Source organism: Rhyacophila brunnea, unplaced genomic scaffold (assembly GCF_057557595.1).
Source record: "Rhyacophila brunnea isolate RB1 unplaced genomic scaffold, BYU_Rbru_1.0 scaffold_72, whole genome shotgun sequence".
NCBI lineage: Eukaryota > Metazoa > Arthropoda > Insecta > Trichoptera > Rhyacophilidae > Rhyacophila > Rhyacophila brunnea.
The window spans coordinates 169,848-241,936 of record NW_028233342.1 but is presented as its reverse complement, the minus strand read 5'-3'; positions in this window follow the sequence as shown (position 1 = coordinate 241,936).

Sequence of the window (72,089 nt, the reverse complement as noted above, 5' to 3'; positions counted from 1 at the left end):
GATTACTTTGATTGAAATAAGTATAACTAACATTGACAACTTAACTGAAGTTAAGAATAAAAAAATAGGAAGAGTGACATCTTGGCTAATGAAATTGGTTTCATTTACAAACTTAAAACAAGGCAATAACATATGTGATTACTTGGGATGGAGTGGTCACAAAATTCCATAAAAAATATGTTGAAGTTTGAAAATCCCAGACGAAGTGGAAGCATACATGCAAGATATAACACTCTGTAAGGCACTTGAACTCATCCCATTTGCGAGAAGAAGAGTATTTGAAAAAAACAGATCAGGGGGAGGTGTCAAAAGATGCATCAAGGAGTTGTGCAATATTCACAAACTGCTAAACACGTCTAAATAGATAAAATAGATAGAAATAAACTTTAAAAATAAATAAATATTAAAATTCATATCATAAATTAAACAATATGTATTGCATATTTAAAAAGAAATATATATCACAGCATTTTTCAAATTAAATTCATTGGATTGCATATTTAAAAATAAATCTAGTAATTTTAATCAAACCAAATGATGGAAATTATCACTGGATTTTAAAAAGGCTGTATGATAAAATATGTCATTTTTGAAATGCTTATAATATTTATTTAATATATTTTGATTGCACATAAATCAACAACATAAATATAGAAGAATGAAAATAAACTATACATATACCTATAGCGATGTTCAAAGTTTTAAAATCACGCTTTTTTCGTTTTTGATATTCCTATATATCAACCGAAGATTCGATCCTCAATACAAAAATTATTTTCTAAAAACGAGTCTGTCTTATTGCAAAAAAAATTTGATGATATTTTCGATAATTAAAAATGACTAGATTTGTTCCTCTGATAGCATATTATTAATCCCTTTTCACACCGCTCACCACAGCGGGTCGTAGGACGAACTAGCATTATTTCCCCACCATTACAGTATAAAAATAGCATTTTTGCTATATTTAAAGCTTTTTAATTTATTACACTCTGTTTATATAGAAAAATTATTATTTTTATTCATAGACCACGCACTTAGAACATTTTAATATATGACAATAAGACATATTTAATAGATTCGGAAGTTCAGACATGTAGTGTATATTCAAATAAATAAGCGATACTGTTAATGAAAGCACAATTTTTTTGTAATTTCTTCTAACCTTACTGAAATTTATTCAATCTTATTGGGTGTAGATAAAAATTTTGTTAAAATCAATGATTATTTTTTACAGAAACTTGAGCCCCCGAACTCTTGAATTAAAATTTAAGTGTAAAGTTAATAAACCAATCCCAACAAAACCCATATTGTACGATTATAATTTTTAAACAATTTTTGTGCGAGAAGAATACTAGGAATGAAACAAGCCTTTAAATATAGATTTTTAAATACACGATCTGAAATTGATATAAAGAATAAATTATCGTGTGTTTTTTAGATTTTTTTGGTTCAGAAGATGTGACCTGGGCAACAATATAAGTTTCTGATATTACTATATAATTTTTTCCACAATGTATTGCCTCGACACATTTTTAATTTTTTGTTTATAATCTCGGTAATTTAAAGTCTTTTTCAAAAAGCTTATATTTAAATTAAGCTATAAGCTCGTTTTTTACCTTCAGTTGATTCAAATATAGAACATGAATTTTTAAATATTTAAAGTCAAATATAAATGAAGATTCTAATATTTTAAATATACCTATATTTTGCAGTCAAGACAATTCATTTTCTATGAAAGAGCTATTTGTATTATGTTTCTGTAAAATTAATATGGATACTAGTTGGTGGTGCAGAATTACAGGTAGAATAATAAATGAACATATTTTGACCATAAAATATTCACCCGAAAAGCGATTTTTGATAAAGTCGCTTTTAAAAATTCGTTTTTAGAGGATTTTTTTATATAAATAATAAAGGTCACAGGGATGTATGAAAAAGAGATATCCATCAAAGTGCGTTTTAATACCAAAGTCTCATGCCCAAATGCTTATTTTTTTAATATTTTTAGAGAATTTTCAAAATCGATTCATTTAGAACTAAAATTTGAGTAGTTTATGGATTTTAAAAGCTGGATAATCAGATGCAAAGCTCATAGTCTATTAGCTATATAATGAATACAAAAATATCGATTGTTATACTTTCTTATATTTCAATTGTTAATATTATTTATCGGATCATTAGATTCTTTGCAGAAAGTATTGGTTTGTTCTTTTTATTTTTTCGTAATATGAATATCTGTTTCAAAGAAGTGGCTTAAAAGGTAATCAAAGAAATATAAAGAATCAAATGTTTGAAAAAAAATCAACACAAGAATAGAATTTTTTAAATAAATTTATATAATTAATCAATATTAAAAATAAAAAAACAGAAATCGGCATAATAATTATAGCATAAATAAAAATGCGAAATACAATTAAACGTATATAAATTTAAAAAAATCGTAAAAATTAATATACTTAGATCTTATAAGTAAAAATAAAAAATAAACTATTTATTAAATAAAACCGTAATTATAATTTTGACAACGTGTTATTTTATTGTTTAACTTATATATAATTTTCGCGCTATAAAAGTATTAAATATAAGTTATTATAATTATTGTATCAATATTTAAATTGCAAAAAAAGGTTTAAAAGAAATATTTCCTTGAAATTAATCGTTTTTAGTCGGTCACATGGAATTAACATATGAAATCTAAATAAATACTAAATGTTGAAAAATTTACTTTTTAATTAAGTATTTTTGTTGCCCAGTTCGTCATGATTGCTTTTCTATGAATTATACACATTTCAAAAAAACCATGATGGCTTAAATTCTTAAATTAAATAGCATAACCACTCTTTATTTTAAAGTTACCTTCTTAGGTCAACAAAAACACATGTTTTTCATTTTTTTTAATATCATGTTATTTTTTTTTCAGAAAACACCTTTTCAGCTACCCCGACTTTGTAAATAAAAACTTTATAAAATTATCTAATACATTTTTTATATTCATTTACCATACCTAAATACGTTTAAGTATAAATTGCTTTAATATCGGGCTTTTTAAACTTCAAAATTAAAATATAAATTAAACAATAGAACTTTGGGTAAAGACCGGGTTGATTATAATAGAGCAAATAATTTTTCAACTCATGGAATCTAAATTAGACTTTAAACTTTTTTTTCGCAGATTTATAAACTAAATTTATGCAAGTTAGCCAATTATTTTTATAATCAAAATAAAAGTATAGTCATTAGATAGTATTAAATAATTTTTTTATTTAAATAAACCAACTATTTTTTTTTGCAAAATTTTCAGATAATATTTGATTTTATGATATAAAACATATGTTATCCCCTGCACAGAATGTTTAAAGTGGGAATAGGGCCTTCTCTTTTAGACCAAGTTCAAGAATATTTTTTTATGCCCTTGTTTTTAGATTTGTCACCGAGTTCTATAAAGAAACACAGAACTAAAAAAACAGATATAAACAGAATATGAAATGATTTTAGATTTTTAAAAATACGCACATGATTATAAATTATATTTCTAAAAACAAGAAAAAAAAATAAATAATTTCCATTATTTTTGTGTTCACAAATATGATTTTAATGCATTAATTACTTCTATATAATGTTAGAAATCTAGTGATTCAGTTCAAAAACCCAAAAACATGCCCAATATTTTGCGAATGAAGTCAGATATGCCTCAATAATATAAAATTTTTGAATAAGATCGTAATTTTCTGGATAAAAAGATTATAATTTTTATAAAAAACTCTAAAATTGTATAATTATCTATTTTTTTGGGTGGTAGAAATAACCATTGACTCTCTTCACTGCCTTCTATCAGTTCTAATCGTAAAGAAAATAAACTCAATATGTTCAATTATATTTTGATAGTCTAATTTTTGGTTTGTCGGCAATTTTCCAATGTTTATATAACTGATTTTATATAAATTTCACTCTAATTTTTATCAATTTTACCACTGGTGTCTCCTTTATTATTAATACACCATTTTACGGAATTCCAAGTTCTTAAATAGTATTTTTTTTTCATATTATCATCTTAGAGAAGTTCATTGATTTTAAGATGCATTTTTGTTATATCATATGTCTTATGTGCAGAAGTTGGTTTTTTTATCAATTTTTCTGGATCGTATTTTTTACACAAGACTGTGCTTAAAGATGTACAAGGCGAAATAGGTGTAAAATTTTGTAGTAATAGATTTTGGAAAAGCTATCTGCGTTTAAATACAATTTTTAACATCTATTTATTAGTTTTTTTAACATAATATAGAAAAATTGGCAATGAAGAAAAAATTCGCGCCGGGGAACCATCAATTAATTATTATTACTTTGAGTCATAATTAAGAGCCTTATGATGTCGGAGATACACATAATTACTTTTTTAAACAAAAATTTATCATTATTTTAGATTCATGCATGTAAATGAACCTTAATCGATTTTATTTAAAACTTTAGCATACAAACTACTGATTTAAAGTTGAAGAAAATTTGAAACTATTTATATTAAAAAAAAATTACAATATAAATACCCGATTCGATTTTTAATCATTAAGGTTAGAATTTTTATATCTTCTTTTTGCAAGATATTCACAGTAGATTCGTTTTTTTAATTATATATACTTAATTAGGGAAAATTATATGATTGGCCAATAGGCCAAATTTTCTAAAAACCCTCTTTAGTCATATTATTTGTGCGCATGTTAAAATTCAGTTAGAATTCCTCACACTTTAATATAAAACTTGTAGTATTTTGTGACTAAATCATACTGGGCTACAATGAGCGGTATTTTTTACGCCATATATTTCAATTTTAGGGTTCATGAGCTACTTAATCATATTTTCTTGCATTCACATTTTTAACGTGTATCATGTTATCAATACACGTTCTTTCTATTTTATTGATCTGTTCAATTTTATTTTTATCATACTCAAAAATATTCGGTTGTATATGTGATAATTTAATTTTAGCTTTTATTATAGTTCTACAGCTATCCCAGCTGGTTCGTTTTTCTGTAATTCTTTTACTTTCGACTTAGATTTTCTTTGGTATCCGTAGGTTATAAATCGAGATTTCAGACAGTCTATAATTTTTCTTCTTTGTTATCTCCAAGCATTATTTTACAAAAAAAGCCAAATAAATAATTGAATTTACGTTTAATATAAAAAGAAATGTTTTTATTTACAACTTTTCGAATTAATTAGAATCGATCGATATTTATGTTCGTAGGCACTTCTAGGTGTTAATATAACATCGATTATATTTAATAAAAAGAGAAAAACCTAAAAGTCTACATATTAATAGAAAGAACTCCTTTTATAAACCTTGGATGGTCCTTAGAAATTCAAAAGGATTTCATATATTCATGATGGTCAAAAAAAAATTACTTCCAAACATTTCGCCCACAAAATATTTTACTATTTTTTAGTTCGAGCCGCTTGGAATTTGTGTTTTTTGATTAATAGCTGACTATTACATATTAACGAAGAATCCAATCTTATTTATCTGTACATATGGTTTTATTGATATACGGTATTCTTATGATGATAATTAAATAAATTTTAAGTTTAAGTTCTTTATGTATCTCTATTTTTTAGATTTAAGAGCCATCTATAAAATTCTAATCGAATTTACTTTATTTATTTATTTTTTACTTCTATTAATTTTACAAAGTTCTTTTCTATGTTAATAGGAACCATTTCTTAACTGCTGCTTCTCTCTGTGAGACTCCCCCAGCACTTATTGTCACCCGTAATAAACGTGGATTGGGCCCTTTCTCATAGGCTGCTCATTATGTGAATATATGTGAATCTGTCTACTGTTCATCGCTAAGGTATACAAGCTACATCCACAATCTATCTTTCCCATAGCTTTGCTGAATGTGTATGGGATTTTTTCCATACTGGAGGCACAGTTCAACATTTTACACAGTAACCATTCATTTCTTATGGCTTGACAATGCTTAATGGTTTATATTCGATTTATTACTGGCCGCTTCTTGGGTATTTTTCTGCAGAGCAAATTCGTTTGGAAATTAGTTGGGTGGGTGGAAGGAGAACCTTCGACCCCTCACAGGGGTCCATTTTGTAAACCACTCGACCATACCCACCCTAAATGCCATTCATATATATTTTTAATCACAAACATAAATTATTCGAATTATCAATTGACCTTCGTATTTTCCTATTCAAATTTATGCATTAAATCTTTTGATTTGATTTGTATTTTTTACTTAACTCGATCGTAGTTCACTTCTTGATAATTGCTAATTTCAAAACTTATTCAAATATGACCATAAATAGGATATAAAAAGTGAAAAAGATACAAATATGCAAAATTATTTTATACTAGGGGTACATAATTTCCAGGATTTTTTAAAAAGCAAGTGAAGAAAATTTATTTTTTTATTCTTCTTAACATTAATTGCTATAAGACATCAGAAATCATAGAATGTTCATTTACTCACCAATTAAAGACCATATATGATGGTAGCGTAGCACCTAAGTTCTATATGAAAGAGAATATTGATGGAGTGGTTTTTTCACTTTCAAAAAACCTGTAGTAGCCTGTAAGGTGAAGAAAATGTTATTTAGTGCTGTTATTTTTTTTGATTAATCGTCTCTAAGAGGTAAATTAGACCTATAAAATAAGAAAAAGAACACATAAAAATCATATATGAATGAATTTAGACCAAATTATATTTAAAGGTTGTGGAAGAAATCAATTTTGTTTTTTTATCTATAGCAAAGCTTTATTTTAAAACTATTTACATGCACAATTATATATATCCATTCATAAACGAAGAAAGGCGATGGTTTATAGAGTAAATATAAAACCTTAATATTTGCTTCAATCTTTTCAATGATCAAGCAATGGCAATTATATTAGCAAAAATATTAATTAATGTCGCCTGGCTGCAAGGGACACATTTAACAGTGTTAGGTTGACCCACAGTAAAACAGGCACTATATTTCACAAATACAATTGATTGCGACACTGAAACAACTAGACTAAATTATAGAACCCAAGTAAAGTCTATAGATCAGTATTAATATGATGTGGTGTTTGCCGTAGTTGCGACTCGATTTGCGTGGTCAACAGCATTAAAATTTTTGTTAATAAATCCTCAAGGCTTTCAACTCTTGTGTAAAAAGTTAATGAATAATTTGAGTCGAACATAAAGCAAAATATAAAAGAATAAATATTTCATTTATTCAATGGTATTAGAACATGATTTTTTTAATTTTTTTTTCATGAAATATTTAAGTTAACATATACATTAAGCTTTAGTAATTATATCACCTAATATATTGACAGTGGTAAATTGGTCAGTAAATAGATAAAGATTAGATTTATCAAATTATAAAAATTTGGGTAGCCAAGAGTGCAAATGCCACTTTTTATATAATATCGCATAATATAATATCACATGATATGATATGAGACTAGCTATTATCTATCTTAAACTAATGCATGAATTTTTTTTAAGCGTTGATATATATTTCTGATTTTAATAGATGATTCTGAAATTATAAAGTATTCTCCTATAGGTTAATTTATCATATCTACTGCGATCACAGGTGGCTTTGTTAAAAATATGGCATGTAAAATTTATAGATTTACCAATTAAATATTTTAGACTTGATTCATAGAGAAATGAAAAGACAGTTTGATTTATTTTCCCAAACCATTAAGTTTATTATTAATGCAAACTAAAGTGCTCGTTTTTGCAATGCACAATAAAAATAAAAAAAGAGTAAAAATTATCGTAATTTTTCTTTATTAGTGCCTCTCAAATATCTTATATAAAATGTAATGTTTATATACAATAAATAAATATTTTACCCATCAACTTATGTTTGTTTTATCTTTATTCTGCTATTTATAAAAATTTTCGGAAACTTAGAAAATTCATCTAGTAATTATTTTTAGGATATACTATTCTTATAAATATAATTTGAAATATTTTTAGAAATTATTCTATCCTGTTTTATAATAAATACATCAATATATTCCAATTTTTTTAACCTTGGGATTGAGAAAAACCCTTGCATTAATAGGTATCGAAAGAAGGTGGGGTATTGAAGAAGACTTTGGAGAGGAGAAGATAGCCGAAAGTATAAATACGCTGTGTGTACAGAGAATCAAGAAAGCTGTACCTGAGAACAAAAACTAAAATTACAATAAATAATTTAGCCCATAAATAAAAAATATATATATTCTAATTTTTTTTTATATGACCTTAATATAGATGTCCAAATATCTACCATACTTTTAATTGACTTTTTAGAATAAGCGTATTTATACAAAGAAAATTATCCATGCAATATATTATTATCTTAGTATACCCCTTTCTATTGTAAAATATTGTTTTATAACATTATGAAACGAATAAATCCAATATTATATTCAAAGATGCCTATTTTTTTATCTTTTCCTTATATATAATATTTCCGGTGGTAATTTTTATTTTATTTCCAGTGCATTTTGAGCTAACACGAATTTCTTGTTTCAAATTATCTACATACCGTTGTCTATATATAAAAACTGCGTCTACTAGAATATCAAATTCCATAAATTTTTTACCTCTGGTACTCATGAATGACCATTACGAATGCAAGTATAATCTTTTATATCATTTTTTATAAATAAAAGAAAGCTTGTTGCTATAAGAACAAGATGGAACCCCAAGAGTGGTTTGATTTTGCTATTTTACTGCTACTAAATACACAAAAAATTCTTAAATTTATATATGGGGACTAAAATATATGTTTTGCATTTTATATTACGTTTTGCAATATCTTTCTTATTCTTTCAAAATACATAAACTTTAAGAATTAAATTACATCTGGACATCACGGATGTTTTTTGCCTTTGATAAACTTTATTTATAAAACTTTGTTGTTGTACATATATTTATAGACAATAGAGTCTGTAGTAATCACATTTTCTCGCTATGATCTAATATTTTAATGGTTTTATTGGTCTACTTCAAGTACCATTTTTAGCTTTGGATATCATTTTGAATTTCGATTTTTATAATTATGTGTATCCAAAACATTTCTATACACATAATCAAAAATATATTCATGCACTCTGCAATTTTATTGTATGTCTATATTATATTCGATTTTTTTATAGACTATTTTGATGGAATTAAGCTAACTGTTTAACAGATGTTTTTTTCTTGATCTAAATTTTTCAGTAGGTATTAATTTGGACATTTTCACGATTGTGAAGTTGCATATCGCCCGTCACATCTATTACATTTATTGTCTATTGAAACCGTATCGAACGTTTTTTTTAAATCACAACCTGTGAAATATTTATGCTCTAACCTTGCTATTGCTTTTTTTAATACATTTTAAAATTTCACCCATCACTTCTGATCATGATTTTCATACTTGGGTTTATATCTATTAATATAAGCTAAGAATTTTTTTATCTTAACTCAATCGGCGAATAAACAGATATTCTAGTACAGTGCGCACATGCAAAAGTCAGGTAAGTTTATATCGCTTGTGTAAATTTAATGCACGATTTAAAAGATTTATGGCTAAATTTTTTGTTTTCAAAAGATAAAGATCGATCTTGAAACCTTTGTAATAGAAAATACAAGTTTTGCATTACATATTTATAAAAATCAGTGAACTCTCCGCGAATGATGAATGAAAAAACCTTTGCACGTAATTAATAATATAAAAAAGGCATATGTTGGTTCTTATTAAGCTACATTCTTTTTATTCATATTTTTTTAGTTTCTTAATTAGATTTAATATTACGAATCCAATGTCTTTCTGCCTTTTTATAGTTCCATTCCGAACAATTTAAACATGTTTTCGGCAGATTAATTTTACAAATAACCATGAAAATTTATATTTTACTCTTCTAATGTGCAATACAAAATTCTTATCCTCTAGTATCACTCTATAAAAATTTCGTGGTCGATAATATACACAAATTTATGCGTTCATTTTGAAATTTTTAGAATACATCAAAATAGAAACTGTTTGACAAAATATTTTATTTTGATATCTTTTTATAGAAGAATTATGGTTTTAATGTTTCTTTAATGCAAGGATTCAAACACCATCAACATTTTATATATTTTTTTAAAAGTTTAATGCTTGAATATAATCACTTCATTCAGAATAAAGCGCTTTTTACTTCGAAGATACTGTATATAATCTGGAATAAATATTTGTTTTTTTCCCCAAAGATTGTTTTTTTAGAAATAATATAATTATATCTATGTATGATAAAACTTATTGACTCTTCATCCTCTTTGATAAGTTAAAACCAGGTCAAAATCATGGTATTCATATATGAATTCTATAATATAGGCTTTATTTTCTTACTCATGCATAGTGGCTGATAATTATGAAGAAAAACAGGCTAAGCTACATTTGATTGGAATTTATCATAAATATTATAATTGAAATTACTCACCGGAGCTTCAGGGGCTCAGTAATCTTGTATTAATATAATTCACAACTTCAAGCAATTTTACTTCTTTAAAATTTAAGCCTATATATCTATAAATATTATATATTGATTTGTATCGACATGTATAATTTAACATTAATAAATCATTATATTCGTTATAAATGGGTCGGTGTGGTTGAGTGGTTTACAAGTCTGACCCCTAGGTCAGGGGTCGCGGGTTCCATTTCCACCCACCCCACTAATTTCCGAAACGAATTTAATCTAAAGAAAAGTACCCAAGGGGGCGGCCAGTGGACCATAAAAGATAAACCATAAAGCACTGACAAGCCATGAGAAAAAGGAGGTTGCTGGTAAGCCGTTGAGCTGTGCCTTCAGTATTGAAAAGGAACCCACACCACTCAGCAAGGATATAGGTAAGTTTGGTTGTAGCTTGTAACTTGTAGCGATGAACAGTAGACAGAATCTCATTCCCTCCACATAATGACTGCCGCCTATGAGAAAGGGCCCAATCCACGGTGATTACGGGTGACAAGAAGTGCTGGAGGAGCCCACAGAGAGACGCAGCAGTTAAGCAATAGTTCCTATGTATATAAAGCAAACTTCCTAAAAAGTAATAGAAGCAAAACATAAATAAATAAAGTAAATTCGATTAGAATTTTAAAAAAATTTTTTTTTTTTCGGAATATATTATTTTTATTATGTAATAATACATTTCTACCAATTTACTTGTTATTTTTTACGCATAAATGTCCTTTATACTTCTTCTGTGCTCACGATAGAATCATCGATTTTCTTTAAAGCTTATTTTTTATTTATTTGAATAATATTTAGTGGAAACACCAATTTTCATACACGATAAGTTGATATTAATATATCCACATGATTCATTGATCACGTGGTTAGCCACTATTTTATACATCAAGGATATTTAATTTATCTGGTATTTCTGATGAATTTCTTTATTGATTTTTGCAATTTTTCTGTCCTACAGTTATCAATAAAACTCTATAATGTTTGAAATATGGTATACTCTGTCTTTTAACTCCTTCATATGCACAACAGACATTACTTGTCCGAGAATTATGTTTGGGTTCACATCTTCTAGCAAAGCATAAATATACATTATAAATTTTGACCTATAAAATTCCTTATTGAAAAATATTTGACCATTCTATAGATAAATATAATTTGCGTTCCGTAAGTATTACTATTATGAATATAAACAAATTCAGATTCCATAACTAATCAGGGATTATTATAGCATCATAGAAACGCCATCACATGTTTCTTCGCGATAGTTATTCCACAAATGAATAATATGTGATTTACCATAGCAGTAACATCGGAATCCTTGATAAGAATCTAATATACCAAGCCTTAATGATTTGCAAATTTATGATATATTCATTCATTTCATTGAAAACATGTGGAAGTGGGTAAAAGATTTCTTTTTTAAAGAATTTGTGCTATTTCCTAGAATATTTCGAGGGCTTTCCGGATGTGTTCTCGCTCTTTTTTATGTAAGTTGTGAACAGAATTATGGGTAATTGTACTTCATATATAAAAGATTATACCATCTAATTTATCAAGCGTATATCATCCTAAATTGTTCTTATTACATTTCTGAATAAGTTTATCATCTTAATTAATATTTTTTATGCTTCAGTTAGCTTTTATTTCTTATGAGGGGGCATGATACCCCCTAAAAACCAATGAGATTTTTATGCTAAACTATTGTTTCGATATATTGATATGTGAAAGCTTTTTGTTTTTCTGGATATTATATTCTGATATTATATTAGACTAGGGTAAAGCATATATTATGAGATCTAGGCGTGTGCTGACATTACATTTTCCGGGCAAATCTTTTTGTATAGAACTAAGAAATTTTTATAAGTCTATTTCAAATGCAGCTTCTTCATTATGTAAACAAATAAAATTATGATTTAATCAAACGAGGGAGAATTATAGCGCTTATATTCTAATATAATCAATATTCTGTTCTGATCATAAATTGAATGTTTAAACTTTCTCTGAAAACGGGTGCTTAAAAGAAAAAGCTTTTAAAACAGTTTTGTATTCATTATTTTTTTGCATATTTATTTAACTTAATAGTGAATCCTGATTTTTTATGATAATTCTTTTATATTTTTTATGTGAAAGAATAGAAATATGAATGGGTGTTAATATTTCTGTCCCCGGCACATAAATTCTTGATTATTTTTTTATTATTGCAATAAAAAGTTATTCAGACGATATGAACGATATTTACAAGGTCCTTGTATTTTTACACAATGAGGAACGTTTTACATATTTTCGATTTCCGTTTTGACTGGATCAAAATAACAATACAGTATTAGATATTATATTTTCTTATATTGTAATCTTTTTTCTTACTATTAGAATTTTTTAGTCTATAGATAAAAGCTATTTTTTATACGTGTGTAAACTCCCCTGGCAAAAAAATTTCGAAATGTTTTTTTTTGTGGCACATTCTGTTTTCAAATATAATGAATCACAAGATTTGCAAGGTTATAACATTATACTGCACGTATTTTCACAATTAATATTTTGATTTTAAAATATACTTCTAGTTTTTATTTATATAATTTTTCGGAGTTGATTTTAATTTTAAAATAGGCAATATATATTTGTATTTTTAGAAGAAAGGAAATACTTTCTTTGGATTTTGGCTGAGTTTTCCCAAGGAAAGAATTAAAAACAACCAGACATAGCTTACGCTCTTTATCACATTAATTGGCAAAATAAAATGTTTTTCGTCTTTTGAGCATTACTTCATTGTATTTTGTCATTCGAATAATGCGAAATTTCGGATTTTAATTTTTTTATTGAATATTCAATAAATTTCTAGATTAATTCCTATATAATTTCTTTTGTTGGCGAAAATACTGATTAGATTAATATACTAAAATATTATAATGATTATTTTAAAAAATTAATCTTTTTACATTTAGAGCACTCATCGATAATAAGAAAATTTCGACAATTTAGTTTTAATGATATAATAGGTAGAAAAATGTTGAGTATAACCACATTAATATATAATTCGAGACTATAAAAATGCCTTTTACATTCAAAACTTTCATCAATATGAGTTAAATTGCACAGTTGCGAGTTTTTTTATTATTTTAAACCCAAAAACAATAATATTTTATAAAATTAAACAAAATTGGCTTATGCTTAAATTTACGATCAAGAAGAGATTTATTAAACATTTTATAAATAACTTATTGATTAAATAAATATATGCCCAATTGTAGTTAAATTAATTATTCTTTTTTTTCTATCGGAAATAATATTTTAATGGCAAGAGATGAAGAGTACAGATCGTATATTTAAGCATATTTAAGTTTTATATGTGAAAATTCATAAATAATGCAATATAACACAAAAAATTGTAAAATAGTGAAATCTACATAACCGTGACAATATAAATTATATTAATTTTAGGATACTTTCTTTGTATTTATACTGGTCAATAAACGAAAAATATGTATTATTTAAAACACACGATTCAATTTTTTAAACTATATTTTGGTGTATTAACGTTAAATATAGCCAAATTATTAGAAATACTAGAATATTTCTACTATATTTTTATCATCTCTTTACCTATGTATATTTTGAGCACTTGATGAATACGTACGTTTATTTCTAACTTCTAGAAATAGACAATTTTATATATCACGCAAATACATTTCAAGAATGAATGAAAAACACTATACAATGGTAATTTATCTTAGTCTTAATAATCAAGTCTTGATTCTATAATTTTTTTTAATTTAGAATAGAGCTTGGTTTTTGTTGGAAATATACGCTTTACAATTTTATAGATAAGTTTTGGTTTTTATGACATTAAATTTTTTTTCAAATTTTTCAATCTTTTATATGTATGATTTTGATATAATTCATTATGATTACGTCAGACAAAACACAATGATTGTACCAATAAAAATTTACACTTTCATTTGCATAACTTACTATAGTTATTATTGAATATAATTCTTTTTATAAGATTATAATATAGACCACAGAGAAAAAAAGTGTTTAGAAAATATTGAGTAGAATTCCTTATAATTTATTCCGTTAGTTATCAAAAAAAATTTTTACAAAAATTATATCTTTTATTTTATCTTAGGTGGAATAGTTGAGTGGTTTTCAAGTCTGACATCATGGTCAGGGGTCGCGGGTTCCATTTCCACCCAGCCCACTAATTTCCGAAACGAGTTTACTCTAAAGAAAAGTACCCAAGGGGGCGGTCAGTGAACCTTAAAAGATTTAACCATAAAGCACTGACAAGTCATGAGAAAAAGGAGGTTTCTGTGTAAGCCGTTGAACTGTGCCTTCAGTATCGAAAAAGATCCCACACCGTTCAGCAAGGATATAGGTAGGTAAGTGTAGAGTGTGGTGTAGCTTGTATGCCTTAGCGATGAACAGTAGACAGAATCACATTACCACCCCATAATGACTGTCATCTATGGGAAAGGGCCCAATCCACGTCGATTACGGGTGACAAGAAGTGCTGGAGGAGTCCCTCAGAGAGAAGCATCAGTTAAGCAATAGTTCTTATTAGTATAAAGCGAACTTCCTAAAAGTAATAGAATTAAAACATAAATAAATAAAGTAAATTCGATTAGAATTTTTTATAATTTCTTTATAATAAATATCCCATTTACAAACCACAATACATATAAAATTTAATCAATTTTGTAGTGATTTTAAACTTTGATCAATCAAAAAAGATTGATATTTTGCAAATATCTATTTAATAAAAAAAATTGTTGAAAATTATGGAGAATTTTTATCTGGTATTTATAGTATGGATTTTTGAGGCCAAATCAAGCAAAAATAATTTTTCATTCGTTATTGAGAATGTGTCTTCATATGATAAAATCCACGGGGAAATAATATTGGTAGAGACAAAAGAATCTTCACAACTTAACTGTGGGCAAAATTCTACCATAAAAGACCAAATAGAAACCAAGTCTACATTTAGTGTCCACCCAAAGACTAAAATTTATCAGAAATACCCTAATCTCATTACCAAAAATAATTTAAAATCGGATGATATATCCGCAGCTCATATTTTACAAGATACAATGCTTTTAGCAACCACTGATAATTTTTCTACTCTTAGAGATAGAAAAACAGACACATTTGTTCAGAATTCGGATGATATGCAACATGAAGATTCAAAAACTAACTGTGAAAATAAATCATTTTCTTTAAAGAGCATCGAGACTTTAAAAGGCTGCCCCAATATTCAACAATTTGAGTCGACTCATAAAAAAAATAAAATAACTACACCAGTAAAAAATCATAGAAAACGGCGTTTTGTTGGGACATACTATACAGAGGATTCATCTGAAACAGAGGATTCGATGGCTAGGAATGATGAAGGACATAATATGACGAATTCAGTTGAAATTCGACAAATTTGCCGTATCAAGGCAGGCAGCAAAACGAAAAAAAAGGTTCTAACAAAAGATATATCTAAGGGTCTAAAAAATAAATTTCTCCAAAGTAAGCTTATAAATTCCAAAAAGAACCTAAAAAGCTTATCAATATGAAATTAAAATGAGATTTCATTGCCGAATTTTATGTAGATATTGTGGATTTATGGAATCTATAAAAAGCTGTTGGGAAAAGACAGTATCTAGTCATTCAACCCCCATTATAACGACTACGAAATCAATAGAAAATCATTTTGATGGAGAAAACCACAGATCAGTCACTGATGATTTCAAAAAAATGCCGATGATTAAATTGCTCGATCATATAAATATTTGTTTAAATGTTAAAATTGACATGCTAAATAATGATATTTCCTTGTTTTCAAAAACAAAAAAAAACTTTAGGGCCTTCGTAGAGGCATTTTTTTACAAGAATGAATTCTTTGATACTTATAAACTGCAGTGCAAGTCAATTTTTGCAAATATAGATATATTTATGAGTAATACACACGATCCAAATTCCCCACTACACAATCATGCTTTTTTGCCTGGTTTATGTTTTATTCATGGATTTTTGAATAGAGGGTTGCTAGAAAGTCGGCTTTTTTACGTTTCTGAATGTAGAACATTTCTTTTGGAGATAAATAAATCCACTAAAAAAGTATTAAATAGCTTCAAAGTATTTCATACCTAAGTATCAAGGAAGAAATCGAAAAAGGGCATAAATCCAGATTTTGTACCCGACTTATTATTAGAAAACATCAAAATTGTATGGGAAAAGACCTTTATGATATCAGAAATCATAAGATTTATAATGAATTATTATTAATTTGTGAGAGCATAGCATTGAAGCGGTATGATCAGATTGAAGACAAACTTTATAGTGAAATGGTTGCACCCGTGTTCAATTTCCTACACACAGCTAACTCTTTTTTAGATAAGGTAAATCGTAGTATATTATTTGATGGTTTGGAGTTTTTGTTTGAATTTGTAATTTATTTATCAAAAGAAAATATTATTTTACCTTGTGAATCTCTTTATACCAATTACCTTCACAAGCACAGTATAAAAATGACAAATAGTATAGAAAAGTGTGTTTTTGGAAAAATAGGAAGTGATGAGATGAACACTTTTTCTATAGAAAAATTGAATGAACAGAAAAAAAATCAAAACGCCTATGAGTTTTACACGGAACTTCAGAAATACACATATCTTCTGAAAGAAATTTTTGAGAAGGAAATAAAAAAATTATTTGAAACTGTTTAGTCAAAATAAAAAACATTTTGAATCTGCTATAAAATACTTTCTATAAAATAACGAATGAACACGATCGCAAAGATAATATATTGAATAAATTATGTGTGATCATATATGTAATACTCATGGGGAAAAATGTATTTTTTTTTATTCTAAAATATTATTATTATTTATAGATCGACTTATTTATTGAATCCATTTTTAATGCTAAAAATTATTCATTACAGTCAAATAAAAAATAAAACAAATTATAACAGATTATATATATTATAAATTTCTTCTGATCTTTTATATTTATGATTTTTTATGAATATATAATTACTAAAAAGGCACTTGAGTAATTTATCAAAAATACCAGCATCTAGAATAACCGTTCTTTCAAGAAAATATGCAGCCACAGTTATTTATAAAGATTTTTAGGCTATAAAAACTAAAAATCGCCTTGGGTTTTTTCTAAAATAAATACAATAAATTACAATGATAAAATATTTTAAAATTGTAACCACCTTTCAAAGGGGCAAGAGCATGCATCTTATAAAAAACCCTCTAAACAGTAAAAAAGAAAATGGAAACATTCTAACAATATTTGTATGGATATTTACGGACATTATGTCAATGTATACTTTTCATAAAATCGATTTTATATTAAACTATGAACCATTACTGGTTTCTTTCTATCAATACTTGAATTTATTTAATTTGAATTGTAAATTTATAAATTTTTAATTAGAGTGTAGCTTTTAAACTAAAATATTTGAATTTTTTGCCATTTTATTGCGTTTACATAGGCATGACCATACGATGTATTTATCAAATAATTTGATTATTGGAAATTATAATTTATTCATATAAAGCTTATGATTATAATCCATAAAAGTTTGATTTATTTTACCTAAATTCTTATTACCTTCCTCATGTATCTTCTTCTTTAAATATTCTATAATTAAAGCGTCTTATTTACAAGTTTTTTGTGTTTATGTTTCTGAAGACATTCACAACTTTTAGATATAAGATTTTTGATATTTCATGTCCATAACAAGGAATTTTATGGCTTAATATTTAATTTAGGAAATTAGAATGAGTTCAAATGTTAGTAAATAATATTTTCTTAGCTTTTTATTTCTAAAATTAATCACAAATTAATATAATCAGAATTTACATTACTATAAATACGATCAAGTTTTTTTTTTGTGATAAACAAAAAACATGTCCGATCATGTTGTGATTACTTAATTTCATATTATATTATGGTTTTAATCTTTATTGCAGTTAGCTTATTTTATGTTTTTTTAATAGTTTAGTGTCTACTGATTTTCCTTGATATTTTTTATTTGATTCTTTTGAAAGATCGAGGCGTATATATTGCAACTATGTTATGTATTCGTGTATATTTATGGCTAATAACTCTTGAGATATACTTTCTAAGTGGTCCGATGTTTAACTTCTTCATCAAAGTTTTAGTATTTTGACTTTTCCTCAAAGATCATATCCATATCCAATGAAAAACAATCTAGTTTTTTTTAGGCTTTACGTTTTTATTTTTTTAAAATCTTAAACACCCAGCTATGCAGTCATTGGGTTTTCGTGAGGGCTGAATTTTCTATTGTGTTTATTTTACACATTCTTTTATTTTTTAATGTTCATTTTATCATTTTCTTACATTTTTTACATTTCTGCCCTTCTTAGGGGTTTTCCTTTATTCGCGGTAGGGGTCTTATTTAACAAAAATAGCATTTTTTGAATAAAATACTAAATAGTTTACCTTTTAATTTCTCACCCTTTAAATATAATCATATTTTTTTAGCCGAAAGTATTTAGATTCTGATTTATGATATTACCATGTAAGTTCATCTATTTTATAAAAATGTTTTAGTTCTAATTTAAGAACGCCTTTGTTGAAGTTTAGTAGTGCGCTTATGTTCACACAATAAAAATTTATATAAGTTTTTTTGTAGCTAGGATTAGTTCCATTTAGAATCGATATTCTTGCGCAATTAATCACAGATTTTATTATTTAATGGTTAATTTACTTTCTTATAAGATTACTATACATTTCAATCCATTCAATTCTTCTATAATAGTTAAACATGCTCTAGACACGATATAATTTTTAGCAGATTTTCATTTATTCATTTCTAGATTTATTAAATCAAAGAAACCAATTGCTTTTTCTCTAACCATTCTTAATTTTTTTGAATTTTTAGAGACAGGCTAAAAGGCTACCAATATATAGAAAGTAGTTTCTCTTATAAGCAGATTCATCTAGAGGTATATTTACAATGGGTCATTTTTATTTGTGAATTTCACCATATTTATTCATGCTCAAAAAAATAGAAATAATGGTAAACTATTGACCGGCAATGCCCTCTTTTTGATACGTTTTTTTGTCTTTCAATTTTTTTATACCGTACCAAAATGTTCCATTTACTAGTTATCACGCCTATAAAATTATATACTCACACTGGATGATAATTTTTATCAGCACTGCTGTTATAAATTCATGAAATTCGAATTATACATTTCTCTAGAATCAAAAGATTTATCACCAAGTTTATCGAGGTAGTCCATACTGTTTGCTTTTTTTATTAGAGTTGAACTTTGGCTTCATGTGCCCAGTGACAATTCAAGTGATTTTATATTGAGAGGTTGCGCTCTTTTAATTTAAATTATAGTTTTTCTGTCTTCCTCATTGTGAAAAATTTATAAAAATCATTCTGACTGGTTATGGGCCTAAATAAGATACATTTTTTGATGCTCTCTTTGGAAATTTTTTATATAGTTCGTTCGAATTATCAAATATTTTCAATTTTTATCCTTGAGTGTGTATAGGCGATGCAATCTTAAAAATAAATAGAAAAAATAAATTATGTGTTTTATCAGATCCTTGAGGTTTACCTTTAGAAAGAAATTCAGTATAATATAAATTTAAAACAATATAAAAGAAAACATATACCAACTTTTATTTAAGAAATAGACACGTAATTATTGCAAAATAGCTGTTATCACATGGGTTTTCCTATATTTTCTTCTTTAAAACTACTATTATATTTTAATTACTTATATTTGCATAATGGGAAAAAATAAACTTATTTATGTTGTTTTTTTTTGTCTTTGTACTCTCTGTTCCTTTATAATAAAACATATTTTTGAGGTTTACATTTGATAGGCTATTTTTAAACTATTTATATGAAACTCTAATCACAAAAGTTTTAGACGTATCTTAATTTACAACGCATTTATACAAAATATTTCCTCAACCCCTTTTTGAATTTTGTCTTATTCACTTCGTATAAATTATATACTTGAAAGCGCATGAATTCGGAAATTCTGTTAAACCATCACTGCAAGCTACGTTGTATAATTTAAACCGCATATTCACATATAATTTAAATATTATTTTCATGAAAATTTATCCATCCTGATTTTTTTTATAGAGTATACATGTATTATGGAATTTGTTACAATAATGTCCATAATCCTCATATATGCATAGATATATAATGTTTATTATAATATGAGTTTAATTGATTTGAGCAGACTTGCATAGATCACAATGACAGTACATTTATCATGTAAAATATTTAAATTAGGATTCTTCTAACAGAAGAAGACAGAATAGAACAAACGAAAGAGTATGAAAGATTGTTTAATTTATCTCAAACGATAACACATTCTAGATTTGAGTCAGGAACTATAAAGAAAGAGTGTTATATGTATTTTTATTCACATCAAGATCAATCTCTTGAAATAGACTTCTGTGAATTTGAAATAAAAATAAATCATATTATTGGGAAGATGCATAACAATTTGATACGACTCAAAACATTGGACATTCCTCATTTTAGATTTATTACGAAAGATAAAAAATTGCTTTTAAAATATTATTTGCAGTGGGAACATAAAATACAACTGTCATTCATGACAGAAGAAAATTTAAAAGATGCTTTATTGGCATTGAATAAAACTTTAAAAAATAAATTCATATTTTTTAAAAAATTCTTTGCGGATATGGATAAATTAAATGAAGACAAAACTGTAATAAATGTAAATGATTGCAACTATTTAACCTATGAGGATGAGTGGATTGATAAATTCAATTTTCTTTTAAATAAAAATTAGAATATAAACGAAATTTTATATTTGCATGGCACAGTTTGAATTTATACTTTAACAATATATGTTTTTTCATTTTTTTAATATTTGACATGTCAATAAAAATTTTTATTTATAATAACATAAAAGAGCTAGCGAAAGATAGTAGTTACAAATTAAAAACAATACAGGTATATTACTGTAACATTTTATCGTATTTAAAAAACATGTATTCGATGTTTTGTTCTATAAATTATTTTAGAACAGCGAAAGAGAATTGCTTTTATGGTTTAGCTTTTTTGAATTTTGAAAAAATTAATCATATATTTTACAGAAATAATGCAAAGTTTTCACTTTTATGTGATCTTTTTTAAAAATAAAAATATCTTTAAAACCCAGTTTCAACATAATAAAATATATGCAATTGTAGTTCTTAACCTTTTTAAACCTTTTGTGATTAATAAAATCATTTCAAAATATGAAATAAATTTAAAGATTAGAAATATAGGCATATTTATTTATTATTAACATTCAAACCACATTAATACAGTTATCTACTAATTAAACACAAAATGTTTAAAATTCATAGTGCAAAAAATATAATTTTATTCCGATATTAAAATTAAAAATACCTTCCTCACTTATTCTGGCATTCTTTATTATTATAATATATAAATGACAGTTAGTTGAAACCCACATGACCCAATAATATTAATTTTAAATTTTAACATCACAAAGTATTATCTATAATGTATTTTATAGGCGCTTTATTTTTCTTAATACGCCGTAAAACACAAATAAACAATACAATCACTTTCCCATGTTATTTTTTGTTATTATGATAAATTTTAAAATAATATCTTAAAAGATAATTTAAAATACATTCAGGATAAACCTTTTTTATTACAATATCTTAAAAAAACGGATTTTATAGACAATAATATAGTTTGTCTGGAATCAGTTTTTACTTTTTAATAAAGAAAAATCTAACTGTTTCATTTTGCATATTCTTTTACATATTTTATAAATTAAATAAAAATAATATGGATCATATTATATATATTAAATTTCTTTTCTAATTTAATTTTTGCTAAAGCTTAGCTATTCAACGTTTTTTATTTTTTCTTGCCTCGATTATTGCATAAAATAAATAAGAATATAATGAAAAAGGAATTTCCGTTTTTTTATATTATTTTCACCATACGACATATTTAATCATTTCTAAAAAAAATTTAATCATTAGATTGAAAGTTTATATTTTTTTCATCTTGATCTTCTCAAAAAAAGAGCATCCATATGATGCAAATCCAAAATTTTATCGTATATTTGATTTGTTATAAGTTTTTCTAGAGATTTAAATGTTATATCGAACAATTTTTATAAAAAATCAAAAAAAGCTGATGATACTACGATTTTAATAATTTACACAAATGTCATAGACTTATTTCTTGTTTTGCATCTATTTACAATTAAAAGTAATAGATTGACTTATAAATTTAAGTTTGGCTTGTGTTATAGTCATAAGTTTAACTTTTCTATTTTTAAAAGTGAATTCTTATTTTTGTAAAAAAAAATTCGATTATTCTTTTATTTTATGAACATAAGCAAAAATCCAATAAATTCAATCGTACACAAGAGACACGTATATATAATCGTTTTATCCAGGATATAATTATAATTTCAAGATAATAAAAAGTTTATCACGAATTATAATTTTTTTATAGACATCATCAGCTGTGAAAAAGGATTTAAATTTATTATGAGTTCAATATTAGTATTTTTTAAATTCAAATTTGCAAAAAAAATGTAAAAAACCTTGCATATATTTAGAAGATTACGTAGTAAACTATACAATATTTTTTTTTCTAAATCTGAAGCCGATTACAACCTGTAATTGTGTCAATATGATTATTTTATATTTAAGGGTGTATTAAAAGCTTGCATTATGTAACATTAAATCATAAAAACAGACATGTATATGCAATAATCAATTGTAATTAAAAAAAATTATTGTAAGCCAAAAGAAGTGCGATGTTATTATTCATCAGAATAAAAAAAAACTAAAATAACATATTTATTTGCAAATTAGTGGGGATCGTTTATATATTATTAAAAGAGAAAGTACTGAAATCTCTTTCTTATACCAACATAATCTTAGCATATTTTATTTTTCTGTTCAATTTTCATAAGCCCCTCGTTTTGAATATAGTTACAATCACTTTTACAATTGAACGTATCCACTTTATTTTTTTGATCAATAATTCATTTTTTTATATTACAAATGATCTAGATTTTCTCTTAATTGGCCTTTCAAGAGCCCCTGTTGCTTCTTTTTAATTTTTGTACATATTTATAGATTTCTTGTGTAAAGTAACATTTAATTAAAAACGGATTTTTTTTTCTGTTGCATATTCAGATAATAAAAAGCATATCTATCAGATGTATTTATACTATTACTGTGTATCTCAACATTTATTGATTGATATCATCATAGTATTGATAATCAGCCCTTCATTCAAAAAGAACAAATCACTTTAAAATATTTCCATGAAAAAGGAAAGGGTAAAATATAGTAAAAATCTTTATAAATTATGAATATCACAAATTACGAGGGCTTAAATTCAATATTTTTTTAGAGATTATCATACAAATTTCCAAAATTAATCATATTGCACAAATTCAATAGATATTCTTTGGATAATCTTGTATCTGATGAATTTTTATAGCGTTTAATTTTTTTTTTTAATTTTTTTTATGTGAAAATAACATGTTTTTTATAAATTTAATCAGAACATACCCCTAAACGATATTATGGCCAAAAAACAATGATCAATATTAGATTTAAAACAAGTATTTTTTATAACTTTTATCTGTTAAATTACATAAATAAAGTAATCCACAAAACTTTTTTTTATATTCTTACAAATTCGATTTCAATATGAAAAATATTTGTTTAAGATTGCTGATATCATATTTTATATAGTTTCTCTGTTTTTTACTTCTTTATAAGGTTAGTGAAGCAAGATTTCTTGACTCTATCCACTTTGGCATTATTCTGCTTTCTTTGCCGCTAATGACACATTTGTAGTAAATACATTACATTTATTTACATCATGATGTATAATTTTGTTTTTTTTATGCTTTATAATCCCTCGAATTAATGTTTTTCATTTGTTTTAATAGGCTTAACAAAAGTATTTACACAATTACGCAAATAAAAAACGACATGTTGCTTTTTTTATGGAAATGTATTTCACATTTTGTTATGTAGATCAATATATTTTTATTTCAATAGACAGATTGTTTTGTGTGTTTAATGTTAAATTTCAAAAGAAATCCAATATTATAACGACTTAAACCCTGATGCTTGTTACACAATCATATTATTTCAATATATAAAATACTATAAGAATCGTTTGTGAATACATGTTACATCTTATTAAAAACATCACTTTCGTCTAAATTTTTTTTAAAATTTGTTTTAAATAAGTTTCTGCATCAATTTAAAAATTATTTTCAGTTATATTAAACGAAAAATTATATTGCTGTCTATTACTTTTTTATAATTTTTTTATATTATTTTTTTCATAGTGCAGTTTCTCTTTATTCTCTTAACGTTAATCTTATCCAACATAAAAGATTTTTTCATGCGCATAAAACTGCTAACGATTTGACTTATTATTTTCTACATTATAGATACAATGTTTTTTTTCCACGTGATAGGTTTTCGAAACGGATAAATATTAGTATTAACCATTCTCCAATGGTAATAGAATTTCAGCCCCCTCTCCCCTGTTATTATGCAAAACCATACATTTTAAAGCGTAATGATATTTTAAATTTTTTTTAACAATGTGTAGAAAGCATTTTTGATACTAAAGATACCGATATCTTAATACTATGAATCTGTATCAATATAGTCATCTTAAATCGAATTTATTCAAATAGTACATCTTCCGGGAATTCGCATGATTTAAGTTTACCGAGTATGTGGTACACAACAATATGTCCCCGTTAAAATAAAAGGCTTTCATTTCTAAAAGTAAAGTGCTGTTAAAAACTATTCTAGATCTAACAATTTCTTCAAATTTAGATTCAAAATATTTTTGTATAATTTCAAAAGCTTTCTTATTCTAAACATAATTTAACTAAAAAACGCATTTTCCTATAATTTTTTTTGTTTTTGGCGTTATTTTTGTTCTTCACAATACTAGATCTATAAAATTCTGTATCATTCCTAAATTTACTTTTTTGATTTAATTCAGAATATATTATTTTTTGTTTTCTTCAACGCTTTCTCTACCATCTTGCAAAGACAGTTTAAAATCAATTCATATTATTTATTAATCGGATTAAATATCAGTTTGACACATTATAGCGCAAATCGGTGCTGATATTTTTCAAGTGATACATAAAATAGTCAAAAAGATAATCATATTCTATTATTTTCCTGAAATTTTTAATGGAATTTAATATATTGTGTACTTGATATATTTAAGTCAGAATAATTAAAAAATATCAATAAATCATTTATTTTGACTTGCGTATATCGCCTGCATATTTATTAAATTACGAATGGGGGTAAAATAGCCCACAAAGTCTTTTGACTTATAACATAAAAATAAGATAGTCAACTTATATTTCCTTTTAAAAATTATACCAAGATCATTTTTCATCTGCCGAAATATATTTATAAATTTAATTGTCTTGCTATTTATTTGAGTGTACTAGTTTATAAAACCATCTTTTGCAAAGAAGTTCAGCAGACCTAGCATGTTTCTATGTATCTTATATAAAAGTTGCATTCTCTTTGATTCCAAAACGAATTTTTTTTTGTTTAATCCTCTGTTCTAGTATTGAATTTAACCACATAAAGCTCTAAAGTAGCATCATTTGATGCGGTACTTTGCAAAGCTAGCTCATCATAAATTAAAATGCGCGAAATATCATTGATCAACAGGAAATATATGATTGTCAATTTTTTTACATCATAAAAATGGAAATTTTAAAACTAGATGAGTCAGTGGTCTCAGCATTTTTACATTATCAGAAACCACTGCATCTGAATAAGAATAACTAAGAAAACACAAGAAAACCGCGAAAATATCATCTTAAAAAAAATATAAACAAATTTAATATAAATATTGTCATTAAATACAAAAGGATAAAATGATTCGCGATTTTCCAGAAATAAATTAAGACATGATTAAAACACATTGATAATATAGTATATATAAATTATAAAAAATTGTGCCTGTGTAGCTCTTTAGAAAATAAAGTAAGATTAATAATCTTTCTGAAGTAATAGTAGTATTACAATTTGAAAAATAGTGTGTGATATGTTTCTTATAACATTTTTACAAGACCATTGTGCTATTTTCATGCTTTTATTTATAATAAAAGAAGGAAAAGTATATCGTTTATTCAATATACTAGACTTTTAAATCTTTTTAAAATTTCTTTTTTGCGGCTAGGCCCAATATTTTTAGATTAAGCCACTCATTTACATTCAAGAATACAAAAAATGCAATTAAATATTCTTCTTAAAAAAAATAATTGAAGCTTGAATCATCAAAATCAAAATTCAATGAATTTATAAAAGTTAATATTTAAGGTTGCGTACAGATTACTCCAAAAATAACTTTGATGATTTTTTTTAAGAATAAAATACATACATAAGAGTAAAATAAATATAATTATCAAATAATGAGATTAAAAACTAATATGGGAATATTTTTATACGCATTGTTTATTCTACAAATATATCATATGATTGTTTGTTCTAACGCTATTATATCGAAAAAACCTGTTACGACTATTAAAATATTTGAAAAAATGATTTGATATTAATATAGTGGTTATTTAAAAAAAATTAGGCATTGGTTTCTAAAAAAAACAAAAAAACATTTGATTATCGATATAGAATATAGAAAGCAAGAAGTCACTGAAAATAATAATATCAGAGTCAATATATAATAGCAATAAACTATAAAATATATACCCATAAAATTCATTTTATTCCTCTTCGGTAATCTCTGTCATATAAAACGCTACAGAAAGGATAGATATTGTGTCTTTTACCCTTATATTTTCTCGACAGCAAAAAAACTGTTTTCGATTCCTTAATGTTTCATGAAAAATTGAATAGTCTGTTATTTTTATAATAATTAGAAGCAATCCTATTTTTTAATATCGGCAAAAATATCAAGACAGAATGCAATAAAGCTGATAGTTAAATATTTCCTATAAAATCACATATATTTTATAAAGAACTGGTAAATCTCAACTCATAATCTGCTAGTTTATAAATTTACAAATGAACAAGAATTTCTTGACTAAAATATTTTTATAATTATGCTTATATGTATTTCTTGTGTTTTTGTATCTTCTGTCCTGCTTAAAAAATCTTAACATACAAGAATGGATGATTGCCTTTATATCTGTGTTAACAAAAAACTGGAATTTATCACTATGGTTAAAGTATTAAGAAATCTTAAAGAAAAAAATTGAAAAGGGGATTATACAAGGAGATAGTCTATCTTCACTACTGTTTGTTCTTTGCATGGATCCGCTAATCTTCCGATTAAATGAAAAGTTTCCATCGATATCCATTAACCTTGATAAGAAGGCATTTACAACCAATCACTTCCTTTTCATTGACGATTTAAAGATTTTGTCTCTAGAAGAATGTAACTTAAAACTAATGTCCAATGAAGCAACAAAATTCTTCGGATGTATCGGAATGGAAATTAACGTTACCAAATCAGCCACTAACAATATAAATTGCAAAGATATTGCCACAGTAATAGAAGGAAAAGATGGATATAAATATCTCGGGATACTGGAAGATTCCAAATCGAGAACTAAACCCGAAACGATGGATAAAATTAGAAAAGAAATGCTAGAACGAGTGAAAAACATATGCAAAACAAAACTAAATGGTAAAAACATAATAAAGGCGATTAATGAATATGCAATATCACTGATAACTACTATGTGGGGTTATTAAAGCTAGAACCAGAAGATTTTAGAAAGCTAGACGATAAAATAACGGGAATACTAATAGAAAATGAAATACACTTACAACCATCTAATAAAGAAAGATTATATCTTAAAATAAATGAGTTGGAACGTGGATTGGAAAATATTGAGTTTAAATTTGAAAGAATGCTCTACCAACTATATAAAACTCTAAACCAAGAAAAAGGACAATCTCCCCAAAAAGCCGCAATATTATAATTCTAAAATGAAAATGCAGCCCACCTATCCGTAATAAATGAATTGCTCAGAACAAAATATGGCCTCGTTGACATGGATCTTCTACACTTGAATTAAAACAAAAGAGAGTTTATTGTGTAAAATACAACAAAAAACACCGCATCAAAAACTCTTCGATACTCATAGAAATCCAACGCTTGAAATATTAGGATCCTCAAAGTGGCTACAATATGATCAATTAAGACTATTAGAAGAAGCGAGACTCTGTTCTATTCAGGATAGAAACGTATTTTTTGGAGAAAGATCCAGGTGCCTGCACTGTAACGACTCAATAAAAACTGTCGACCACTTAGCAAGTAGTTGTAAAAAAATGCTTGGTCATGTCTATAAAAGAAGACACAACGAGATTGTAAGATGTCTTCACTTTATGTTGTCAAGAAAATACAATCTCAAAAAAACCAAGAAAATCCGCAGACACTCTGTAAAAGAAATGATGAAAACGAATTCGCGGAGATCAAAGTAGATTCAAGAATTAAAACAGACATCAAGTTATAAAAGAAAGACCTGATATTTTCGTATATGACAAAAAGAAGAACTGCATCACTCTGATCGAAATTGGTGTGACAAGTATTGACAATATAAACATAGTTGAAAACAAAAAATTGTGAAAATTTTACCTGCTAGCATCTAGACTATCATTACTATACAAATGCAAGACAGAAAATTATTCCATATGTTATAATATGGGACGGTGCGATGACACGATATCATAGAAGGTACCTGAAGGAACTAGATTTCAAGAACCAGGTTGAGGCATATATTCAAACCTTGGGATTGAGAAAAACCCTTGAATTAATAGGTTTCGAAAGAAGGAGGGGTATTGGAGAAGACTTTGGAGAGGAGAAGATAGCCGAAAGCATAAATACGCGGTGCGTACAGAGAATCAAGCAAGCTGGGCCTGAGAACAAAAACTAAAATTACGACTATAAATATGACCATAAATAAAAAAACAATTTCTTGTGTTTTTTGTATAAGAAGTTATTAATTAATTAAAATTCAATTTCGATTATGGTTTTTACCATAAAAATCGGAAAATATGCTAAAATAAGAAATAATTACTATTTCAAATATTTTTTTGTGTTGTGTTTAAGGATCTTATATTCAAGTTGGAATAAAAAGGTATATTTTGCTTTTTAAATATGCAGAAGTTTGTTTTTTCTTTATAGGAACAATTACAAGATTCCACAAACTAAATTTTTATCCTGAAAATTTATTCCTTTAAATACTGTATTAATATTAACTTGGCTTGAAATATTTATTATGTCAGCTATATATTCAAAAACCATACATCCTTCAATCTAACGAGTGCCTATCACTTAAATTCTAGTAAATTATCGATTAATTTACTTTTTCTAAAGTTTACAATCTACTATATTTATTTTTTAGAATTACTTCAAATATTTCAACAACAATTTTCATTGGTTTTGCATTTAAATTGATGTAATAATGTATTCGTGTAAATTAAATATTAACAACTACTTTCATAAATTACTAATGATTTTTTTTTTCATTTATTTTACTGCGAAAACATGAATTAATTGCACCATAAATAATTAATTTGAGATGTATTATGTTCTATATAAACTTGATTATTGCATAATATTCTAAACATGATGTTTTTTTTTGAAAAATAGACGAATAAATCTTCGAAAATACTTCTTTTGGAACGAGACTTAAGTATTTTTCTGATTGTTTTACTTATATTTTAATGACTAAAAACGCATCACCTTTAAATTGAAATAAAATAAGGACATGGGATATCTCTTTTCTGGGCCTGGCGAATTATTTTGTAAAAAAATTTGAGAATTCAAAATAAATAAGAAAAACAAAAACTTTAAACGTTTTTTATAAGACAAGTGTTTTTTTGAGGGGGTTGTTGAGAAAGATACCACATAAATTAATCATAGAATCAAAAAAAATAAGGGAAGAAATTAAAGTATTGTTATAATTACTGTAAGGTTATCATATATATGCAGCAATTTGTAATAGAAAATACGCCGTACTTGTTTTATAATCGAAAGATGAATATCTTTACATTAAAATATCTAATATTGATATTCTTTTAAATGCTTTTTTTAAACTGATTCTTTCACTTTTTTCTCATTGAAAATCATTGTCTAATTAATCTATTGAAATTTTTTATGCCATGTAGAAAGAGTTTAACCGAAATCATTAGACAAAAGCATTTCTTAAAGCAAAGCATTACACAATTTTCTTTTTTTATTGTTTATAAATATTTAATATGTAATTTAATCGTTCATAAAACTAGTATATTTTTATATTCTTTAAAAAGAATTTTTTGGCATTATTGCATCTAATATATACATTTTAAAGCAATAAATTTGAGTTCTATAATGAATATTATGGATTCCTTTTACTTTATTTTCTTTGAGTCCCTTCAAAGTATAAGCAAAAATAAAGTGCTGTTAATTCCAACATAAATACTTTATCTATCTTTTGCAATAAGAAATATTTTTCTAATATGAATTAATATTAATATTTTGATCTTGGAAAAGACGAAAATATATTTATTTGCTGTATTTTATACATGTATCACACTATAATAAATTATATCATGATAGTAGTATCATTCATCAACTTTCTCTTATTCTAGTGACAGCAATTTGAATATAAAATATAAAATTAATAATTTCTAAAAATTATTTTAAAAATCTTAAATACAAAAATTTTTTAAATTTATTTCGCTTGTATCCTTTGAACACACATGATTTAGAGATATTCCTATATTTTATTTATTTATGGGTTAATTTTCTTTTTATCAATTTAGACGTGGCCAGCCCATCAGGAATATTGCACAACCTCATGATGCATCTTTTGACACCTTCTTTGATCTATCCTCATCAACTGCTCTTCTTTTCTCAAATGAGATGAGTTAAAGCGTCTTTCGGAGTGTGGGATCATGTATGTATGCTTTACTTCATCTGGGATTTTTAACTCCTTAACATATTTTTGAGATATTCCTATAAATTCTATTTTTTTTTATATATTTCAATCACAGTGAATTACTTGTAAATTCTATATAAATAAATCTTGATCATGCATAGATCATGGTTTTTATAAAAAAAAATTTGTTTTAATTCATTAAAACACCAGCAAATATTTTTTTAGATGATCCAAGATATGTGTCGATATCGAAAAAAATCAATTTTGCTTATTTTAAAATGAGCTTTTTGTAAGAATAGAAAATGTATTTGGAAAAACTAGAATGTGTAGAAGAATCATAAGTTTAATAGATTTTTTTAAAATATTCTTTACACCATTCAATAATAATTCATGTATTAGACAACAAAATCGAATAAGTTGTTCTCAATATAAAAATATATTAATTATGCGCATTCTCTTAAAAAATTTATAAAAATTGAAGCAGCTTGTTTTTTAATGATACAAGAGGCGAATTATTCATTCATAAATTTTGTTATCGCAGTTTAATCAAAGAAACCAGGATTGAAGGTGCATTAATGGCAAAAAGATAATAAAATAATCTTAAATATGAAGACAAAATATATTTGAAGTATTTCATCTTAATTATTAATATATTATTGTTTATTAGGGCATTATGCACTGATGATGAAGAATCCTTAGAATTCTAAACAAATCGAGTTCCCAATACTAATATCCAGATAGAAAGAATGGCATCCTTCTATATCACAGTGAAAAAATTTAGATGAAAAAGAAGCAGAAATCAATTTATTTATTTACATAATCTTACTAATAACGCACCTGACCTACATAAATGAAGCCATAAAATAATATAAAGTAGTTCCCCAAAACAACAAGTCTTTAAATATGTTAATACATTCATGTGATTTCTGTTTATCTACAATATATACGAATAAATGGCATTTTCCGAGTCATTTACTAGCTTTTCGTAAAAATTTAAAAACCATTGCAGAATTCGTGTGTTCAATCACAACCATCCAACAGAAAAGAACGCACATAAAATAATAAATTTTGATCAGATGTGTGTTTTTCAAAGCTACCACATATATTTCTGTTTATTTAAGCGAGATAATATTCTAATAAAAAATAAATACTGACAAGGCTTATAAAAATTTTTTGGCTCAAATATAATTTTTAGAAACTATTATTCCACACAAATTATTTCTAAGCAAGCAGCAATTCACAGGCTAAAATGGCGTTCTTGTTTCATTGAGAGGACGGAAATAAGATTTAAATGGTATTTTTGCGAAATCATAAAATCTCCTTTATCTTTTGTTTTTATACGTGTTGCATTACGTTTAAATAGTATTGAAAGTGATTTGCATACATTAATGACCCAGATTTATATTTTACGCCACAAGAAATATTAGATGTTAACATCTCAGTTTGTTGGTTAATATTTGTAAGAATGTAATGAATTGGATACAATTATTATGTTTTTTGTATACCATGTTTGTCTCTGTGTTTATTCGTCAAAAATTTTTCTTTGCAAGATAAAAATATATTGGATAAACAGTTTTATAGCATGGTTTAACATCACACGAATTCATTAGAGTCTATTCTAGTATAGATCTAATTTCATTAAAAATCCTTGCCTGATAATAATAATAAAAAATGTGCCAAGGAAGTTTGTAACGGAATGAAAATACTCTTTAGATCCCGCATAGAAACTTGTATATAGTGATATTTGTCTACACATCATGCTATTATAAGTGATTTAAATGACATTTGAACATTATATTTACAATTCTTGCGAGGCTAGTGAATATATTTTGAATCCTTTTACAAGACACAATGAAGTGGTAAGAATAACAAAAAAATATTTAAATGAAATACTAAATTTATCCGTACTTACAAAAATAATAATATATTCGAGGTATAAAGATTTTTGCAGAATCCATGAATTCATCAAAAATGTATATTTTATCATTAATATACACTTTGAAAAATACATGGAGAATATAAATATGTCTCTGTGTGAATTTGGAATTCGCTGTTTCAGTGACAGATATACAAACTTTCCTAAAAATCAGTTGCAATATAAGAATTCTTAATGTACGATAGCAGCCAAACAACTTCTTTCAAATTTCTTGATCCCATATATGAAAATATTTTTTTTGTATTTAAAGATTGCCCATTCATTCTGACCAAAGATATTAATGAATATAAATTTAGATTTTAAAGAATGCTTTATCTTAATTTGATAAAATTAATTGAACGATATACACAGTATTTTTAGAAATTGAAGTTCTTTGCTCTTTCAGATTAATAAATAAAGAAATTTGAATGATTCTCATATATATAGAAGTTTAAATGTCGTTAAATTGCTCAACTCACACGAGAATGTGGGATTTTATACATTTATGATCATATAATTGACCTAATATACTAATTAAATTGATTTTAGCATTTAAAAATAAATAATGATTTTACGGACAAAAATGATTTAATAAATATTTATAAAAAATAAAAATCATCACATGCGCCATAAAATATGATTTTGTTGGCACAAAGTGCCATACTTCGTGTACTAAGGAGTTTGGCATGCTGCAGAGGCAAAATATAACACAAAATAAACTTGAGAAATAATCGAATAATAAGTTCCATCTACAAAATTTAAGAAATTGTTTGTTTGATGATCAGATTATATGTAATAGAGTAAGACTTTGCTCCATAACGCTTGAAATAAATTACTTGAACAATTTTTGTTATATAAAAATCGATTTAGTCTATGATAAGAAATATAATATAGATAAATCCGATAAGACATCAATTCTAATATAAATTGAAACAATGATATATGTTAATATAATTTAGAGTAAAAAATCCGTAGTTATTTAATAGTATAGTAATTATAAAAGCCTAAAATTCAATTATACATATAGCCATGTCTGTAAAAAAACATATTACAATAAGTTTAAAGAGTGAATAATCGTAAAAGAAATTTAAAATTAAAAGTTAGGATATAACACCGTCAATAAATTCACAGATAACATCCAGACCAAATAAACACGTCTTTTATCTAAACTAAGTTTCATGATAAAAAACAATAGAGTGCCAATCTTAGATGCATGATTTTATCTCAAATAATTTATATTTATGTCCTTTCATCTATTCAATTATGAGTCACAAAATATCTAATATATAACATATGTTTCATGTAGTATAAATGAAACGTGATAATATTAGCCCGGCAATTTTTTATCTTAATTCTAATTTTGCTCCTTTATATCACCCTTTTAGTTAACCTGTATCTAATCTGTTAAATAAGTGGTCCGAGCTGGGTTACCACTTGTGTATATAACATAATTTATAATATTATTTCACATTTATCTAAAGTAATTAAACCGTTTAATACTATATATACAATAACAACAAACAAAATAATTATATTTGAACTGTTGTCTTCATAAATTATATTTGATCTGCATAAAGCTATTTTTACGTCCATATATTCTAAGAAAGTATAAAATAACAACCAGATTCGTTCATTTATTATGTCATATTGACATCTATGGATAAAATTTTTTTGTATAAATAATTAATGCCCGTTCTATGCTTCATAATGTGACTTTTAAATGCTGAGGTTCCTTATTTATAAACACCATTTAATTCCGCTAGATCTATATAATCTCGCATAAAAACACCTATTGTTTGTTTCATTCAAGCTTCTAAAATTTTCTTTTTTCGTTTATTTTTTTGCTTATTTAAAAATTCAGATTAACCTTGAAAACATATTTGATTTTTACTTTGTTATTTTTAATCGCATTATAGACCCATTTCAATGAATATTATCCGCTCAATACTTATACATTTAAGTATCCTTTTTAATATTCTGTTATTAGGTTTTGTTCAGATTATGTTGAATCCCCAAGCCCATAGTTTCAACTTGTGGTATTTTGTGATCATATAATATCATGTTATGGAATGCTCTATTTTACTTTTTTTTATCTATAAATTAGAAGGAGTTCATCTGCCAAAAGGACAGATTTTCTTTTTTTTTATAATTTGTCTTATCTTTTCGCTGTTTCTATTATTCTATTTGATCATACATTTGTTTCTACTCTTTTAAAAAATATTTTCTGATTTTTGCATATATCTAGTCAGAATAAAATTGATTATATAAAATATTTTCAAAAATTCCATGATCAAAAAATATACATCATTATATTTTATCAAGGTGTTCAAATTGATCATAAATTTTAATTGGATTTTCTATTTTTATGATAAATATTTGTTGTGAGTTGCATACACAATAGAAGGTCACATTATTGCTGTGGATAATGTGCGTTTTTAGATAAATAGACACATTTTTGACTAAACTCGGCATCTGCACATTTATTACAAAATATTAAGATGCATATTTATTAAAATAATAAAAATATAGTCCTCCAGGCAAAATTACATTCAGGTGGAATACATGAATAAATAGGTCTATGTCTTAGTGGTTTAAAAATACGAAATACAGAGAACAAACATATTTTAATGAAATTTGGTGTTCTTGCGTAAATATTAATGATAACCACGCAAACATATCCTTCAATAAAAATACCAATATATAATTTCCCCGATTTCGGGTGAAATATAAAAATAACAATAAAATCAGTAATAATTATATATCTTTAGAAACAATTATGTAGATAAACATAATTTAATAAGAAAAGTAATTTTTACATAGGCTGGGTGTTGATATTATTCATAATAAATCGTTTAAATTTTATGTCCAAAATTGTGATTTATGGGTTGTATCTTGCACGAATAAAAAAAAGAAGCCTGTTGCCACAAAAAATTCAATTATTCTATGTAAATGACAGAAGGTAATAATTATATAAATTAAGAGCGAACAATATATTTTTTAATATATGAAATTATCGGTTTTCGTACGTTTTTCTTTATAATCTGTTTTTTAATCTTTTAAAAAACGATCGTTCAACTTTTTTAAAAATACAAAATATTCAAATGATATTTTCTATTTTCTTGATGCTTATATTGCTTAAGTTCTCTCTAATATTCATTTATTGAATTTTAAATGCTATTTATTAAACGCAATTGTTGTTTACTCAAGTATTGTTTTGTTCTACTGTTTGTGTTATTCACTTATTTATGTCATGATTTTTTACATATACTTTACGCTATCTTGTAATAAGATCAATAAATCATGGATCTGTGTCTAAAATATTGAAAAGTTGTAATAAAAATACTGCATTTTTCGATGAGTTATCGATCTAAATTAAACCCTCACAGCTTTTCATGTGTATATTACAGTATTGTGATAATTTTGTATATTATATTCCTCAAAATTTTCATATATTTTTAATTTTCTAGTGTAGTGTTGGTCATTGACACGGCCAATATTTTTACAACTTTCGTCCTATTTTATTGAAATTTAAACTAGAATCAAATAATTTATTAGGCTTCATATTATAATCTAATGTGCAGCCTTACATTCTAAATTTACTTACCACTCTAATATTTTATCGCTAATACTTGTTGTATCAATGCACTGCAGTAACTAAGCTATACGTCTAAAGATATGTCTTTTTATACGTTCAATACTTTTAAAATGAGAAGGATTGAAAGACCAAAATGATATTTGATCTTGGAATTTGAGTTTATTAACTTATTTTAGTTCATATTAGAGGCATAATTTTAGATGTATCATAAAAGACTTTTTATTATTATCCAAAATTGTGTTTCTTTTGATTTTAAAAAAAATATAAGTTTAAAAACTTGATCAGTGAAACTGGGATTTAAACATTGATTATTTATCACCTTGAACTTAAAAGCGGGAAATAATAATAAAATTTTAACCTATAATTCATTCATAAAGTGAATTTTTCATTTTTTTGCATAATATAAATTGAAAAATAAATAATATGTATAATTCTATAAAATTTTATTTTTGGGTGTTCTTATGATATAAATGTAAAAGCATATATTCAAGTGCTGTTCTAGTTCGACAAAATACCGAAATAATTTAGATTTAAAAAAAAATATAGTATTCGGGTATGAGAATCGCTATATTTTGTCATTTATTCGAAATAATTTTGCAAACAATATGAAAAAAATTTCATTTGCGCGATCCATAAGCATATTTAACTATTTTTGATCTTTATTACATTTCTTAGGACCAATCAATTATCATCTATGAATTTTAAATTAACATTAGACATTGAAATAACTTAATAATCATATCTTTTATAGGACTTTTTTTGTTATAATATATATTAAAAACACATGAATTTTTACTTTTATGTGACAGTTTGATATCTCTTGCCTTTCTTTATAGAAAGTTTCACCTCAAATTTTTTATGGAGAACAGGTAATAATTCCGTATATTTTAAATTCTAACTGAGCTATTTGTATTAAAAATTTTTATTGGAAGTATATTATGAAAAAAACCAATTGCATTCGTGTGATGTGAAAAAGAATTATTGCGTTTTTGATATGTTTATATATAAAAAACGGGTATTATATTCATCTGCGTGAATGAATGAAGATGTTATAAGTGCCCGGGAATTCAATGATTTCTTAACCAATAGGTTTGACAGAAAGATAAAAATAGGACTTCAAGTGCAAAAATAAAGGGGATTTTACGAATTATTAAAAAGGGAATTATTATATTTCTAAAATAGTTAACATCAGAGACAATCAAAATAAAAATTTGTTCATGTTTTTAATGTATGTTTAGTTTCTTCGTTAATTTTGAGTCACACACGTAAAAATTGTATGTATAAACATTTACGAAATTCCAAAATGTGAGAATACTGTAGCCGTCTCAAGCAACATTCGAATTAAATAGTCTATTATAAGATTTCACCCCTGAAAATACATCGTTTAAATTAATTAACCATTTAAAAATATGAAATAAAAATTATTGATTTTCTTTTTTATATTCATATAAGTGATTAGTTGGAATATTTAATTAATGCAACTAAAAAATCGTATACAATTCAAATGTTCAGATCCATTCAAAAGGGTAAGATTTTGAGAAGATTTTTTTCATTGTGAGATGATTCTTACATTACATAATTTGATATTACATATGATTCAAAATTTATTTGTTTAAAAAATAATTTAGGTATAAAACATAGTTAATAGTAAAAAAAAATATTCAACACTATGTAATTTTAAAAATATTGAAACAGGGGGATTAATCATAAAAAAATATGTTGGTGCTATTATTATGACTTGGGAGAATATTTAATTATTAGAAAAATAGTCGCTAAAGTAGTTATATAGATTTAAAAAAAACATAAAGCATTACTTTATTATCCTAGTTTCAATAAATGCGTTCAATCAAATTTATTTTTATAGATAGTTAGGCAAGCCGAGATTAAATCCTATTTTATAATGTCTTTGATAAAAATTTGATCCGAAAATTACATTGTTTAATTCCGCATAAATTAAAGATTTATCATAAACTATTTATTTTAATGAACTAGGAATACCATCAGAAGCGGATGATACCCACGGAAAATAGTATTTAGAAAAACGCTTGAACTATATAAGTCATATAGGATGAAAGGGCATAGATTAAATGCTAAATTTTAAATATCATAAGAAGTAGGGTCCAAATCTGCTCTAAGAAGCCAAATAAAGCTTTATTTAAATCGATAAAAACCAAATTAACCACAAATACACAAAACACTTATAAATATCCATCATCCATAATATAAATAATCTTAGAAATTTGCAAATTGTTCTAAGCCTATGTATAAATTTTAAATCTAAAATGGCCACATAAAAATCGGAGACATATGTATTTTTGAAGATGTTTTTGATCAGTTTGTTGATCAATTTGAATAAATTTTGATTGAAGTACAGTGTCATTTTTTTAGATAAATAAGCAGAGACTTTAAGTTCGATTAAAAACATATTTTTGTTGACCAATCAATATATTTGCCATTAAATCCATTGATCACGAAAATCATAATGGACTATGATCTATAGATATGAGTATTTTAAAAATTATCTAAAACTTTATTAAATCGAAACATGAAAAGTAATTGATCTCGGAAATTAAATATATTCTTGTTGTGGGCACGATAAACAAATAAAAAATATTTTTTAAAATATTCAATTAGCGAAATTAACATAAAAAATCAATATAAAAATTAATGGCCAAAATATAATTGCATTTTTTCTTTTCTTAGTTCATATACCAAGAAATACAAGATATGCAAACTGCCAAATATGGTAAAAATGATGATTTCTATAAATACATCGATAAAATTATCTTTACGGAGATGAATTTGGTTGTTTATTTAATTTTTTGCTTGCTATGGATTCGACTCTGCTGTACTGGTGAGCAAGCTTCTGGAAGTATTGGAAACAATGAAAAATATCATGAAAGAGAAGCCATTATTTCAGAACATAATCATCAAAAAAATTTAGAAGCCGAAATCGAAAAATTCATTCGTTTAGAGGTATCTTACATTGAAAAAAGAATATTTAGGGTAAATAAATGGTTGCATATGTATAAACGCATAAATGTGGACAATAATCTCTTTGGTGAATTAATAAATTCTTGTGATTTAATTATTTTCAGAAACTATGGGTTCAAACTTGATTCTAATGATATTTTGAAATCTTTAAAATGGTATTTTGGAATCGATAGGATCGTTTGCATATTTATGCTGTGAATTTTCAAATAATGGAAATGAAGATGGATTATTTCACTTTGATCCAGATTATCTTTTTTTAAATATACTTGAATCAATAAGAACTTATTTAGGCTCGTCGATATTGTTGCAAGATAGAGATTCAGTCTTATTTTCACCCTTTTTTCAAATGATTGAATCTATAAATATATTTCTAGATCATCAACTAAATGTGCCTCAAAATAACTTTTATCACCTAATGAAACAACTAAATAATGCTGAAAATAATTTTATAAGCATTATGAAATGTATTATTAATTTCGTCTCTTCATGTAAAATTTTATTTTTTAACGAAAATACAGGAAACATACTTCTATCAACCAAAGTTTTACATGAAAAAATACAATTGTTTATTGATCATTTAAATAATAATTGCATAAAAAATATTCTTTCGGACGAATTATTTAAACAAGTTCTAAGCCTGTTCTACCTCAAGATTTATCTATTTTTATCACAACCACATCAAAGCATAGGAATTTTTGAGCCAAGTTTTTATAAAATGATAGAGACACTCAATGATGTTTTGTTAAGCTGGTTTAAGTATATAACAAATCCAATGAACAAGGTATATCTATATGAATATAAAAATTACACCAGTAAAGCTTTAAAAGTGATGCATTACTTCCTTTCAACCCTTGATTCTAAAAAATATCAGTTTGCTTCGAAAATAAACAAACATATGAATTCTGAAACAATCGAAAATAAAACCACTTCCGAATCAAATGAGAAAACATGCCAAATAATTTTTGAGTTTTACTCTAAAATTACCCTTTATTTTAACTATTATAGGAATATTGAAAATCTTCAATGGAATTCGACCTTAAAAAATTGTCAAATGAGGGGCTTCAATACAAAATTTTCTTGTGGAATTATCCGGTGATCGTGAAGATTACAAAACAAACGGATATTGGGGTTTATGCAACATCACAGAACCCCTAAATTCAATAAAAATGTATGTCCTATCATTGATATATAACATTCAAAATCCATGGGAAAGGGATCCTATCATTTATATGGATTTCGGATGTATTAAATTCCTAGAATCAATCAAATCATTAACAATTAATTGTATAAATTATATACATAACCCGGTTAGCAATGACCAGGAAGTTTTCTACGGTGCTTTTACCAAGTTGATCATAGAAAGATTTTTGTATATTCAAGTTAGAGACTCAATTCGTGAACCATCCAATTTTGTTTTATTGGCACAGGACCAATCTAAACTTCTGAAACATTATGATGATCTTGTGGAGTTTATAAATAAATATGAAGATATTTTGGAGGTGGCGACTAAATTATCAGAATATCTTGCTCGAAATGATTAAAAATAAAATAAATATTAATTTTATCTATTAAAAAGATTATATTGTAAATATATATAATTTAGGTCATTTTTAGATAAATAATGTTTATAGAAAAATGTTTATTTATGGGTTTTGTTATCTATATAAGCTTTCAATTCCTAAAAAGTATTTTTTCCTATTTTATATATTTTATTCTCTGCTTTCATGCTTTTCTATTTCCTGCATTATGCAGCTGAAGATGATTTTTAGAAATTTAGTTATGATCATTAGGAACAAAAATACACAATCAATACTATGTTTTAAAACACGATATTTTTAAATGCCCTGTCTCTGAGGTCTAGCTTGGTTTGGATTTTTCATAGGATGAATTTCAAATTCAAAAAAATAATATCCATAAATTTTCAATTAAAAAAGCAATCAAGTATTATTTTCTTTGTTTTCATTTTCAATAGATATTTGGATTTTTTTAGAATTATTTAGTTTAATTCTACCTAAAATTAAAGTATTATAAATCTTTGTTGGTCAATAATAAATCAATACAAGATTCAATGATTGATCTTAAAAATTGTGGTTCCTCAACAATTAACACAATATGTCTCAAGTATATTGTTTAATTAATTCAGCCTTCTTTGTTTTATAATATATTAGTGACTTAACCTTCTTGATAACAAAATAATTTGCCTGTTTTTTATAGTAATCATGTACAAATTAGAAAATTAATAAACCTAATCGAGTGGCATAATGTGATCACAAAACAAAATATGTTGCATATAAGACACTTTTAAATTTCAAGGGAATAAAAAAAAGCCTATAAACATCCGGGTTGGGATAGACACTCAAATCGACCATTTTGATGGGTGATGATATGTAGGAAGGTTGAGAAGATAATTAATTTCCAGAAATATAAATATCATCACCTTTATAGACCCATCTAAAGTTATAATTTTTTGAATCTTTTTTAAAAGGCGATACCATTCAACTACCTATCATTAATAAATTCAGTAAATTTTAATAAAACTGACAATATTAATTTCCTCATAGAGTGAATAAGTTTCGCCTGGTTTAAAGATGATAAGATATAAATCCAACCATAAATAATTTTCAATTGATTGTATATTTCATAAATGCTTGTAAAAGGGCTGTTCTAGAGAGAAATCTGTAGTTTTGCTCGTTATAAGGAGTAAGAGGCAATTTTACAAAATCAGCCCATAATTAATTTTTTTGATAAAAATAAAAAACGCTTATAAAATACTAAATTTGCATAATAAAATACTTAAAATAGATCCATAAAAATTTAAAACCTATAATACTTCATTTAAGATAGAAAATAAATAATCACAAATCATTGGCACATTGAGCGCACTACAAAAACTTTATATGCAAAATTAAACAATTATGATAGTATCAGTGATATAAAATACATATATATTGACTATGTAAATACAATATAAGTCATATAAAAAGCGAGAATTCGGATAAATGACATATAATGCTCCAAACATTCTAATAAATTTTGTAGTCTCTAACAAAATCTACCCTTTCTAGTCCTCCATGTCTGCAGGAATGTTTTGAATCAATCTTTTACGTTCAAAGTATATGTCTTGTTTCATTTAGCTAAAACTAGTACTTTTCACAATGATAGATTCAAAGAAAAGCCTTCTTATTATATGAAATTATCGCATAAAAAACACGCAAAAAAAGATCTATAATTCTAAGATATAGTTTGCCTCTTATAAAAGTCATATTTTAAAAAAAGTATTGAATTAGAACAATTAGTTGGAGGAATAATTTTTTTCTGAATTCAGATAAATTTTTCATAAAATGTACATAGAACTTACTAATCGAGATATTAAGGTGCCATCAGAACAAAAAGTATAATTACACAAAGTAAACGATAAAATACCAAAGATACAATAATGCTGTAAAAACGGATAGCAAATCGACTCACCTAAATATATGACTGTAATTTTTAGAACTCTACAAAGTATCAAACTTGATTATCAAGAACCTAAAAAAGAGATTGAGCATTTAAAAATTTATTACATGTCTAGTGAAAGAAGAAAATACTCGAAATAATCACCTATTTAGATATTTATTATAACTCTAGAAGCAAGTGCTCGATACAATAAAATTACAGAATTGGCAGAAAAAAAGACAGAAATATATGTTGATTGTGGTAAAAACAGATAATACGCTCTCTTAAAACTTAAGAATAAGTTTACTGTAAATAAAAATACAAGAACTATGAAAAATAATATAGAGAGTTATATTTCAAAATAAACACGAATATAGAAAGCTATTACAACTTTAATAGAAGTGCACTATAATAATGTTTGAAGAGCTTTGTATATAATTTTGCTGAACGATGTGATTCAAGAAAGAAAATCGGATTTTAACGAAGGTATTAATTATTTACATGAAATAAAATCTGTGACGTCAAAAGAATGTATTATCTGTGGTTCCAACGTAGAGAAAATGAACTCCAATATAACAGAATATAGTTTGATCGTTCATAAAATAAGGTAGAATTACTAATCAAACGAAAATAATCATAGATAGCATTTTGGTTTAAAATAGGAAAAACCGAGTCTAATCATTCGTTTGTAAAATATATTGAAGGTCTATTGGAGAATAAAAAGCTGAATGTATAATTTTTCATTCTAGAAAAAAAAAATCATATTTTCTAGCTAGATATCTGATGGATCGGTTGAAAATTATTGGTTAGCACTAAAGTGATGTCTTTTACACCCTATTTAGATAAAATTGTATCATCGATATATGCTTAAGAGTAAAAATTTTGAATGATATGTTTTAAGAATATTCTTTACATCGCATTTCGAAGGATGATATTATAAAAGGAAGGTAAAATAGGCCCGTAACGAATATAAATAATATTTATATATTTAAAGCTATAGTATAAATAATAACAAAACAACTAGATCAAAGTAGAGATCGAATGTTAAAATTCATATCGAAAAATTATTTCCTACTGTATGTGCGATCGAAAAGTTTGAGAACAAGCGCTAGTAAACACGAAAATATATTAGGAATACGTATGTTTATAATTAATGGGATGAAAAAACTGCTTATCATGGAGATTAACTTTAAGAAGTACATAAAACGGAAAACCATGCCTATATAATTTCAGTGTGTGAAAAATACATTCTCCAATGTGGGCTTATGATTTTATAGGAGTAATAATTATTAAAAAGTGATTTCGATAAGGATAACATTTAAGAAATTTTAAAATAACCTATTAAAAGGGATATCACCTTACAGTGGTTATGATTATATTTTGTTAAAGGCACATAATTATTTGAACATATGCGCAACGAAAAATTACTTCTTTATACATAAGAAATAAGAATCTTCTTGTATTATCAACCAATTTATCTTATTGGTGATCTTTAAGCCCATATATAAAGATTCATAAAACTTAAGAATGATTAATTATATTTTCTTATTGGTAAAGGAATATGAACGAATATATTTTAATATGGGCTAGAAGATTGAATTTGGCAACGAATCTACTTCTTATATATTCTAGAGTTTGATACACCTATCTTTAAATCTTAAAAAATATTTAATTTGTATTCATACTGTAGTATTAGTCAAATTTTATACTTAAATTACTTCAATAATTTACAATATTGCCCAAAAAAGATCATATCTTATCGGGTAAATTCCATATAAAAAAATTTAACGAAAATACAATTAAGCTTGCAAACTACTATATATGGGCTCTTGAACTAGAAAAAAGAGGCTTAATTATTATATATGGTTACGTGAGAGAAGTTATAGTAAAATAATCAATTTATTTACAGCAAACAGACAAAGAAAAATTATATATTTAAAGATAAGAACTACATATAGAATGATCATATATTTCATTTGTATTCAAAAACTAGAGATTGCTCATAAATAAGATACTTTTAACTCATGAAGAAACAATATAAATGAGAGCAGCGATAAATGAAATGTAAAAGGAAATCAAAACACACCTTCTTCAGTAAAAGAGTACATTTTAATCCAATATAAATGCGAAAAACTACGCACATACTAAAAAAACAGAAACAAAAATTAGTTTAATTTATATTTTTAAAGATGTAAAATTTCGTCAAAACTCGTTGGTATTCACAGCCACTTAAAGGTTGGCAAAGCTTCAGATCTTCAAGATGGTTATAAATAGAAATCAAGAATCCAAGAGAAGAAGAGGGATTAGGTTTCATGCAAACTAGAACTAAATTTTATCAGGAAAAGACATAAAGCCAAGATTCGTAATAATTCATAAACAAATATAACATATGGCAAGTAAATGCGAAAGAGCGCTTGACTAAAACTTAGCTTAACACATAACAAAGGGATAAGATTTATCGATTTTAGCCCTCAAGAAAGTATAAATTATAAAGAATATTTAAAATCAGAACACACACACAGATCAAGAAAAACAAGTAAATACTGGCATAAATAAAATAAGAATCTAGTATAAGAAGCTGCATCCAAATATCATGTGAACGATTTTTTTTGCATATTATCAAACAAAAATCTTATTATATTAAAAGAAATAGGAATAGCGAGTATTTATAATCCGATTAATATTAAAAGGAGAATCTAAGAATATGATTCGCTTATTAATTCATCCCCTTAATTTATAAATTCGGAACATTTTTAGTACTATAAATCATCATAACATGAAACGGTGCTATTCGGGGTCAATAAATATCATAAGTCTGATATATATGAGTTAGGAATGCCAGAAAAAGCAGAAGAATGCCCAAAACAATATGATCCATAAGAAATACTTCAATTTTGAGTTTTTAAAAATAAGATGTTAAATAAAATTATAAAGACCACTAAGATAAAAGATGTATATAGTAATTTAGCTCAACAGGACCATTAAAATTAGTTTTTGTACATATTTATATAGCATACAATTAAATTAAGCTAGAACCTGCAGAAATTCATTTAAATTTAAATTATTTATATAATAGAGCGATTGTATAGCGAATATTAAAACTAAAACATCAAAGTCTTATATCCTACCTGTGTTAATCACTATTTTTCTATTAATTTTTTCATATTGATTTTAATAAGAAAATTGAACGAAAATGTATATAAAATGGAATATTTTGCAAGATTATAATTATTGAAAGACCATTTGCATGTGTTGAAATTCGAAAATCGGTTCTTTTAAATATTTATTCTCGAATAATTTACATAAAATTAAACCCTAATTCGCTTTTTTAAACCTTTTCGGTTTAAATTTATGAATGCAATTTCTTCTATATCGACACTTATCCACTTAAAGCAGTTACAATTTCGAAAAAAGCGACGCCTATTTTTGAATAGAATATACTGAACATCCAGTATTATAAACTGGAATTATCTTTTAAAACTTTCGTAAGATTTAAACTGATGTGTTTTTGTTTGAAATAAAATATAAATTATCTTTCGAATGTTCTTTATATAAAGCTAACAAAAAATAACAACCCTAATTCAAAATTGCAATTTAAAAATATTTTATTATCTAAAAAAAGCTGTTTTCCAAGCATTAAATATATTCAAGATGATATATATACCTTGTTAAGATTTCGTTTAAATTGTAGAATAGCCATCCATAAACCTGTTTGGTCATAAAAAGAAGATTTGATTATTTTAATATTTATGCTCAAAACGAAAATATATTAAATTTTGTTGCAATTATTATGAACATCATAAAACATTGCCAAGATACCTTTCAATTGCTTTAAATTTAGAGCGAACTGAAATACGCGTGCTGATTTAGACATACTTGTATTTTACAAAAATATATATAGAAAAAGATTATTATGAAAATAATTTAACTGTCTTGATGCTTTGGTAAGTATTACTGATGATTTATTTATTATTCTGTCAATATTTCAAAAAAAAATTGTACATAATATTATCAAATAAACAACAAGCCTCATGAATATGATAAGTAAATCACCCAGATTTGAACAATTTTGAATTCACATCCTTATATTGAAAATAAAAAAACGCTTTTTCTGCCCATTTTTTAATTATAGATAAGTACATTTTATAAAATCTAAATACGCATTTTAAAAGAAACATAGTATTGTCTATAATTCTAAGTATCAAATTTTTCTAGTTAAAAAAAGTCAATGGTTAGTATACCATTTATTGTTTATGTTTACAATTTATTTTAACTGATTATTATATTGAAGACAACCGTAATAAATGTGTTTAACTCATTTCTAATAATCAAAAAAAATTTAAAGGCATTTACCGTCGCTTTTTATCAGGTTTTATCGTGCCTTGTTACCTGATATAAATGTTAGCTTAAGCACCATTATTTTTTTTTTATATGTGTGAATCCGTTCAACTTAAATGACAGCGGGGATACGAGTATATTTCGCAGATTTAAATTTTTAGAAATGATTAAAAGAAGTACAAATCATAGTTTTATCATACAATAAGATATTCAAGAAAATTTCTCCATAAAAAAAAGCAGTGAAATATATTTTGAATGTTTATCTAAAAGATAATAGACTTCATCCAACATAACTTTCTATATAAAAAGAGCAGATTCTTTGCTGCAAACATCTATAATTCACAATAAAATTTCCACGTACTAATTTTTATTCCGAATAAGAATTAGAAATTCACAGCCGTGTTTGCATTATCTAGCAATATCTGCTCAAAATAATATAACTAACAACATTACTACTTTTACCTATTCACTTTCTTTCTTCTTGTCTATTGATGGTTTTTGTTTTTTAGTAATATTGACATTATTTTATATAATAAGCGGTAAAAATTCTACATAATACATGATTTTATATATTAATTTAACCCTTTTAAACCTAAAGAGATATTTATGCAGCATCTGGTTTTTTTAAGGTCAAATTTTTTTTTAGTTCTGTTTGATTGTCCAACTGATTATGCTTCCACTAAAGAAATAAAAAAAGTAAAGCGAAACTTGATGTAGTTCCTTCAAATTGATTATCTGTAAAAATTGTTGCCAATTTGTCATAGCAGCACAAGTATTTGTAGAATCATCTTATCCTATTGCCCAATACATCACACTATTATATCAGTGAAAATTTTTGTATTTCTTGAATATAATAAATATATGTAGCAAAAATTTTTATCTACATCCTTCATTTGTAATATCTATATTAAACCTTCTATATGTATTTAATCATTCACTTTTTTTTAAAATAATAATAATTCGTATCCGTAGGGTTCTGAAATTAATTTTTTTTTGAATTTACCAGAGGTGGGTCTAAATTCACAGATAATTGAAGTGAAAAGATATAGATCTACTATGCAAGTAGTTGGAAATTGAATCTTAAAAAAGTAAACATTTCTTTATAACGGCAAAATACTCAATTTTTTAATGATAATAGAAAGAATACCAAAATTATATACAAATCTGTCATTTTATCAAGATTTCTACGGACGAAAATATTAAAGCTGAACATTCCCCTGGCATTAAAAATGGATTAATCGGCATCTAAAAAATCAAAAAATTAACGTAAGTGATTTCCTAACCCTTCCATAGTACCAGGAAAAATGGTGCATATTTTCACTTTTTCTACTTGATGGACAGTTTAATTTTTAAACAATTTTAAATATCAATGATTTAAATTATCAACTATACAAGATTATGTTTAATTGGATCATTTTTAAGGTTTTTTTAGAAAGTAAAAGATCGTTAGCCAGAATATCTAGATCTATTTTGATTATCTAAATAAAAGCCAAGAACACAAAAAATAATATATATGAACTAAAAAATCATTGATATATGCAAGACAATGATTACTTATATAAAAGAGTTCATCTTGTCAATCTATATTTTAATTTCAGATCCATTAAAATTAAAAGCTGTAATAAAATAGAAATATTTGTGAAGAAAAAGATATATTTTCCGCATTAGTCTACTGTAAAAAAATTTAAACTTTCAAACTTAAGTTGATTTTGATTTTTTTTTTACTATTCGAGAAAATTTTATTTTTAAAATAAAATTCGAGAATCTAATTTGTTGTACCTTCAATTTGCCAATCATAAGGCATAATATTTACATTGAAATAAAATTTAGACATTAAAATATAATATATTGACTATTATACCTTTCATTGATATTATGATACCAATAGAATTTTTAGAGACTCAAAAATATCGGGACTTAAGCCAATTCTCAGAAAAAATAAGATTTGGGTTATAAGAGCGAATCTAAATTTTGGTGTGATTTAAGTATAAAAAAACAAGATTATCGAATTGTTACACATGATGAATTCGAATCTAATTCATCTCTGTAAAACCTTTAAAATTTTCATTATCATTTTAATCATTTTTTGTATTTCGGAATTCACGAAATTCTGTAAATTAATTTTTATATTTATAAAACAATCCTTTAAACCTTCATAGTTATTAAAATTGACAAATAAAATATCATATTTGTAAATAAATACTTAAAACATCATATGTTTATAATACTATATTAAGTTTCGAATGTTTTTTACAGACCCCCTTTATGGCCATACGCCCTCTTTTTGTATTTTTTATATATAAAAAATATAAAAAAGTATATAAAAACGCTTTAAAGATATAATTATATTCTTTAAGCTATAATTAAGATTTATATATATGATAAAATGCCTATAAATATTTAAGTTTTTAAATAAATCCCAAAGCATCAATGAAGTTCAATTTTAATTTATAAATTTTGGTATTTCAATTTTCAAATTAATCGCTATGATCAATAAAAAGATAGTTATATTTTAAAAGATGTATAAAGATTTTTTAAATTTTTCTTTAAACCATATAAATAGTTAAACGTGTATTTTTTTCATCTGATCTCCATTGAAAAAAACTTGATTTTGTATCTTCGACTATTTGTTTGAAATTTTTCATTCAAGCATCTATTTTCATTTATAATTATTGATGTTTAAAAGGTAATATATATACAGCGGTCATTTATACAAACAATATAACCAAAAACATAAAAATATGCTATGAAAATATTTTAATCACCTCTTGTATTCAATTACTATACCACCAAGTCTTAACACTTTTTCTGTTTGCTTTTTTATCCTGAGTACCATTTTATTACCTTATCTAGGATCAACCCCGAATCAGGAAATTCAACTTACATCGGCTAGTTTAATAAAATTTTATACCGAAACTAAAAAGCTAAATATCCAAAATTTCCACGGTATTTTTTGGAAAATTCTATGGTATAATTTACATCTCATGTACTTTCAATCATACAAGAAAAGGCGTGTATATTTAGATACTACGGTAAAAGGTTTTTATAGATAACTTATATTTATGTGTAGATATTCTTGCTTTTATGTATTATATTATGGTGTTTTAAGTTGTCTAAAATTACAGAATTTCGAGTTTAATTCGATATTCTAACCGTTCCTACAAACAGCACATAGAAATATTTGTGGTAGAAATGTCGCTTATCTAGGTATTCCTTTTAAACATTGATATGCGTGAATATTTTTCTCTCTGGATCTTTATACTTCTTTATATAAGAAATTAAAATGATCGAATTTTGTATATTATAAAACAGCACTAGATCTGTTTAATTCGGTTAATAAAGTTTAAACATAAACAAGATTCTTATATTGAAATATAAAAAAATTGTCTATTGTGGTGATAACCTAATAAATATCAACAAGTGCATAACATAAAAAAGAAATATTCATATAGTAGTCTGTTATACTTAACGCATTCAAAAAAAAAGGTCATCGAAATATACTATTTACATCAAAATAAATTTTTTACTTATTAAATAAGTGGTTCTGCCATAAAACAATATCTGCTAAATAAATATACATATTACATAAATAAGTCATCGTAGCAGGTATGTTTTTGTCCGATAAAATCTAAGTGGGGCATAAAAAAGGTGGTTTTTTTTTCTTACGTGTTGTGATGCCAAAACCCTTTGCTTTTTTAAAATTCTCTGGATTTTTAGTTTCAATAGAAAATAAAATAAAGAATTAGTTTTAAAAAAAGATAAAAGAATATTAATTAAATTTTCGTAGTAAAAAAACCAAGTTTACGACGTATAAGTTTTAATCGAATATAAATGATGCATCATGACTGGAATGCATAATTTATTATGACTTTGTTTTGCGTCATTTAAATAACAGAAATTGTTTTCAACATATAAATGATCTGTAAATCCAAAACCGCCGCATTGAAAAAATTTATGTAGCTTTATGCTTATAATTAATCTTTTATCTGCTTTTAGAAACAATTTTTTAGAAAAAAAATATTTTAGGCAGATAAAATGCCTATTTACACAATTAAAACAATTTATGTAAAAATTAAATCCTTTTATACGCATAAAAAAATTTACAATGAACTTATTTCGTGATGATAAAGGGTTTATTTAAACACAATCATTTATGTAAAAAATTGTAAAAATATTAATATAAAAGTATTACATTCTATGGTAGAAATATTAATTTTGTTGTAATTTCCATCACCATCTTTCTTTTAAATTATATAATTAATATATATTTTTATTTTTTTTAATGGTTTTTAGGCATGAAAATCCTGTGATTTTTCTTAATGAAGTATACAAAATTAATATAATTTTTAGAAGCGTCGGTGAGAATTACTCTATTTGATGTATCTGATATTTATGATTTATTTAATTAAAAAGGCGATTCCACCTACTGCAAGCTATATTTTTACCAATATAGTGGTACAGAAATATAACATTAACCCAGCATAAATTATTCAAATAAGCTAATCGCATTAAAATCATCTTTCATACGTTCAGGGGTGTATATATGTAAATCGACTTTTCAAAATAATTTATGTGCAAAAAATCTTTTTTAAGGCGAAAAAAGTCAAACTCTTCTCTTAATAAATTTTATGTAACACAAATTTAAGATCAAATTCATGTTATGGATTTTCAAAAAAATATCAATCCGCAAAAAAATCAATTTTCAGTCAATCAAATGAAAACAGCAACAAAAAAAGATTGTAATAGCTTGAAATATATTCTTAAAAACCGATATATAAACTGTAAGTGCCGTTAAAAGATATTTGTGACACAAATTATATCTATAGGGATAGTAGAATTAAAACTAGCTGAATGATCATATGATGGTTTTCAGCATTAACTTTATATATTTTGAGTTTTATTAAGCTACAATTTCTTAACTTATAATATTTACATAAATTTTACAAAACTGTTTAATTTAAAGGGTTGGGTTTGTGTTTTAAAATTTAAAATTAATTACCTGTTAATTCATGTTTTACCTGTTGCTTTAATGGATCGATTGATAATTAAATTAGTACTTAAGATGCCATGTTCCAATCACAGAATAAGCTAGAACATTTATCATGCCTATAAACTTATAATTTTCATCACAGGGGAATTATAATATATCAACTAAGTTTCTATTACGAAAAGATGGCGCATATAAAATGCAATTTCATGTGTGTAAAGATAATTTTATATTAAAGTTTTATAGCAGTAAAATAGCAGGACCATTATTTCACTATTTTTTATTTTTATGCTGTATTTTACGGAGCCTATAAATGTTACTTTATTCATAAATTTTTATAATATTAAGCATCAGACATTCTAAAATTTACGTGATTGCTAAAAAGTTAGCTAGCTGAATTATTTATCCATTAATTTTTATATAATTTACTATAATTTCATTTTTGGTTTACGGAATTTCGAAATATTTACTGCACCGATTAAATAGGGACCTTCATAAATATTATTAAAGCGCATTTTAATATTGATTTAATGGGATAATATTTCTATTTTTTCATATTTCCATGTTATATTCTTAGACAGAATTCAAATTTGTATAATATTTTAGAATATACATATCTTTTTCTTGATTGCATTTATATAAATTTTAAATTGTATATCATATGTTTATTCCACTAAAAATTGAATTATGAATAAAGTTATCCACATAAAATCACTGATTATTAAGAAATGCCAATTTTTCTTTTATTTTTATCCATAATCGTATTATTTGCAAATATAAGACATTACTATGATGATATGCTTTAAGTCAAAAATTCAAGATTTTTTGATGAAAGATATTCATTTCTTCTATATTGATGGTATAGCTGCTATTTTCAAAAATACATACACTCACTATGAATGTGTCGACATCAAAATATAAATTGTAAAGCTTAATTTATAATTAAGCTTGATATTGATTTACTTCTAAATATACACTAATTTTTAAATAAATATCAGCGAATTCATAATTTTTACGAATATTCAAGTGAGATTAATTTAAATTTTATTAATAACTATCTACCCATTGATATGCAGTATTTCATAAGTTCTTTCAAAAACGATACACCAATAACTAAATTCCAAACTCAAATGAACTCCCCAGTGGACGTCTATATAATGAATCACGAAGAAAACTACTATCTTATTGAACCAGTGAATGACCACACGCTTCAAAATGACAGAATCAGAATCGGTTCATTTTATAAAACTTTTTACAAATTGCAGAACAATTCAAAAGTCAGTTTAAAGGAATATAAATGTGCTGTCAAGGAAGCAGGAATTGTTGTAATACATGGTGATCCACCACAAAATATTTTCAAGATATTGAAAGGAATAAAATACATTAAGCTTGGTTTAAAATTAGAAAACTGTGAGATTACAAAGGTGGATGATTTATCGATTGATGATCAAGAGTTAGATTCTGATGAAGACCCATTATTTTTTAAATTCACCAGCAAAACTAGGATTTATTGTGCTAAAAGAAAAATAGATTTATATGGCTTAGAAAGGCACGAAACAGAATTTGAAAAGCTTTTGTTTGTGCCTTTGCTAAAAAAGAGCCAACTAAAGAGATTTGATTTGTGGGTTAACACACTTTTTATTCTTGAAGGTGATATTGGTATGAAAAAAGATGAATTTATCAAGAAGATATGCCAGAGAATGTGTTTGAACCACATGGAATATGATTTTTTAAAGAATGGTGATGATATGACAACTTTTAATACAACAATGAAGATGGTCGACGAAATAAAACCTTGTATTGTGACTTTAAAGAATTATATAACCAAATCCGTTGATTTTATTTCGACTATAGAAAATCTTTGTGATAAGAATAGGGCAGAAGAAAATGACTATGGTGCCGTTTTTATTTTCTTAGTCGACAAAAAAGAGCAATTTGAGTTTATAACTAAGCGATATAATGTAGATGTTAATTTTAAGCTTGAAAATCCGGGAAAGGAAGAAAGAAAAGCTATAATTCAAAATATACTTGAAAAAATTCCAAATAAAATAACCATTGATGAAATTGAAAGGTTAAGCGAATCTATAAATTTCAAATCCATTAAAGAAATAGAAAATATTTTTGGAAGCATAATTGAAGGGAAAATTTATGAAATTGAAAAGAGAAAAAATGATACTAAAAATCATAAACCATGCTGTAATAACAATTATTCGACTGAAAATGGAAGTAATGTGGGGGATAAAAATGAATATATCGAAGAAACGAGCTTTTATTCCCAGTTTCTGAAAAAAGAGTGTTTGAAACCCCTGGATCAATTAGCAGAATCTTTCGAAAATATTCGAATAACGGATATAATATCAGAAGAAAGATTTTGTCTCATTTTTGATGACTTTAAATTTTTATTAGATAAAAAAATCATCAGACCAAACGATGAAATTTGCAATAAAACAAACATTTTATTTGATAATATCGGTGGTTACGATGACGTGAAGCAAATTTTAACGGAAACTGTTATATGGCCTTTAAAATTTAAAGATTATTTTAAGAAATTGAATATTAAATCCTCTAAAGGAATCCTTTTTTATGGACCTCCCGGATGCTCAAAAACTCTTCTTGCAAAAGCTATATCAAATGAAAGTGAAATGTCGTTTATAAGTGTGAAGGGTTCGGAATTGGAGAACAAATATGTTGGAGAAACCGACAATGCTATAAGGAATCTTTTCCAAAAAGCGCGTAAAAATGCACCTTGCATTATTTTTATTGATGAAATTGATAGTATTTCTAGAAAAATCAATGAATCATCACATGATCATCATTCAAAGACTTTAGCTGCCTTCTTAACCGAAATGGACGGTATGGATGAACTTAGTGACGTAATAGTAATGGGGGCTACAAATAGGATAGAAAGTATAGATTCAGCGTTCATGAGACCGGGTCGAATTGATAAAGTTATTCATATAGGACTTCCAGATGATGAAGCCCGGAAAAAAATATTTAAAATAAAACTTGGGGTTAATACTACAGAAAAAATCGACTACGATATTTTGGTTGAGAAAACTAAAGGAATGAGTGGCGCTGACATAACACTTGCTTGTCAAGAAGCATTGATGATTATTCTTCGTGAAAAAATAGCAAACAATAGAGAACTAAAAATATCAACTGAAATTCTAATTGAGGCACTAAAAAACATAGAGCGAAAAGAATTCTAACTGTTTTTTTATTGTGTTTCAAAATATTCTTTTTAGATAACTATGATCTAAAACCCCAAAATATATAATTAAACTCCGTGATAAAATTTTAAAATATTTTTCTTGTGTTGCGAAATGATCGTTTTAGAGAATTATGATTTAAAATCCCTAAAATATATAATTAAACTCCGTGATAAAATTTTAAAATATTTTTCTTGTGTTGCGAAATAATCGTTTTATAGAATTATGATCTAAAACCCCTAAAATATATAATTAAACTCCGTATAAAATTTTAAAATCTTTTTATTGTGTTGCGAAACGATTTTTTTAGAGAATTATGATCTTAACTACAAAAAAAAATATTAAAAAATTCAACATATAAATTTTTTATGCCCTATTTTATATGTTTTACGACAAAATTTAGGCGCTGTAATGCATTGTTTCGGTCGCAAACATAATCAATCACAACAGATTAATGTATATGCCTCCATTTTCGGTTTTAATGAGAATATTGATGTGTGTAAACCATTAAGGGGCTCGAAGAAACCAATTCGGTGATAATCTATTTGCTTTCTGGATATATATAATGAGGCCTGTATAAAGAAGAATAAGTTGAAAATCATTCTTCTTTAGCCACATTATTTATTTTATTTGCTTGTTATTTCATATTCACATATTTATTTAGAGTGTGTTTTGAACTTACTATTACTGTTAAAGGTACATAATTGAAGATTGTTGTCTCACCTCTATTTTTCAGGCACAAGAAATTGAAAATATTCCATGATCCTAATAAATCAATATTTCACAATTTTTACAGTATATTTAGATATCGTATACTAGGATACTGTTTATGAAGAATTCTATTTTATATATTTGTTTGCTTGCGATATATATAAAACGGCATGCTGAGATTACACCATAAACCAACTTTGTCGGATATTTGATCCAAAAAAAGTATATCACTATTAGTGAAAATTTTTATATGTATCATATATATATCAGGGCATGTTTTTCGGATAAATATGTAGGAAGAAAACTGTATAAATATATTATTCGTAAAAAATCATCCTTAGCTTAATTTAAAACCCGAATACTTTAATTGATAAGAAAAAATTATACGAGTAATTTTCGATCAATCATTATATTTTTCTGCGTGATGTTAATATATACAACCAAAAATTTAATGTTTAAAATTACCAATATAAAACATATAATTTTTTTAGCACAAAAAATCAGCACAAAAATATTTTCTTTAATTCCTGATATCATCACAGTTTAGAAAATTGAAAGCGAATTCAATTTAACAACGTCAATGAGCCACCGCCTTTTGAGAAACATGAATTAATACTATAGCAGCTTTAATTATAAACACCCGCGTTTCGAAATATGGTTCATCTGTTTTTGGGTTCATATCTAAAAGCTTTTTTTGATGTGAGCCTGCCTACCTTTGTTTGGTGTATTGAATGCGGTTATGCTGCAACTATTGCCTGTTTGGTGAAAAAAATGATTTGTTTAAGCAGATTCGAAGATTGAATTTTTATATCAAATATTTGCACTGGTCGCGATGTGGACACAAAGGCTAAATTAACACAATTATATATTTTCAAAAACAATAAAAATATTTTTTCTGTGTAAAATAAGATGAAAAACATACGGTTCATCACGTTGATACATATTAACCAAAACGCTTCCCATGTTAAAATTGGGTTTATAAAAAATATGATTGAAAAACGTCATATAAAAGCTAATTTTTTTGGCTTTTTTTATCATCGCATATATTAATATACATAGGATGACAATATTTCATATTTTTTTGGAAGCTATTTATAATTAAGAAGATATATATGAAATTATAAAATTCCAATAGTTTTCAAGCATATCGCAGTTTAAATCTAGTCCAAACGGGTCTTCCTAATGTCAAATTAAATTAATTAATTTCTTTCGATTGATAAACAAACAGTGGTACTTTAAACTTATTTTATTCGTTGCTTTTTTTGTATTTTAATTAAATACTAATAATAGGCTTTGAGCTCCTGTTTATTCGATTTTGTTAATATATTATATTTTTTATTTATGGGTTAAGTTTATTTTTAGCAATTTTATCTATTTAGACTCGACCAAACCATTTAAAATACTGCACAACTCATTGATGCATCTTTTATAACCTTCCCCAATTTATCTTAATCAACTACTCTTCTTCTCTCAAATGAGATGAATTCGAGTGTCTTGCGGTTCAACATATTAAATAATATTATATTATAAATTTTAGTGCAAATAAGAACGCTCTATTAGTTAATGAAGCATTTTTCCAATTTTCTATTTGAAATCAGCTATTTGCATCCTTTGAATCATTTAATTTCTTTATAGATTATTATCTAAATAATTTTATATTTTAGAATGAAATTCTGTAATATCTAGCTTAATTTTATTTTTAGCTACATAAATATGTCAAGAAAAATTTAAATATCCTTATTGAACTAAATTGCTTAATACATCATTCGGCTTAAGACCCTTTAGAATTTTATTTGATATCATATTTTTTTTTAAAGCTTCAAATCTAGGTAGTTCTTATGGAGCATATTGTTGTAGACATTCTTCTGCTTCTGCTGGCATTCCTAACTCATTAATATCAGACTTACGGTATTTTATGACCCCGTATAGCACCATTTAATGTTATATATTTGTATATTAGAGACATGAATTTCTAAGCGAATCATATTCTTAGATTCTCTTTTTTACTATCTATCGGATTATTAAATATTTTTTATTTATGGGCTACATTTATAGTCATAATTTTAGTTTTTGTTCTCAGGGATAGCTTGCTTGATTCTCTGTACGCACAGTGTATTATTACTTTCGGCTATCTTCTCCTCTCCAAAGTCTTCTTCAATACCCCTCCTTCTTTCGAGGCCTATTAATTCAACGGTTTTTCTCAATCCCAAGGTTTGAATATATGGCTCAACCTGGTTCGTGACATCTAGTTCCTTCTGATACCTTCTATGATATCGTGTCACCACACCGTACCATGTTATAACATATGGGATAATTTTTGTCTTGCATTTGTATATCTATTCGGATTATCAATATTCCTATTTAATTATGTGATCATATTTTTTTTAGTTAATAAGCAATAAAATTGACTTGTTCACATGATATATAGATGCAGATTATTATACCAGCTTCTTCTTTTCTTTACGCTTGTATATTTTCTTTTTTTTTTCTTGAGTTGTGTGTGTTTTCTGATTCTTTTTGTTCTTTATAAGGTCTTGAGGGCTAAATCTCGATAATTCTCAGCTTTGTTATGTGTTAAGCTAAGCCATAGTCAAGCGCTCTTTCGCATTTACTTGCCAAATGTTATATTTTTTTATAGAGTTCCTTCAACTGTCGGCCGTATACCTTTTCCTGATAAAATTGTGTTCTAGTTTGCATAGAGTCTAATACGTCTTCTTGTCTTAGATTTATGCTTCCCATTTATAACCATCTTAAATATCTGGGGCTAAGCCAGCATTTTGGTTGCTTTGAATTTCAAAGAGTTTGGACGCAATTTTACATCTTTATAAATATAAATTGAACTAATTTTTGTTTCTGTTTTTTTAATATGAGCATAGCTTTTCTCATTAATATTGGGTCAAAATGTACTCTTTTATTGTGAAAAGGTGTGTTTTGATTTCCTTTTAGATTTAATATATCGCTGCTCTCGTTTATATTGTTTCTTCGTTTGGTAAAAGTATCTTATTTATGCACAATCTCTAGCTTTTGAATATAATAAAAATATATGATCATTATTTTCGTAGCTCTTCTCTTTTATAATATAATGTTTTTTTGTCGGTTTGCTGTAAATAAATTGATTATTTTACCATAACTTCTCTCATATAACCATATATAATAATTATGTCTCTTATTTCTAGTTCAAGAGCCCATATATAGTAGTTTGCAAGCGAAATTGTAATTTCTTTAATTTTTTTATATGGAATTTACCCGATAAGATAAGATCTTTTTAAAGAATATTGGAAATTATTGCAGTAATCTAAATATAAAATTTGAACAATACTATATCCTAAATACAAATAAACTATTTATACGGATTTAAAGATATATGTATCAAAATCTACAATATATAAGAAGTTTATTTTATGCTAAATTCAATCTTCTAGGAAATTAAAATTTATTCGTTCATATTGTTTGCAAATAAGAAATAATATTTAATCATTCTTAGGTTTTCTGAATCTTTAGATATACGCCTAAAGATAATCAATAATATAAATTGATTGATTTTATAAGAAGAATCTTCATGTCTTATGTATAAAGAGGGAATTTTTTGTTGCGTAATTGACCAAATAAGTATGTGCGTTAACCAAAGATAAGTTAAATCATTGCACAATAATATCCCTTTTATTACGTTATGTTAAAATCTCAAAAATGTTGTCCGCATCCAAATCACTTTTAAATAATTATTACTACTATAAAATTATGAGCCCACATTGGAGGATGGTGTTTCCACACAATAAAATTATATAGATATTATTTTCCGTTTTATGCACTCTTAAAGTTAATATACATGATAAGTAGTTTTTTCATCCCATTAATTATAAACATACGTATTCTTAATATATTTTCGAGTTTATTAGCGCTTGTTCTCTAACTTTTCTATCCTTCATACAGTACGAAATAATTTTTCGATATGAATTTGAACTTTCAATATCTACTTTGATCTAGTTGTTTTGTTATTGTCTATACTATAGCTTGAAATTTATAAATATTATTTATATACCTTACGGGCTTATGTCAACTTTCCTTAATAAAAACATCCTATGAAATATAGAGTAAAGATCATTCTTAAACCATATCATTCAAAAATTTTCTTCTTAAGCATATATCGATACAATTTTGTCTGATTGAGGTGTAGAAGACATCACTTTAGTTCAACCTATAATTTTTAACAGACCCATTCGTTTCCTAGCTAGAAAATATGAATTGTTTTTATAAATATAGAATGAAAATCTTCACATTCCGCTTTTTATTCTCCGATAGACCTTTAATATATTTTACAAACGAATGATCCGACTCGGTTCCCTAGATTAGTACGAAAATGCTACCGATACACTTTCTGTTTGATTTATAATTATACCATATTTTATATATATGTAAACCATATTCTGTTATATTCGAGCACATTTTCTGCACGTTGGAACCACAGATATTACATTCTTTTGAAGTACATGATTTTTTTTCATGTAGATAATTGATAACTTCGAGAAAATCCGATTTTCTTCTTGAATCACATTGTTCAGCAAAATTATTTTTTGAAGCTCTTCAAACATTATTTATGGTGCACTTCTATTAAAGTTGTAATAGATACCTATATCCGTGTTTATTTTGAAATATATATCATTTTCTATATTATTTTTCATAGTTCTTAAATTTTTATTTAAAAAGCACTTCTTCTTAAGTTGTAAGAGAGATTATATTCTGTTTTTATCACAAGAAAACATATTTTTCTGCCTCTTTTTCTACCAGTTCTATAATTTTATTGCATCGAGCACTTGCTTATTGAGTTGGAATAAATATCTAAAAAGGTGATAATTCCGAGATTTTTCTTCTTTCACTTGAAATGTAATAATTTTTTGAATTATTATTCTTTTTTTGTAGGTTCTTGATAATTAAGTTTGATACTCTGTAGAGTTCTAAAAATTACAGTAATATTTTTTGTGAAGTTAGATTTGCTATCTGTCTTTACAACATTGTTGTATCTTTAGTATTTTATCGTTTACTTTGAGAAATTATTATTTTTTTGCTCTGATAACACCTTCATATCTCTATTATTAAGTTCTATGTACATTTTATGAAAAATTTACTTGAATTCAGAAAAAAATTATTCCTTTAACTAATTGCTCTGGTATATAATTTTTATGGAATATGTCTTTTATAAGATACAAACTTAATCTTAGAACTATAGATCTTTTGACTGGTGTTTTTTATGCAATAATTTTGTAACCTTGTTCTTTTAATATAATAAGAAGGTTTTTCTTTAAATCTATCACTGTGTGACGTACTAGTTTTAGCCAAATAAGCGCAAGACATACGCTTTGAACAATAAAGATTGATTCAAAACATTCTTGAAGGCATGAAGGACTAGAAAAGGTAGATTTTGTTTGAGACTACAAAAATTATTAGAATGTTTGGAGCATTATATGTCATTTATCCGAATTCTCTCTTTTTATATGACTTCTATTGTATTTACATAGTCAATTAATATGTATTTTATATCACTGATACTATCATAATTGTTTAATTTTGCATATAAAGTTTTTGTAGTGCGCTCAATGTGTCAATTATTTGTGATTGTTTATTTTCTATTTATAATGAAGTATAAAGTTTATAAATTTTTATGGATCTATTTTTAGTATTTTTATAGCGTTTTTAATTTTTATTAAAAAAATTAATTATGGGCTGATTTTGTAAAATTGCCTTTTGCTTCTTTTAAACAGGCAAAACTACAGAAATCTCTCCAGAACAGCTCTTTTCTATGTATTTATGAAATATACAATCAATTGAAAATTATTTATGGTTGGATTTATATCTTATCATCTTTAAACCAGGCGAAACTTATTCACTCTTTGTGGAAATTAATATTGTTAGTTTTTTAATAATTCACATAATTTATTAATGATGGGTAGTTGAATGGATTCCCTTTTGAATCTTTTCAACCATTTAAAACTTTAGATGGGTCTATAAAGGGGACGATATTTATATTTCTGGGATCTAATTATCTTCTCAACTTTCCCCATATCATCGCCCATCAAAATGGTCGATTTATGTGTCTATCACAACCCCGGATATTTATGGGCTTTCTTCAAATACTTTCGAATTTCAAAGTGCCTTATAAAAAACTTATTTTATTTTGTGATCACATTATGCCACTCGATAGGGTTAATCGATTTGCTAATTTGTGCATCTTTACTATAAAAAACAGGCAAATTATTTTGTTATCAAGAAGGTTAAGTCACTAATATATTATAAAACAAAGAAGGCTGAAAAAAAAACAACATCGTTGAGATATATTGTGATTAATTGTTAAGGACCCACAATTTTCGAGATCCATCATTGAATCTCGTTATGATTTATAATACTTTAATTTTAGGTGAATTGAACTAAATAATTCAAAAAAAATCCAAATATTTATTGAAAATGAAAATAATACTTATTGCTTTTTTAATTGAAAATTTATGGATATTATTTTTTTGAATTTGAAATTCATCCTATGAAAAATCTAAACCAAGCTAGATCTCAGAGACAGGGCATTTAAAAATATCGTGTTTTAAAACATAGTATTGATTGTGTATTTTTGTTCCTAATGATCATGACTAAATTTCTAAAAATCATCTTCAGCTGCATAATGCAGGAAATAGAAAAGCATGAAAGCAGAGAATAAAATATATAAAATAGGAAATAATACTTTTTAGGAATTGAAAGCTTATATAGATAACAAAACCCATAAATAAACATTTTTCTATAAACATTATTTATCTAAAAATGACCTAAAACATATATATTTACAATATAATCTTTTTAATAGATAAAATTAATATTTATTTTATTTTTAATCATTTCGAGCAAGATATTCTGATAATTTAGTCGCCACCTCCAAAATATCTTCATATTTATTTATAAACTCCACAAGATCATCATAATGTTTCAGAAGTTTAGATTGGTCCTGTGCCAATAAAACAAAATTGGATGGTTCACGAATTGAGTCTCTAACTTGAATATACAAAAATCTTTCTATGATCAAATTGATAAAAACACCGTAGAAAATTTCCTGGTCATTGCTAACCGGGTTATGTATATAATTTATACAATCAATTGTTAATGATTTGATTGATTCTAGGAATTTAATACATCCGAAATCCATATTAATGATAGGATCCCTTTCCCATGGATTTTGAATGTTATATATCAATGATAGGACATATATTTTTATTGAATTTAGGGGTTCTGTGATGTTGCATAAACCCCAATATCCGTTTGTTTTGTAATCTTCACGATCACCGGGTAATTTCGCAAGAAAATTTTGTATTGAAGCCCTCATTTGACAATTTTTTAAGGTCGAATTCCATTGAAGATTTTCAATATTCCTATAATAGTTAAAATAAAGGGAAATTTTAGAGTAAAACTCAAACATTATTTGGCATGTTTTCTCATTTGATTCGGAAGTGGTTTTATTTTCGATTGTTTCAGAATTCATATGTTTGTTTATTTTCGAAGCAAACTGATATTTTTTAGAATCAGGGGTTTCAAGGAAGTAATGCATCACTTTTAAAGCTTTACTGGTGTAATTTTTATATTCATATAGATATACCTTGTTCATTGGATTTGTTATATACTTAAACCAGCTTAACAAAACATCATTGAGTGTCTCTATCATTTTATAAAAACTTGGCTCTAAAATTCCTATGCTTTGATGTGGTTGTGATAAAAATGGATGAATACTTAGATAGAACAGGCTTAGAACTTGTTTAAATAATTCGTCTGAAAGAATTTTTTTCGCACTATTATTTAAATGATCAAGAAACAATTGTATTTTTTCATGTAAAACTTTGGTTGATAGAAGTATGTTTCCTGTATTTTCGTAAAAAATAAAATTTTACATGAAGAAACGAAATTACTAATACATATAATGCTTATAAAATTATTTTCAGCATTATTTAGTTGTTTCATTAGGTGATAAAAGTTATTTGAGGCTCATTTAGTTGATGATCTAGAAATATATTTATAGATTCAATCATTTGAAAAAAATGTGAAAATAAGACTGAATCTCTATCTTGCAACAATATCGACGAGCCTAAATAAGTTCTTATTGATTCAAGTATATTTAAAAAAAGATAATCTGGATCAAAGTGAAATAATCCATCTTCATTTCCATTATTTGAAAATTCACAGCATAAATATGCAAACGATCCTATCGATTCCAAAATACCATGAAAAGATTTCAAAATATGATTAGAATCAAGTTTGAACCCATAGTTTCTGAAAATGATTAAATCACAAGAATTTATTAATTCACCAAAGAGATTATTGTCCACATACATGCGTTTATACATATGCAACCATTTATTTACCCTAAATATTCTTTTTTCAATGTAAGATACCTCTAAACGAATGAATTTTTCGATTTCGGCTTCTAAATTTTTTTGATGATTATGTTCTGAAATAATGGCTTCTCTTTCATGATATTGTTCATTGTTTCCAATATTTCCAAAAGCTTGCTCACCAGTACAGCAGAGTCGAATCCATAGCAAGCAAAAAATTAAATAAACAACCAAATTCATCTCCGTAAAGATAATTTTATCGATGTATTTATAGAAATCATCATTTTTACCATATTTGGCAGTTTGCATATCTTGTATTTCTTGGTATATGAACTAAGAAAAGAAAAAATTCAATTATATTATGGCCATTAATTTTTATATTGATTTTTTTATGTTAATTTCGCTAATTGAATATTTTAAAAAATATTTTTTATTTGTTTATCGTGCCCACAACAAGAATATATTTTATTTCCATCATCAATTACTTTTCATGTTTCGATTTAATGAAATTGCAGATAATTTTTAAAATACTCAAATCTATAGATCGTAGTCCATTATGATTTTCGTGATCAATAAATTATGTGGCAAATATATTGATTGGCCAACATTATATTTTTACGCGAACTTAAAGTCTCTGCTTATTTATCTAAAAAAATGACACTGTACTTCAATCAAAATTTATCCAAATTGATCAACAAACTGATCAAAAATAACTTTGAAAATACATATATCTCCGATTTTTATGTGGCCATTTCAGATTTAAATTTATTCATAGGCTTAGAACAATTTGCAAATATCATAAGATTATTTATATTATGGATGATGAATATTTATAAGTTATCTATGTATTTGTGGTTAATATTGATTTTTATCGATTTAAATAAAGCTTTATTTGGCTTCTTAGAGCAGATTTGGACCCTACTTCTTATGATCTTTAAAATTTAGCATTTAATATATGCCCTTTCATCCTATATGACTTATAAAGTTCAAGTGTTTTTCTAAATACTATTTTCCGTGGGTATCATCTGCTTCTGATGGTATTCTTAGTTCATTAAAATAAATAGTTTATGATAAATCTTTAATTTATGCGAGCTAAACAATATAATTTTCGGTTCAAATTTTTATCAAAGACATTATAGAATAGAATTTGATCACAGCTTGCCTAACTATTCATAAAAATAAACTTGATTGAACGCATTTATTGAAACTAGGATAATAAAGTAATGCTTGATGTTTTTTTTTAAATCTATATAACTTCTTTAGCGACTATTTTTCTAATAATTAAATATTCTCCCAAGTCATAATAAAAGCACCAACATATTTTTTTATGATTAATCCCCCTGTTTCAATATTTTTATAAAATACATAGTGCTGAATATTTTTTTTTACTATTAACTATGTTTTATACCTAAATTATTTTTTAAACAAATAAATTTTGAATCATATGTAAAATCAAATTATGTAATGTAAGAACCATCTCACAATGAAAAAAATCTTCTCAAAATCTTGCCCTTTTGAATGGATCTGAACATTTGAATGGTTACGATTTTTTAGTTGCATTAATTAAATATTCCAACTAATGATTTATATAAATATAAAAAAGAAAATCAATAATTTTTATTTCATATTTTTAAATGGTTAATTATTTTAAACGATGTATTTTCAGGGGTGAAATCTTATAATAGACTATTTAATTCGAATTTTTCTTGAGACAGCTACAGTATTCTCAAATTTTGGAATTTCGTAAATGTTTATACATACAATTTTTACGTGTGTGACTCAAAATAACGAAGAAACTAAATATACATTTTAGAACATGAACAAATTTTTCGATTATCTCTAGTGTATTATGTTTGGAAAATTAAATCTTTCCCCTTTTAATAATTTGTGAAATACCCTTTATGTTTGCAATCGAAGCTCTATTTTCATCTTTCTTTCAAAAATCTTGATTAAAAAACCATAGAATTCCCGAGTGCTTATAATTTTTTTGTTCATTCACACAAATGAATATAATAGCCGTTTTTTATACATATAAACTTATCAAAAAAGGCAATAAAGCCTTTAAAACACAGGAATGCAATTGTTTTATATTAAAATATACTTCCAATAAAATTTTTTAATACAAATAGCTCAGTTAGAATTTAAAATATACGAAATTATTACCTGTGTCACTCCATAAAAATTTGAGGTGAAACTTTGAATAAAGAAAGGCAATATATTTCAAACTGACACATTAAAGTAAAATTTTTATGTGTTTTAAATATATATTATGACAAAAAAATCCTATAAAAGATGAAATGATTAAGTTATTTCAATGTCTAATGTTGATTTAAAAATTCATAGATGATAATTGATTGGTCCTAAGAAATGTAATAAAAATCAAAAATAGTTAAATATGCTTATGGATTGAGCAAATGAAAATTTTTTCATAATGTTTGCAAAATTATTTCGAATATATGACAAAATATAGCGATTCTCATACCCGAATACTATATTGTTTTGGAAAACAAAATTGATTCGGTATTTTGTCGAACTAGAACAGCACTTGAATATATGATTTTACATTTATATCATAAGAACACCCAAAAATAAAATTTTATAGAATTATACATATTATTTATTTTTCAATTTATATTATGCAAAAAAATGAAAAATTCACTTTATGAATGAATTATAGGTTAAAATTTTATCATTATTTCCCGCTTTTAAGTTCAAGGTGATAAATAATCAATGTTTAAATCCCAGTTTCACTGATCAAGTTTTTAAACTTATATTTTTTTTAAAATCAAAAGAAACACAATTTTGGATAATAATAAAAAGTCATTTATGATACATCTAAAATTATGCCTCTAATATGAACTAAAATAAGTTAATAAACTCAAATTCCAAGATCAAATATAATTTTGGTCTTTCAATCACTCTAATTTTAAAAGTATTGAACGTAAACAAAGACATATCTCAAGGCGGATAACTTAGTTAGTGCTGGGGTATTTATACAAAAGTATCAGCGATAAAATATTAGAGTGGTAAGTAAATTTAGACCGTAAGACTGAATTTTAGATTATAATATGAAGCCTAATAAATTATTTGATTCTAGTTTATATTTCAATAAAATAGGACGAAAGTTGTAAAAATATTGGCCGTGTCAATGACCAACACTACACTAGAAAATTCAAAATTATATAAATTTTGAGGAATAAAGGATACAATTATCATAATATTGTTATATACACATGAAAAGCCACAGGGTTTTTATCTAGATTGATTAATCATCAGGATGGCGCATTTTAATTACGACTTTTTTTAATATTTTAGACACAAATCCATGATTTATTGATCCTATTACAAGATAGCGTAAAGTATATAAAAAATTGGTTACATAAATAAGTGAATAACACAAATAGTAGAACAAAACAATACTTGAGTAAACAATAATTATGTTTAATAAATGGTACTAAAATCAATAAAAAAAATATAGATAGAATATGAAGCAAAATAAGCATAAAAGAAAAATACAAAGACCATTTGAATATTTTGAATTTTTTAAAAGTTGATGGATAGTTTCGTGAAAGATTAAAACAGGAAATAAAGAAAAATGTTCGAAAATCAATAAGTTCATATATAAAAAATTATATTGTTCGCTTTTAATTTTTTGAATGATTACCTTCTTTCATTTACATAACATAATCGAATTGGTATAGCTGGCTTTTTTAATCCGTGCAAATGCAACCCATAAATCACGATTTTGGTCATAAAATTTAAGCGATTTATTGGGAATAATATCAACACCCAGCCTATGTAAAAATATATGTTTCTATAAAATCATGTTTATCTATAAAATTGTTTCTTAAACTATATAATTATTCAGATTTTATTTTTACTTATTATGTTCGACCCGAAATAAGGGGCAATTATATATTGGTATTTTTATTGAAGGATAAGCTTGCGTTTTGCCATTAATATTTACGCAATGACACCTTATTTCATTAAAATTGTTTGTTCTTATGTTTCCGTATTTTTAAACCATAGAAACGAAGACTTATTTATTCATATATTTCACTTGATTGTAATTCTGCCTGCAGGGCTAATTTGATATCATTTGAATAGATTATTATTAGATTTTTGTAATTAATGTGCAGATGCCGAGTTTCCAAAAAAACGTATCTATTTTTCTTTAAAACGCATATTTACCACAGCAATAATGTAACCATCTATTGTGTATGCTCCTCTCAACAAATATTTATCATAAAAATAAAAACTTATCAAATTAACATTTATTATCAATTTTAATACCTTGATAAAATATAATGAAGTATATTTTTTGATCATGGAATTATTGAAAATATTTTATATAATCAATTTTATTCAGATTAGATATAAGCAAAAATTAGACAATAATTTTTAAAAGGGTAGAAACAAAGATATGATCGAATAAAAGAAAAAGAAACAGCGAAAAGATAAAACAAATTTAATAAAAACAAAGAAACATGTCTTTTTGGCAAATGAATTAATTCTAATTTATAGATAAAAAACAAGGACAATAGAACATTCCATTCCATAATATGATATGATAATAAAATACCACAAATTTAAATCATGAACTTGAGGATGCAACCGAATCTGAACAAAACCTAAAAACAGAGTATTAAAAAAGACACTTAAATGTATAAGTATTGAGCGGAGAGATTCATAGAAGAGGATCGTAAATACTATTATATTAAAAGATGTATATATCAAATATGTTTTCAAGAGTTATCTTAATTTTTACATAAGCAAAAAATAAACGAAGAAAGAAAATTTTAGAAGCTTGAATGAAACAAACAATAAAAATTTTCTATCGGGGATGATATCCAGCGGAATTAAATGATGTTTATAAATAAGGAGCTACAACATTAAAAAGTCACATTATGAAGCATAGAACGGGCATTAATTATTTATACAAAAAATTTTAACCTATAGATGTCAATATTTACATAATAAATAGCCGCATCTGATTGTTATTTTATACTTTCATAGGATACATAGACATCAAAATTGCTTTATGCAGATCAAATATAATTTATGAAGACATCAATTCAAATATGATTATTTTGTCTGATTTTATTGTGTAGAAAGTATTAAATGGTTTAATTCCTTTAAATAATTGTGAAATAATATTGTAAATTATGTTTTATACACGAGTGTTAACCCCGCTCGGACCACTTATTAACGAATTAGATAAAGGTTAACTAAAGGGGTGATATAATGGAGAAAAATTAGAATTAAGAAAAAAATTGCCGAGCGAATATTTTCACGTTTCATTTATACTATATTGAACATAATTTATGGATTATATATTGTTTGAATTGTAATTCAATAGATTAAAGGGCATAAATATCAATTATTTAAGATAAATTCATGCATCTAAGATTGGCATTCTATTGTTTTTTATCATGAAACTTAGTTTAGATAAAAGATGTGTTTATTCGGTCTGAATGTTATATGTGGATTTATTGGTGGTGCTATATCCTAACCTTTCAATATTCAATTTCCTTTACAATTATTTACTCTTTAAACTTATTCTAATATGTTTTTTTACAGACATAGTTATATATATAATTGAATTTTGTTTTTCTAATTACATTAATATTAAAGAACTACTAATTTTTTTACTCTAAATTATATTTACATATAAAATTGTTTCAATTAATATTAGAATCAATGTCTAATCGGATTTATCCATGATACATTTCTTATCATAGACTAACTAGATTTTTCTATGCCAAAAATTGTTCAAGTAAAATATTTCTAGCGTTATGGGGCAAAGTCGAACTCTATCACATATAATCTGATCATCTAGACAAACTTATTTTATTAATTTTGTTGATCGACTTATTTATTCAATCATTTCTAAAGTTTATTTTATGCAATATTTTGCCTCTGCAGCATGCCCAACTCCTTAGTACACGAAGTATGGGACTTTTTGTCAACAAAATCATATTTTATGGCGCATGAGATGATTCTTGTTTTTTATAAATATTTATTAAATCATTTTTGTCCGTAAAAAAATACTAATCGAATTTACTTTATTTATTTATGTTTTGTTTCATTACTTTTTAGGAAGTTCGCTTTATATTAATAGGAAAATTTTTGCTTAACTGCTGCATCTCTCTGTAGGACTCCCCCAGCACTTCTTGTCACTCGTAATCATCGTGGATTGGGCCCTTTCTCAAAGGCGGCAGTCATTATGTGGAGGGAATGAGATTCTGTCTACTGTTCATCGCCAAGATTTACAAGCTAAAACCACACTCTACACTTACCTATATACTTGCTGAACGGTATGGGATCCTTTTCCGTACTGAAGGCACAGTTCAACGACTTACACAGCAACCTACTATTTCTCATGGCTTGCCAATGCTTTATGGCTTATCTTTTATTGTCTACTGGCCGCCCCCTTGGGTATTTTTATTTAGAGTAAATTCGTTTCGAAAATTAGTGGGGTGGGTGGAAGTGGAATCCGCGACCCCTCATCTTGGGGTCCGACTTGTAAACCACTCAACCATACCACCCCTTTGTTAGTAAAATCATTATTTATTTTTAAATGTTAAAATCAATTTAACTAGTATATTAGGTCAATTGTATGATGATCAATTTATAAAATTCCACATTTTAGTGTGAGTTGAGCAATGTTGCGACATGTAAACTTTAATAAATGAGATTCCTGTATATTTCTTTATTTATTAATCTGAAAGAGCAAAGACTTCAATGTCTAAAAATATCTGTTCATATCCTTCAATTAATTTTATCGAATTAAGATAAAGCTTTTTTATAAATCCAAATTTTCATCCATTAAATATCTACAGTCATAATGAATGGTCAATCTTGAAATACAAAAAAAAAGATTTCATATATGGGATCAAGAAATTTGAAAGAAGTTGTTTGACTGCCATCGTATGTTGAGAGTTTTTATATTTTAACTGGTTTTTAAGATAGATTCTACATCTTTCCTAGAAACAGCAAATGCCAAATCTACACATAAAAAAGTTTATCTTCTCCATGTATTTTTCAAAGGACATATTAATGATAAAATATACATTTTTGAGGATTT